This window comes from Triticum urartu, chromosome 5 (genome assembly GCF_003073215.2).
Source record: "Triticum urartu cultivar G1812 chromosome 5, Tu2.1, whole genome shotgun sequence".
In the NCBI taxonomy this organism is placed as follows: Eukaryota; Viridiplantae; Streptophyta; class Magnoliopsida; order Poales; family Poaceae; genus Triticum; species Triticum urartu.
Genome location: NC_053026.1, coordinates 379324960 through 379397048, shown reverse-complemented (window position 1 = coordinate 379397048; position 72089 = coordinate 379324960). Strand labels below are relative to the sequence as shown.

At 45.0% G+C, this 72089-nt stretch overlaps 1 protein-coding gene, 2 long non-coding RNA genes and 1 pseudogene across 3 annotated transcripts in view; all 4 read right to left on the bottom strand.

The window, feature by feature from the left end:
- Nucleotides 1-2080, bottom strand: part of LOC125507040 (probable LRR receptor-like serine/threonine-protein kinase At1g51810) — a 12980-nt gene extending 10900 nt beyond the window's left edge. The window contains exons 1-3 of the mRNA XM_048671737.1: nt 1971-2080; nt 1374-1585; nt 1-451 (exon numbers count right to left, since the gene is read on the bottom strand). The exon at nt 1-451 is cut by the window's left edge and continues 115 nt beyond it. Coding sequence (XP_048527694.1) covers nt 1-451; nt 1374-1585; nt 1971-2080 — 773 coding nt within the window. The remainder of the gene's footprint in view (nt 452-1373; nt 1586-1970) is intronic.
- A 24694-nt stretch (nt 2081-26774) lies between these two features.
- On the bottom strand, nt 26775-29800 carry LOC125509155 (annotated as a pseudogene).
- A 2608-nt stretch (nt 29801-32408) lies between these two features.
- LOC125509157 lies at nt 32409-34677 on the bottom strand. The gene is made up of 3 exons (XR_007283986.1): nt 33056-34677; nt 32892-32960; nt 32409-32708 (listed from the first exon to the last, which is right to left on the bottom strand). It is a non-coding gene; the product is annotated as an uncharacterized LOC125509157 (long non-coding RNA).
- A 4235-nt stretch (nt 34678-38912) lies between these two features.
- On the bottom strand, nt 38913-40623 carry LOC125509156. The gene is made up of 2 exons (XR_007283985.1): nt 40408-40623; nt 38913-40251 (listed from the first exon to the last, which is right to left on the bottom strand). It is a non-coding gene; the product is annotated as an uncharacterized LOC125509156 (long non-coding RNA).
- Nucleotides 40624-72089: the final 31466 nt, after the last annotated feature.

The window sequence follows — 72089 nt, the reverse complement described above, 5'->3', positions numbered from 1 at the left end:
AACGGCGTGCCGGTGCCGGTGTTCAGCAGGCACACCGTCACCCAGCTGGACCACGCGACGAATATTGCCTCCGACACCCAGTCGTCGGTCGTGTCTTGGAGCGTGACCGTGTCCCAGTAGTTGGTGCCCAGGTGCAGCTCGAACTGCAGCGACAACGGGCTGCTCTTGCCGTCGTATCTGCCGTGGAAGAACTCCATCCGGACCAGATATTTGGCACCGCTCTCCGTGGGGAGGTTGTAGCAATTCCGTAGGCCGGACGGGGGCGGGAAGCTCCTCAGCGTTAGCAGGGAGACGTCGTTAGTAAAGCTCTCCTGGTCGGCGGCCACCCTGTGGTTCTCCCCGCCGTCGACGTACGGACTGTCAGAGATGTAGGCGATGTTTGTGTAGGTGTCCTTGCGCCCGCTGAATTTGGCATCCAGGCCGCAGTCGATGCTCAGAAAACCTGATTGATCTCACGTAGCACAACCAGGACGAAAAGAGATAAATTATCGATCAAAGCCGGCTACTGTACTTCGTGGCAAAATATCAGCACAAGCGTTTCAGTGTTGTATGGACACATGCGTGGACGGATACGATCGATGTACGCCCTTGAGGTTAGAAACCAACCTTCTTGCTGACCGGCGACATGAACTGCTGTGGCTGCCAAGACGAATGCACCAAGGAAAAGAAACAGCACCATCGAGAAAACAGCTCAGTTGATCACTACACCGCATGCAATGCAATGGCACGGCGAGAGGGCAATGCCTCAGGGGTGCGTATATATTGCGCGCCAAGTACTGCTGGGTAATCTTTCTCAAAATGAAAAAAAAATACTGTTACGTAATCCTTCTCGTGATTGGGCTGCATGCGAGGGGATACTGTTACTGTGTGCAGCTAATGCAGCCAACATGCACCCGTCTCACCGGCCTTAGAGCATCTTCAGCCGTTGGCCCCCCAGGAGGCGCCTAAAATCGTCCTCGGGGGCGCACCGACGCTAAACCGTGTGCTAGAGGCGTGATGCCCTCCAGTCGCGACGCCCACGTTTTTTTGAAAACTTAACTTTTGTCACAAACACGGCGCAAATTAAACCAAACTTTGACGAGTTCGTTCATATTTAAAATATTTTACAAAAAAGAAAAAAAACGCTACTAGTCTGCTCCTTGCCGTCTCCCTCGCCGCTCCTCGCCGCCCGCCACTCTTGTAGTTCTACATGTCGAGGAGGCGGTAGAACCACGTGTAGTCGCCGCCGCCGTCGTCGTTGTCGTCGCCTCCGCCGCGGCCGCCGTCCCTGACGCAACCCTCCCCTGGTTGGCGCGGCGGGTTGGACGGTCCGGGGGTGTCCTCGTCGTCATCGCTGTCAAGGACCACGACGCCATGCTCGTCCTCGCGCCCACGTTTGCGGGCGGCTATCTTCTCGAGGGTCTGGCGCTGCCGGACCATCTCGTCGCGGAGGTAGTCGTCGCGCGCCCACCATAAGGCATCGTCGTCGGAGAAGCCGCGCCGGGCTATCTCCTCGTACTCCGGGGGTAGGCCGGGCTCCGGCTTGTGCGCGACGAGGACGAGGCGGCCAGAGGCAGGGGTGGAGTCGCCGATGCAGACGCTGGAGCTGCGGGTGCGCCGACTGACAGGCGTGTCCTGGGGCTCCGGCTTGACGGGGCGGAGGCAGGGGAGCCGGTCAACCGACTGGACGAGGAGGAGGATGCCCCGGGGTCCATGCGCCTCGGCGTCCACGAGCTCCCACAGCGGCGAGAGAAGGACCGGGGGGGGGGGGGTACTCCAGCCTCGGCGTGTTGCCGCCCTCGATGTACTCAAGGACGGCCTCCAGCGTGCGGCCGGGCACGCCCCACCATCGGCGCCGACCCTCGGAGTTGAGCCTGCCGGAGGGTACGACGCCGTTGGTGGCCTCGAGCTGCTCGTCGTGGCGGCGCCAGAAGTATGGCTCCCAGAGCGGGCTGTCGGGGACGTAGCGTGGCCCCTCCCTCGCCGCCTACGGCAGGGAGGCGCGGATACGCGCGATCTCCGCACGCCGCGCCGCCCCGGTGGGCGGTGGTGGCATCGGGACCCCGCCGACGCTGATTCTCCACGCCCCAGGCACCCGCATGTCCGGCAGGACCGGGTACTCGGCCTCGAAGAGGAGCCGAGCTTCGTCCTCGTGAAGGTGGCAGCGGCCGAAGCCGTTCGCCGTCGCCTAGGAAGCGTTCGGCCATTCTTTGAACTGGAGACGGCGAGAGGAGAGGGAGGAAGGGGGAAGAAAGGGCTCGTCGGCGGTGGAGACTCTGTGCGTGCCACCGGCGCGCTGGGGGTCGGCTTTATATAGGCGGAGGCGCCGTGAGGCATCAATGGCGGAGGCTGACCGGCGCGGTAGCGCGCGGCAGCTTTGGCATTGATTCGCCGCGGGAAACGAGGCGATGAGGACGACGAAGCGGCGAGAAGCGAGACTAGTCGCTGGCAAAGAGGGTCTGCAGCTCTTTCGTGCCAAAAACGATTCGCCCGGCGTCCCCGAGCGCCCCCCCCCTCCCCAGCACGCCGGGTTCGGGTTGGGTCCGCCGGTGCAAATTTAGGCCCGAGCCAGCGAAAATTGGGCCCTTGGAGACGCGACTGGGCCGATTTTTTTACGCCAGCGACCGAAAAGTCGCCTGGGGGGCTTTGTTGGGGGCGCGGCTGGAGATGCTCTTAGGGTTAGGACCTAAGCGCAAGTTGGAGATTTTTTTTAATAAAAAAAAGTTGAGATGTGTTTTTTAGGAGATTGATGATATATATCCTCGCTCCACTAAACACAAGTGAGAGTGACATAAAATCAGGTTAGCTTCTATCCGAGGGGAGAATAAAAACAATTTTTTTTTGAAAAGGAGGATAAACCCTCGACCTCTGCATCTGGACGATGCATGCGGTCATCTTATTAATTATTCATAGAGACCATACAAAGTAATACATCAGTGAGTCTGAAGCCATTATCTAGGCAACACCTATTGCTACTCCTATCCCATTGAAGAAGGTGTGCCGAATATTCGGGCCTAATATCAAACTGACATCGCACCAAACCCTAACATCTAAAGCCGGATGCCCCAGCTCAGCCACATACCAGGACTGGGTCCCATACCGGACTGACGCACTCTCAGAGGCTGCCGCCGTCATCTTCCACTGGTCCATCTTCAGAGCAGCAACTGACCCATCGACCTTGCCTGGCCTGGCGTAGATGCCACCATGACGCCAAACAACTCCACCATCCTGCACGAATCCGTCCACATGCGCCCATCGCCGAACCTCCGCATCACCATGCCACCGGGATGCGCCGCCGGCCTTGCAGTGGATGAGACACTGCTCTTTCGCTTGTCCCGTCCAACTAGCACTTGCTCCAAAACGATGCCCTCGGAAGGGACAAACGGCATCAAAGGTACCATCATCGTACGATCCGGTAGATGCAAATCTAGGATTTCTCACGAAGCATCACGAGTGGGGTGCGACGACCTACAACAACCATGCCTTAAGAAGAGAACGACGTCATAAACACCGTCATCGTCCGCCGTGACCGAAGTCGACGCCATTGAATGAAACCCATTCCAATAGAAGTGACCCTATAGAACCTTTTTGTTATGGCAGACCGCACGCCACATGTATAGCGTATTCAAGGCTCGGGCCATGGCCGTCGTGGCAAGATCCATTGGGGATGGCAAGCAAAGAGACAAGGGAGGGAGGGAGGCATCTCTAGGGCTTTCGCCTAATGGATCGCCCGCCCATAGTGCAAACGACAACCTTAATAAGCAACAGTACTTTTGAAGATTTAGATTGGTGCGATATAGTTGACATACATATTTTTATTAGTACTGTTCTTTGGGGCTTCAAGGCGCGAGCATTGGCGTTGACTGACTAGTTCTTCTCCAATAAGAGGGGAGAAGGAATGATGAATGAATGGCATTAAGACAATAACCTCGCTCTCACGGAATTGGTCGACATGTGACCTCTACAAGACTACAACACACTGTATACTTTCTTTTAGTGCCTCAACTTGCAGTACAGTAATACAAATTACTTAAGGTTGATAGCGACACTTTGATGTCTCATTAATACAAGTATTTAACAAAAAATTACTACAATTTACCATAAACTACCACTTTATAAATTTGTGTTAAAAACTATCATTTTTCTTTAATCTTTAACTAAAAACTACCACACTGACTTAAAAACTAATTAGCCAAAAATTAAATCTAATTAGCGCAGCTAGCCGGAGCTAGCTAGCTCACGACGGACGCAGCCGGAGCTAGCTAGCTAGCTCACGCGCTTACCGCGGCCGGCCGGAGCTGCTAGTTCACAAGGGGGACGCAGCCAGGGCTAGCTATCACGATAGGGACGCAGCCAGAACTAGCTGGCTAGCTCACGCACGCACTGCGGCGGCCGGAGCTAGCTATTTATGTGCGACCGCCGCTTGCTGTTGCTGCTATTTGCCGTCGCTCCAGCTTGCCGTCCGCAGCTGTTGCTCTTCCGCCACCGTCGCTGCTTGCCGTTGCTCCCACTCGCCGCTGCCGCATGCCTTTGCTTGCCGCTGCCGCTGCCGCCACCGACGAGCTCGCTGGCTGGACCTGATTGCCTTTTATTTTATTTTATAGGGACCTGATCGCTTTAAAAAAAATTGTAGGGATCTGATTGCATTTGTAAAGTGGACCTAAGCTCGTTTAAAATGGACGAGACGGTTGATTTAGAGACATGGTAGTTTTTAGAAAAAAAATAGTAAGAAAGTGGTGGTTTTTGGTATAAATTTGTAAAGTGATAGTTTGTGGGCACGGTTTCATGAATTATGGTATTTTTGGTTAAATACTTCATTAATACTGATTATTCCTATCGGAGGTGATGTTTCCGTTGATAGCAAGGCGTTTATGATGACTTCCTCAATCTTAAAGCTCCGCAAATTCGACCAGCATTGTGTGAGTTAATGATTGCGGGCGTGTGTTCGTGTGCGTATGCGTCTACGTTGTCATCGGTGTTTCTCAAAAAAAAAAAAAACTGACACGAGGCAGGCTACAAACAAAGGTCACCAACCACCGTTTTCGGACGTTGCATCTATCTTCAGCCGAGGACCAAATGAAACAACTTGTAGCCTTGTAGTCACACAACTCAAAATGAACAAAATACTACTACTCGTGAAAGCAGCAGATGAAAACAAAAACAATATGAAATTAAAAGGTAGCAACACTGAATCAAGTTAATGCATCACCACATTGCACCACATTTCCAACTGATTAGACTACTAACTGAATGATAAGTTCTTATATCACAAACACGTATGGGAATTAGCTCCATACCTGGTCACAGCTCACCCACACCTTATTGCGTGCAAACATATGGTCGAATTTCACACAACACAACACAACATAAATATTATCTTGCCCTAGCATGACAAATAATTGAGAATAAACCGTTGTAGTGAAGACCTTGCAATCCCACAAAAGGAGACTAGAGAGTAGAGACCCATCACGATACAATGAAACACATCTCACTTCTTCTTCGGTACAACCCTCCCTGAACACATCAACGGTCCAGATTAAAAGATATCCTTTCGTGAAAATAAGTGGGTAGGGGTAGGATGTGAAATTAAGGTGGGGCAGGCGTACCACGGCGTAGCGAGGCGCGTGCCCGTACGGCCCGCTCTACGCCCGTACGTGGGCGGTGTGCGCCGCGTGAGGAGGAGGGCGGGCCCACGCGTACTAAACCTAATCCATTAATTCGGCGCGGATTAGGCGAACCATTAACGCCGGCGCAGTGAGCCGTTCCGTCGCCGGCGTCGCTTCGCGGGCGGCGCGGATTCACACGCCACCGCCTGCCGCGCGCCTGCGCACGCCACCGCTTGACCGCCCGCGCACGCCGCCCTCATTAATCGCCGGCGCCGATTCGCACGTCGCCGCCTGCCCTTCTGCGCCCTTGACCGCTCGGCTGCCCACCGGCACCCCCGCCCCACCCACCACTACGCCCTATAAAAAGCGCCTCGCGCCCTCCGTCGGCTCGCACACCGCCCTCGCCTCGCCTCTCCTTCTCCCCTTATCGCCGACGTCCTCCTCTTGCGCCCTTCACCACCTCGCGCGCCGTGCCTCTCCCTCTCGCCGACGATGGCCCGCCCCAACTTGACGATGGAGGAGGCGGAGGAGCTCGCCCACTTCGGCATCCCCGCCGCGCCCGACATGCGCCTGCCGGCGAGGTGGCGCCTGAGCGTCGACGGCGTCCCCGTTGCGCCGGTGCCCGAGGTCGGCACCCACCTCTTCGCCCGCGCCGTCGGCCTGTATAGGGCTCGCCTATCGCCGGAGGAGCTCGCCGACCCCCAGTACGCCCCCAACAACCCCGGCTGGGCGGACCGCCTCGCTGACGATCAGCTGCGGCGTCTCCATGCCTACGCCGGCCCGCGCCCGCCCATGAAGCACAACCGCGCGCGGCGGCATCAGCTCTGGGACGGCCGCACCTTCGAGGAGGTGGTCGTGCCGTACCGCGCGCAGGCGGTCGCCGGCGTCATGCCTGCTCCACCGGGGGACGGCTTTCAGCTGTACCGCCGCGGTGAGGCACGCTCGACCCACGCCCGCCTCGACTTCGGCGCCATGCACCCGCCCCCGCCCCGTGGAGGCCCAGGCGGTGACCGCGGCGCTGTCCGCCTCGGCCCCGGCGATCGCCGTACGGCGGGCAGGAACGGCGCCGGGTCCAGCCGTACCGCGGGCAGGAACGGCGCAGGGTCCAGCCGCGCCCCTCCGCCCGAGCCGCAACAGCCAGAGCCGGCATTGGTGGCGGAGTACAGGCGGCTGGCGGCGGAGGCCGGCGACCCGGACGACATGTCGGGCTACCTGACGGCGCTCCGTGAGTCGGAGAACATGCCGCAGCCGCCGCCGCTCGTTCAGGAGTACCTTCAGGTCGCCCCGGGCGCCGTCCATCCGGAGGACCCGGAGAACTTTCCTAGGTACCACGCCGCGCTCGAGGACTCGATGGCTGCGGCGGCCGTGCCCGTGGTGCCCCTCGACGACAGCAGCAGCAACGACGACAGCGATAACGGTGACGGCCTGTATGACGAGGCAGACTTCGGCGGCGTGGAGGACGAGTAGTTTAGGGTTTATTTGAAAATGTCGTTTAGTAATGTTTAATTATTTCCGTAATGTTCTTTAGTTAAGTTTTATTTCTAGTACCATGTAAAATATCTATGAAAACTCTAATGAAACATCGAGTGTTTGAATGGATGGTTTTTAAATATTGTTGAACAATCAAGTGTTGAAATCGATACTGTTATTTTTAATTTTAAAAAGAGTTGTATTGTAAAAAAATGAGAAAAGAATTAAACTAGAAAAGTAAATATAAAACCAAACAATAAAAAATTGACATAATATTTGCAAAACAAGTTAGAAGATTTTAAAAAAAAAACTATTGTATTGTAAAAAATAAAATTCAGAAAAAAGTAAACTTGAATTGAAAAAACCTATGTAAACTAGAAAAGTAAATATAAAACCAAAAAATAAAAAATTGACATAATATTTGCAAAACAAGTTAGAAGATTTTTTTGAAAAAACTATTGTATTGTAAAAAATAAAATTCAGAAAAAAGTAAACTTGAATTGAAAAAAACCTATGTAAACTAGAAAAGTAAATATAAAACCAAAAAATAAAAAATTGACATAATATTTGCAAAACAAGTTAGAAGATGTTTTAAAAAAAACTATTGTATTGTAAAAAATAAAATTCAGAAAAAAAGTAAACTTGAACCGAAAAAAACCTATGTAAACTAGAAAAGTAAATATAAAACCAAACAATAAAAAATTGACATAATACTCGCAAAACAAATTGGAAGATATATTTTAAAAAAAATTGTATTGTAAAAAAAATATAAAATAAAAATTAAACTTGAATTGAAAAAAACCTATGAAAAAAACCTATTTAAACTGGTGCGGGCGAGCTCCGGCAGGCGAGGTGCGAACGGCCTGCCACGGCGCTGCGCGTTGACTGGCGAGGTGGGCCGCTGTAAGGCGCGCGTGCGAGCGGCCTGCCGCGGCGCTGCGCGTTGACTGGCGAGGTGGGCCGATTTCAGTAGGCCTAGTGGGCCGCTGGAAGGCGCGCCTGCGAGCGGTCGAGGGCGCAGGGGCGGGGTGGATGGTTTCGTTTAGTCCCACCTCGCCCGCCGAAGGACGCCCAGACCGGCTTATATAGGCGGATTCATGCACCCTATCAGATAAGATAGATAGTAATAATGTGATTTGACTTTGCATTGCCCAGGCAGCTCTGCCGCAGCTGCCCGGACAGTGTTACACTGTTCGGGAAGCTGCGGTAGTGCTGCTAGTGCATTGTAATTCAGATCACATCATTGTTATGTATGTTATTTTTGATAGTTTAGCATTTTATGCAAAGTTTGTTTTATTAATACATAAAGTTTTGTAATATTTTTGTCCGGTCAGCGTTTTAGTTGTTTCAAATTCATGCATCATATTAAGAAGGTCAATTTTTTGACATCTTCAGAATGGGTCTGAAATTTTGCATGTGAGTTAGTATGCTCACCCCCACACATAATCCAAAAATTTATGGTATTTCGATACGAAGAGCACGTTGCGTCACGTCCGGTCAGCATTTAAAGTGTTTCGACCGAAAAAATTATAGAAAATTCATAAAATGGCAAAAAGCCACGAAACTTGTCATGCATCCTATTCATGATGGTACAAGACTATGGAAAAAAATTGGGTTCATTTAAAGGATGTCAAAAAATAACTCGTTTTCGGACAGGACCTTTGCTCCTACCCGAACGGTCTACGGAGAAGAAGGTCAATTTTTTGACATCTTCAGACTGGCCTGAAATTTTGCATGTGAGTTAGTATGCCCACTCCCACACATAATCCAAAAATTTATGGTATTTCGATACGAAGAGCACGTTGCGTCACGTCCGGTCAGCATTTAAAGTGTTTTGACTGAAAAAATTATAAAATATTCATAAAATGGCAAAAAGCCACGAAACTTGTCATGCATCCTATTCATGATGGTACAAGACTGTGGAAAAAAATTGGGTTTGCGAAAGAGAACACATACTGAATGCATGTCACACCCCAGACCGACACCTCAGGTTTGTACTGTGAGTACATGTCAACATGGACGAAACGCACTCAACTTTTGCATGCGCGTGTGAGTGACCCCCACGGTCTCGCACGTCAGATTACGACGGAATCGGAGTACGAACGGAAGTCGCGTCACGTCGGGAGATGTTTTCTGGGTATTTTCACGGAGAAAATCGTAGTAAATGCATCGAGTGTCGAAACACACCCAAATTTTGCAGGCGTGCTTGTGTGTCACACTGTAGCGTGTCAAAAAAAATCCCGACATTTCATGGCTTTGCGAAAGAGAACACATACTGAATGCATGTCACACCCAGACCGACACCTCAGATTTGTACTGTGAGTACATGTCAACATGGACGAAACGCATCCAACTTTTGCATGCGCGTGTGAGTGACCCCCACGGTCTCGCACGTCAGATTACGACGGAATCGGAGTACGAACGGAAGTCGCGTCACGTCGGGAGACGTTTTCTGGGTATTTTCACGGAGAAAATTGTAGTAAATGCATTGAGTGTCGAAACACACCCAAATTTTGCAGGCGTGCTTGTGTGCCACACTGTAGCGTGTCAAAAAAAAATCCCGACGTTTCATGGATTTGCGAAAGAGAACACATACTGAATGCATGTCACACCCAGACCGACACCTCAGGTTTGTACTGTGAGTACATGTCAACATGGATGAAACGCACCCAACTTTTGCATGCGCGTGTGAGTGACCCCCACGGTCTCGCACGTCAGATTACGACGGAATCGGAGTACGAACGGAAGTCGTGTCACGTCGGGAGACGTTTTCTGGGTATTTTCACGGAGAAAATCGTAGTAAATGCATCGAGTGTCGAAACACACCCAAATTTTGCAGGCGTGCTTGTGTGCCACACTGTAGCGTGTCAAAAAAACATTGCGGCGTGTGGAAAAAATAATACAAAATAAACAAAAAAATAAAAAGTCCCATATTGCGGACGGATTCACTTAAGAAGATTAAAGTGAATTATTGCTGTGACTGTTGGAAATATGCCCTAGAGGCAATAATAAAAGTATTATTATTATATTTCCTTGTTCATGATAATTGTCTTTATTCATGCTATAATTGTGTTATCCGGAAATCGTAATACATGTGTGAATAATAGACACCAACATGTCCCTAGTAAGCCTCTAGTTGACTAGCTCCTTGATCAACAGATAGTCATGGTTTCCTGACTATGGACATTGGATGTCATTGATAACGAGATCACATCATTAGGAGAATGATGTGATGGACAAGACCCAATCCTAAACATAGCACAAGATCGTACAATTCGTTTGCTAGAGTTTTCCAATGTCAAGTATCCTTTCCTTAGACCATGAGATCGTGTAACTCCCGGATACCGTAGGAGTGCTTTGGGTGTACCAAACGTCACAACGTAACTGGATGACTATAAGGGTATACTACGGGTATCTTCGAAAGTGTCTGTTGGGTTGACACGGATCAAGACTGGGATTTGTCACTCCGTATGACGGAGAGGTATCACTGGGCCCACTCGGTAATGCATCATCATTATGAGCTCAAAGTGACCAAGTGTATGGTCACGGGATCATGCATTACGGTACGAGTAAAGTGACTTGCCGGTAACGAGATTGAACGAGGTATTGGGATACCGACGATCGAATCTCGGGCAAGTAACATACCGATTGACGAAGGGAATTGTATACGGGGTTGCTCGAATCCTTCATCCGATGAGATCATCGAGGAGCATGTGGGAGCCAACATGGGTATCCAGATCCCGCTGTTGGTTATTGACCGGAGAGCATCTCGGTCATGTCTACATATCTCCCGAACCCGTAGGGTCTACACACTTAAGGTTCGGTGACGCTAGGGTTGTAGGGATATGTATATGCAGTAACCCGAATGTTGTTTGGAGTCCCGGATGAGATCCCGGACGTCACGAGGAGTTCCGGAATGGTCCGGAGGTAAAGAATTATATATAGGAAGTGCTATTTCGGGCATCGGGACAAGTTTCGAGGTCACCGGTATTGTACCGGGACCACCGGAAGGGTCCCGGGGGTCCACCGGGTGGGGCCACCTGCCCCGGGGGGCCACATGGGCTGTAGGGGGTGCGCCTTGGCCTATATGGGCCAAGGGCACCAGCCCCAAGAGGCCCATGCGCCTAGGGTTCAAGGAAGGAAAGAGTCCCAAGAGGGGAAGGCACCTCCTAGGTGCCTTGGGGAGGAGGGATTCCTCCCTTGGCCGCACCCCCCTAGGAGATTGGATCTCCTAGGGCCGGCGCCCCCCCCTTGGACTCCCTATATATAGTGGGGAAAGGAGGGCCTCTCATACGACATCTTTGGTGCCTCCCTCTCCCTCTCCAACACATCCTCCTCCTCCATAGTGCTTGGCGAAGCCCTGCCGGAGTACTGCAGCTCCACCACCACCACGCCGTCGTGCTGCTGCTGGAGCCATCTTCCTCAACCTCTCCTTCCCCCTTGCTGGATCAAGAAGAAGGAGACGTTACGCTGACCGTACGTGTGTTGAACGCGGAGGTGCCGTCCGTTCGGCGCTAGGATCTCCGGTGATTTGGATCACGTGGAGTACGCCTTCCTCATCCCCGTTCTTTGAACGCTTCCGCGCGTGATCTACAAAGGTATGTAGATGCAATCCAATCACTCGTTGCCAGATGAACTCCTAGATGGATCTTGGTGAAACTGTAGGAAATTTTTTGTTTTCTGCAACGTTCCCCAAAAGTGGCGTCATGAGCTAGGTCTATGCGTAGTTCTCTTGCACGAGTAGAACACAATTTGTTGTGGGCGTTGATGTTGTCAGCTTTCTTGCCACTACTAGTCTTATCTTGCTTCAACGGTATTGTGGGATGAAGCGGCCCGGACCAACCTTACACGTACGCTTACGTGAGACCGGTTCCACCGACTAACATGCACAAGTTGCATAAGGTGGCTGGCGGGTGTCTGTCTCTCCCACTTTAGTTGGAGCGGATTCGACGAAAAGGGTCCTTATGAAGGGTAAATAGAAGTTTACAAATCACGTTGTGGCTTTCACGTAGGTAAGAAAACGTTCGTGCTTGAACCCTACTTCAGCCACGTAAAACTTGCAACAACAATTAGAGGACGTCTAACTTGTTTTTGCAGCAAGTGCTTTGTGATATGATATGGCCAAAGTTGTGATGAATGATGAATGATATATATGTGATGTATGAGATGTTCATGCTATTGTAATAGGAATCACGACTTGCATGTCGATGAGTATGACAACCGGCAGGAGCCATAGGAGTTGTCTTTATTTTTTTGTATGACCTGCGTGTCATTGAGAAACGCCATGTAAATTACTTTACTTCATTGCTAAACGCGTTAGCCATAGTAGTAGAAGTAATAGTTGGCGAGCAACTTCATGGAGACACAATGATGGAAATCATGATGATGAAGATCATGGTGTCATGCCGGTGATAATATGATCATGGAGCCCCAAGATGGAGATCAAAGGAGCTATGTGATATTGGCCATATCATGTCACTTTTATTATTTGATTGCATGTGATGTTTATCATATTTATGCATCTTGTTTACTTAGAACGACGGTAGTAAATAAGATGATCCCTCATAATAATTTCAAGAAAGTGTTCCCCCTAACTGTGCACCGTTGCGACAGTTCGTTGTTTCGAAGCACCACGTGATGATCGGGTGTGATAGATTCTAACGTTCACATACAACGGGTGTAAGATAGATTTACACATGCAAAACACTTAGGTTGACTTGACGAGCCTAGCATGTACAGACATGGCCTCGGAACACAGAAGACCGAAAGGTCGAGCATGAGTCGTATAGAAGATACGATCAACATGAAGATGTTCACCGACGTTGACTAGTCCGTCTCACGTGATGATCGGACACGGCCTAGTTAACTCGGATCATGTTATACTTAGATGACTGGAGGGATGTCTATCTGAGTGGGAGTTTATTATAATTTGATTAGATGAACTTAATTATCATGAACTTAGTCTAAAATATTTACAATATGTCTTGTAGATCAAATGGCCAACGTAGTCCTCAACTTCAACGCGTTCCTAGAGAAAACCAAGCTGAAAGACGATGGCAGCAACTACACGGACTGGGTCCGGAACCTGAGGATCATCCTCATAGCTGCCAAGAAAGATTATGTCCTACAAGCACCGCTAGGTGACGCACCTGTTCTCCCTGCAGAACAAGACGTTATGAACGCTTGGCAGGCACGTACCGATGACTACTCCCTCGTTCAGTGCGGCATGCTTTACAGCTTAGAGTCGGGGCTCCAAAAACGTTTTGAGAGACACGGAGCATATGAGATGTTCGAAGAGCTGAAAATGGTTTTCCAAGCTCATGCCCGGGTCGAGAGATATCAAGTCTTCGACAAGTTCTTCAGCTGTAAGATGGAGGAAAACAGTTCTGTCAGTGAGCACATACTCACTATGTCTGGGTTGCATAACCGCTTGACTCAGCTGGGAGTTAATCTCCCGGATGACGCGGTCATTGACAGAATCCTTCAGTCGCTTCCACCGAGCTACAAGAGCTTTGTGATGAACTTCAATATGCAGGGGATGGAAAAGACCATTCCTGAAGTATTTGCAATGCTGAAATCAGCAGAGGTAGAAGTCAAAAAGGAACATCAAGTGTTGATGGTGAATAAAACCACTAAGTTCAAGAAAGGCAAGGGTAAGAAAACCTTCAAGAAAGACGGCAAGGGAGTTGCCGCACCCGGCAAGCAAGCTGCCGGGAAGAAGCCAAAGAATGGACCCAAGCCTGAGACTGAGTGCTTTTATTGCAAGGAAAGTGGTCACTGGAAGCGGAACTGCCCCAAATACTTAGCGGACAAGAAGGCCGGCAAAACAAAAGGTATATGTGATATACATGTAATTGATGTGTACCTTACCAGTACTCATAGTAGCTCCTGGGTATTTGATACCGGTGCAGTTGCTCATATTTGTAACTCAAAGCAGGAGCTGCGGAATAAACGGAGACTGGCGAAGGACGAGGTGACGATGCGCGCCGGGAATGGTTCCAAGGTCGATGTGATCGCCGTCGGCACGCTACCTCTACATTTACCTACGGGATTAGTTTTGAACCTCAATAATTGTTATTTAGTGCCAAGTTTGAGCATGAACATTGTATCAGGATCTCGTTTAATACGAGATGGTTACTCATTTAAATCCGAGAATAATGGTTGTTCTATTTATATGAGAGATATGTTTTATGGTCATGCTCCGATGGTGAATGGTTTATTCTTAATGAATCTCGAGCGTAATGCTACACATATTCATAGTGTGAATACCAAAAGATGTAAGCTTGATAATGATAGTCCCACATACTTGTGGCACTGCCGCCTTGGTCACATAGGTGTCAAACGCATGAAGAAGCTCCATACTGATGGACTTTTAGAGTCTCTTGATTATGAATCATTTGACACGTGCGAACCATGCCTCATGGGTAAAATGACCAAGACTCCGTTCTCAGGAACAATGGAGCGAGCAACCAACTTATTGGAAATCATACATACTGATGTGTGTGGTCCAATGAGTGTTGAGGCTCGCGGTGGCTATCGTTATGTTCTCACCCTCACTGATGACTTGAGTAGATATGGGTATGTCTACTTAATGAAACACAAGTCTGAGACCTTTGAAAAGTTCAAGGAATTTCAGAGTGAGGTTGAGAATCAACGTGACAGGAAAATCAAGTTCCTGCGATCAGATCGTGGAGGAGAATACTTGAGTCATGAGTTTGGCACACACTTAAGAAAATGTGGAATAGTTTCACAGCTCACGCCGCCTGGAACACCTCAGCGTAATGGTGTGTCCGAACGTCGTAATCGCACTCTATTAGATATGGTGCGACCTATGATGTCTCTTACCGATCTACCGCTATCTTTTTGGGGGTATGCTTTAGAGACTGCCGCATTCACTTTAAATAGGGCTCCGTCGAAATCCGTTGAGACGACACCGTATGAATTATGGTTTGGGAAGAAACCTAAGCTGTCGTTTCTAAAAGTTTGGGGATGCGATGCTTATGTCAAGAAACTTCAACCTGAAAAGCTCGAACCCAAATCAGAAAAATGCGTCTTCATAGGATACCCTAAAGAAACTATTGGGTATACCTTCTACCTCAGATCCGAAGGCAAGATCTTTGTTGCCAAGAATGGGTCCTTTCTAGAGAAAGAGTTTCTCTCGAAAGAAGTAAGTGGGAGGAAAGTAGAACTTGATGAAGTATTACCTCTTGAACCAGAAAATGGCGCAACTCAAGAAAATGTTCCTGAGGTGCCTGCACCGACTAGAGAGGAAGTTAATGATGATGATCAAGATACTTCTGATCAAGCTCCTACTGAAATTCGAAGGTCCACAAGGACACGTTCCGCACCAGAGTGGTACGGCAACCCTGTCTTGGAAATCATGTTGTTAGACAACGGTGAACCTTCGAACTATGAAGAAGCGATGGCGGGCCCGGATTCCGACAAATGGCTAGAAGCCATGAAATCCGAGATAGGATCCATGTATGAAAACGAAGTATGGACTTTGACTGACTTGCCCGTAGAGCGGCGAGCCATAGAAAATAAATGGATCTTTAAGAAAAAGACAGACGCGGATGGTAATGTGACCATCTATAAAGCTCGGCTTGTCGCTAAGGGTTATCGACAAGTTCAAGGGGTTGACTACGATGAGACTTTCTCACCGGTAGCGAAGCTGAAGTCCGTCCGAATCATGTTAGCGATTGCCGCATTCTATGATTATGAAATATGGCAAATGGACGTCAAAATGGCATTCCTTAATGGTTTCCTTAAGGAAGAATTGTATATGATGCAGCAGGAAGGTTTTGTCGATCCTAAGAATGCTGACAAGGTGTGCAAGCTCCAACGCTCGATTTATGGGCTGGTGTAAGCATCTCGGAGTTGGAACATTCGCTTTGATGAGATGATCAAAGCGTTTGGGTTTACACAAACTTATGGAGAAGCCTGTGTTTACAAGAAAGTGAGTGGGAGCTCTGTAGCATTTCTCATATTATATGTAGATGACATACTTTTGATGGAAAATGATATAGAACTCTTGGACAGCATAAAGGCCTACTTGAATAAGAGTTTTTCAATGAAGGACCTTGGAGAAGCTGCTTATATATTAGGCATCAAGATCTACAGAGATAGATCAAGACGCCTCATAGGTCTTTCACAAAGCACATACCTTGATAAGATATTGAAGAAGTTCAATATGGATCAGTCTAAGAAGGGGTTCTTGCCTGTGTTGCAAGGTGTGAAATTGAGCTCAGCTCAATGTCCGACCACGGCAGAAGATATAGAAGAGATGAGTGTCATCCCCTATGCCTCAGCCATAGGTTCTATTATGTATGCCATGCTGTGTACCAGACCTGATGTAAACCTTGCCGTAAGTTTGGTAGGAAGGTACCAAAGTAATCCCGGCATGGAACACTGGACAGCGGTCAAGAATATCCTTAAGTACCTGAAAAGGACTAAGGAAATGTTTCTCGTTTATGGAGGTGACGAAGAGCTCGTCGTAAAGGGTTATGTCGACGCTAGCTTTGACACAGATCTGGATGACTCAAAGTCACAAACCGGATACGTGTATATTTTGAATGGTGGGGCAGTAAGCTGGTGCAGTTGCAAGCAGAGCGTCGTGACGGGATCTACATGTGAAGCGGAGTACATGGCAGCCTCGGAGGCAGCACATGAAGCAATTTGGGTGAAGGAGTTCATCACCGACCTAGGAGTCATACCCAATGCGTCGGGGCCGATCAAGCTCTTCTGTGACAACACTAGAGCTATTGCTCTTGCCAAGGAGCCCAGGTTTCACAAGAAGACAAGGCACATCAAGCGTCGCTTCAACTCCATTCGTGAAAATGTTCAAGATGGAGACATAGATATTTGTAAAGTACATACGGACCTGAATGTAGCAGATCCGTTGACTAAACCTCTCCCTAGAGCAAAACATGATCAACACCAGAATTCCATGGGTGTTCGATTCATCACAATGTAACTAGATTATTGACTCTAGTGCAAGTGGGAGACTGTTGGAAATATGCCCTAGAGGCAATAATAAAAGCATTATTATTATATTTCCTTGTTCATGATAATTGTCTTTATTCATGCTATAATTGTGTTATCCGGAAATCGTAATACATGTGTGAATAATAGACACCAATATGTCCCTAGTAAGCCTCTAGTTGACTAGCTCGTTGATCAACAGATAGTCATGGTTTCCTGACTATGGACATTGGATGTCATTGATAACGAGATCACATCATTAGGAGAATGATGTGATGGACAAGACCCAATCCTAAACATAGCACAAGATCGTATAGTTCGTTTGCTAGAGTTTTCCAATGTCAAGTATCCTTTCCTTAGACCATGAGATCGTGTAACTCCCGGATACCGTAGGAGTGCTTTGGGTGTACCAAATGTCACAACGTAACTGGGTGACTATAAAGGTATACTACGGATATCTCCGAAAGTGTCTGTTGGGTTGACACGGATCAAGACTGGGATTTGTCACTCCGTATGACAGAGAGGTATCACTGGGCCCACTCGGTAATGCATCATCATTATGAGCTCAAAGTGACCAAGTGTCTGGTCACGGGATCATGCATTACGGTACGAGTAAAGTGACTTGCCGGTAACGAGATTGAACGAGGTATTGGGATACCGACGATCGAATCTCGGGCAAGTAACATACCGATTGACGAAGGGAATTGTATACGGGGTTGTTTGAATCCTCGACATCATGGTTCATCCGATGAGATCATCGAGGAGCATGTGGGAGCCAACATGGGTATCCAGATCCCGCTGTTGGTTATTGACCGGAGAGCATCTCGGTCATGTCTACATGTCTCCCGAACCCGTAGGGTCTACACACTTAAGGTTCGGTGACGCTAGGGTTGTAGGGATATGTATATGCAGTAACCCGAATGTTGTTCGGAGTCCTGGATGAGATCCCGGACGTCATGAGGAGTTCCGGAATGGTCCGGAGGTAAAGAATTATATATAGGAAGTGCTATTTCGGGCATCGGGACAAGTTTCGGGGTCACCGGTATTGTACCGGGACCACCGGGTGGGGCCACCTGCCCCAGGGGGCCACATGGGCTGTAGGGGGTGCGCCTTGGCCTATATGGGCCAAGGGCACCAGCCCCAAGAGGCCCATGCGCCTAGGGTTCAAGGAAGGGAAGAGTCCCAAGAGGGGAAGGCACCTCCTAGGTGCCTTGGGGAGGAGGGATTCCTCCCTTGGCCGCACCCCCCTAGGAGATTGGATCTCCTAGGGCCGGCGCCCCCCCTTGGACTCCCTATATATAGTGGGGAAAGGAGGGCCTCTCATACGACATCTTTGGTGCCTCCCTCTCCCTCTCCAACACATCCTCCTCCTCCATAGTGCTTGGCGAAGCCCTGCCGGAGTACTGCAGCTCCACCACCACCACGCCGTCGTGCTGCTGCTGGAGCCATCTTCCTCAACCTCTCCTTCCCCCTTGCTGGATCAAGAAGAAGGAGACGTTACGCTGACCGTACGTGTGTTGAACGCGGAGGTGCCGTCCGTTCGGCGCTAGGATCTCCGGTGATTTGGATCACGTCGAGTACGCCTTCCTCATCCCCGTTCTTTGAACGCTTCCGCGCGTGATCTACAAAGGTATGTAGATGCAATCCAATCACTCGTTGCCAGATGAACTCCTAGATGGATCTTGGTGAAATTGTAGGAAATTCTTTGTTTTCTGCAACGTTCCCCAAAAGTGACACTCCATGATTATGGAGTGCCGGAGCATAATTTACGTTAACCTCCTTAAATGATATCGCCACACTAGAGGACTTGACATTGCAAGCAGACTACGGTATTTAAACAGGTGAATTAGCACGACGAGAAGCAATGTGGGACTAAACATTAGCATGTTCGGCGGTGGCCGCCGTCGCTATAAGTTGGGTGCTATAGGTTCGGCGGTATCGAGCCTGGGCCCAGACGGCGAACGAATATTTTTTTACTTTTACAGCGCCGTATACCGCCACGCACGGCGGAACCCTATCCACACCATTCGCCCCCCCGTACGCCGCCCCGTGCCCCTAGTCGCCCCTACCACGATCGCCCTACCACGATCGCCCTCAGGTGCGCAACGATCTCACCGCACGTGTGGCGCCGTCCATCGCCGTCCATAGTTAACGGCGCTCGCTGGCACAGACTGCCCCACACCCGCAGGCGCAGATCGCCGACGCTGGGCAGTCTGCTTTCGGCTCCGCCACGGCCGTTGTTCGGCGGCTGTCGCCCGGATTAAGGTCACGTTTCCCACCTCGAACAATTTCTGTCGATGCTATTGCGTAATCATATGTATTAATAGGAAAAAATTAACATGCAGTATGGACATCGATGGTGTGATTCCATGTTCCATAGAGAAGTGGATAAGTCTCGTTGAAAGATTTACCACCGCTCAGCGATTTAGGTTCTACGAAACAGGCTTGGAAGAGATGTTGATCATTCCGTCAGTACAAATGAGAGATTTTTTGCTGCATTTTATGTTGTTAGGTTATAACCCAAACAGCAAAAAATTCATGATAGAAGAAAATAGTGGCAGTAAAGGCCTAATTTCACTTAGACCGGACGATGTGTTTTCAATATTTGGGTTTACGAATGAAGGTGAGGATGTTTTTGGCATTCTTGCGACGGAAGGAAAAGAGTTAATAAAGAAAATTCCTATTCAATACGTTCACAAAAAAATGGTCACATAATGATAGATGACTTGATTCAAAAAATTGTGAGGAATAAATCCGCCGACGATGAATTTCTTCGGATGGCTGTTCTTGTTTTGCTGGGGACCATTATTGCACCCATGTCGGCTGTCTCCATACCAAAGGAGTACTACGCGTTGGTGCATGACATGAAGCGGATAAGCACGTTGAATTTTAACGTGTTCACTTTGCGAACTTGTTTGACGGAGATTGGTAAACTCAAGCAGGACGGCCGTGTGAGGGAATGGCCATGTGGCAACCTAGCCCTACTCCAGGTATGATATTAATTAATGCTATTTCATATTCCTTTAATTTATGTGTTCGTAACTTATTTTGTCTTTTGTTTTGTAGTACTTATATTGGGAGAAGGTGCAGCCAACCACTGACCCGAAAAATGACCCGTTGTCGTTGCAAGTTCCTCTAATGAAAAATTGGACTGAATCTAAAGCGGAGAAACGAGACAAGTACGACCTGGAAAATGGTCGTGGCCATGGATTGGTAATATTATAATGCTTATTTACTTGTACATTGATTATGCATTGAGAATGTTATGTACTCATGTTGTCATTGCATACTCACTTTGCAGATTGATGACTGCATTACGAAGGAGTATAGAATGAAAAAACTTGCAGGTGAACAAGCTGAAAGCAGTAATAAACATAGTAGCCGAAAGTCATCCGTTACGGGAAAGAAAAAAGTGGACAACGTGTCCGAGGTCCCTGCTAATCTAATGCCTTTTATGGACCGGGTTATGAATGATATGAAGGAAATTCGTAAGGAATTGTTTCATATGCCGGAGTTATGCGCACAGGTAAAAATGTAACAACTCTGCTATGCACTTTATTAAACTCGATAAATTAATAAAAAGATATAACATGTGAATGAGCTTACTTTTGCAGAGAGTGTTAGAGAAAATGAATAAAACAGGTGTACGGTACAAACCGGGCACAATGGCAGAGGAGAAAAAAAATCTGTATGGACAGAATAGTGAGTCCAGGTATGAAAACAAGTATCCTCAAAAAGAATTTCAGTATGATGACAAACACACACCTAATGGCCGAAATGGCAGTGGGCATTATGATTTGGATTCTGAAGAAGGTGATTCATTCAAATTCAGTACTGGTCACTTGAGTAGGTTTAAAGATGAGAAGGAGGATCCTATAGAAGTCCCGGAGCAGTCAGAAAAAAAAGAAGCATCATCTCTAAAAACCGATGAAATAGAAGCTACAAGATGGCAAGTCCCTCAAAATGAGCAAGAAGTGCCACAGGCCTTGTCAGATGGTAATAGCGAGGTAGAAGAGAAGAAGGTGGTGATTCCAGCGAAGTGAAAGCGGTGTGGGTCAAAGTACACGAAATCTCCTTATGTTAAAAAGACTCCGAGAAAATGTGCGAAACGTTCCGCGAAAACGAGTAAGTTAAACATGCTATGAATATATTATTGGAAATTGTGTAGTATAAATTTGTACTTTAACTTTATTGACTTGTGTTGTAGAACTGTTTAATGAAACAACCCCTCAATTTGATCATTCTGTGGATGATATGGTGCGTGCCGCTGTGCAATACGTGAAAGCGTACGAGCACTCACCAAAACATAAGAATCATGAAATATTCAACAACGGTAAAGATGAAGGACTTTCTGCGGACCGAGTTTGCCAGATACTTAACCATGCATGGATATCCGGTGATGTATGTATTTTTATTGTCATGCTTATGTCATGCGTTAAGTATGTTGCATCCATCTTAAATTTACTCATTTATTTTAGATAATTGACGCTTATGCAACGTACATATCGGATTCAAGTCTCGTCAAAGACAGGTATATTGTACCCACATATAGATCTTACTGGTTATTGAACACTCGGTCAAAGTCAGTAAGACGAGGGAAGTCGGTAGACGATCCAGAAGGTTTAGCACATGCAAATGAACCTCTCAACAGATGCATAACAGAATATTTTGCAAAACCGAAGGTACCGTTTGTATTGCAGAATTGTATTTTCATTACTATCTTATGTGAAAACCGAGCTTACTAACAATATTTAAGTTATGAAATAGTCTTATTTTGCGTTAAATAAGGATAAAAACCATTGGATTACATGTGTTTTGCACACTAGAAAGAAAGAGTTCCAAATTCTTGATTCTTTGAGGGGGAAATAAATATCTCTGAAGCTACCAGGAAATTCGTTGAAAATTTTGTAAGTTGCGTATTCATGTGTGTACAATTAACCATATAATTTGTTTACCGTATGTAGTCAACGTGTTCATATTTTTTGTCAGAGAGAGCAACTTGCAGGAGATATTGAAGATGCAAATGACAGTGCTATTATGTCGTTCCCGGATGTGTCCGCATGGCCTATAGTCCCTTACGACATGCCTCAACAAGAAGATGGGTGAGTTACATGTACCATGTGCTTTTGAAATATATTAATTGGTCAAGTGCTATCTTACTTAACGTGCTTTCAAAATTGCACTTATGTTTTTTAACACAGGAACTCATGTGGACTGTTCGTTCTTCGCTGTTTTCAATACTGGGACGGAGAAAAATTTATTACTCCTATTTCTCAGATGGGTACATTTTAAGTATGAAAAATTAGTACATTATATTATATATAAGTGATGAAAATAATATTATTTTTATTACTTTTCAGGAATCTATTGATAGTTCGAGAGAAAGAATGATAGCTGGAATTATTATGTCCCCCGAAAATAAGCTTACAAAAGTGAAGAACAAAGTAATTCGACTTGCGAAGAAGAAACAAAAATAAAAAGATCATACGACAATTCGACGTGATTGTCGAAATATTATTTAGTCATGACTGAGAATTGTGTGTGGATGCTTTATTTTTTTATGTGAGTTTCAAATATTTTTAGCATGTCAAGTTTATATTACCTGGCAAATTTATTAAAAATACATTTTATCATTTCTTATTTTACTATTTTATTTATAATTTATGTTCAATGAGTGTTCTCGCAAATATACGATTTGTGGTTTTAAAATACTCTGACGATATATGATGACGATACCTCATAGGCGAGCGCCGCCCGCGCCGCACGTTTGGCGCTACATGGCGCACGTGGGCCGCGTCATCTGTCAGCGGGCGCGCGCCGCGCGTCGCCCCAGGGTTGGCCGTTGCCGGCACTGAGGTTGATTCTACCTCGTCCCGCGTGCGCCCCTCTGCGCGCGAGGGCGGCGTCAGCCTCGGGATCGCCCCCGCGGCACCTACTGGCGGCTGTGCAGCGCCTCGGGATCGCCGTCCGCAGGGCGTCTGTTAACGTAACTTTTTTATAATTAAAGCAACCGGCGGCTGTGCAGCGCCTCTGATCGCCCAACATGCATGATTTATATACAAAATTATATATTGATACGAAAAAATATATAATACATATCATGTTAAATTTATATAACGCATATCATATTATAACGTAAAATTTGTATGTCGCATGTAATATTAAGAACAACGAGTATAGTGCTAACAAATATGACATAAGTAAACAGTGATTACAAGTCTTCCGTATCAATGTAACGAAACAAATATGTAAGTACTATTCCTTAAGACAACCAAATAAATCGTCAATTGTAATCAAAAGTTGTTCTTTTTATTCAAACATTTCTTTGCTATGATTATCATGCCATGTTTCTGCATAGAAAGATTATAATATACGTCAAAAATTTGTAAAGTATTAACTAAACAAGAAAAGAACGTTAATGAAATGGTGTGCACATACTTTGGATTCTGAGGACAATTGTTTTTGAAATGACCATTTCCTTTGCATAAACCGCATAGATGTATAGGCTTCTCATCAAAACCTTTGGATCTACCGTTTGTAGTCACGCCAGGTTCCTTACCACGGCCTTTGTTATTCTGCCCTTTTGGTGCTCCTTTTGTATTGATTTTTTCTGGATCACCAACAAAAACATGATTTTGATTCGGCACAAAAGCATCATCATGTGCAACTGTATGCTATCTCACGTAATCTTCCTCCTGAATATCCTTATTTGCTATCACATCCTCCAGAGCAGCCTTCAGTTTATCAAATAGAAATGGTTTATGACATGCCGCATGATTTGCTTCCGCAGACAAAATAGTCAACTCACTGTACTTAGTTCTCTCCTCAGTACCTGCCCATCCCCATGCGAAGAGATCGCTAGTGCGTTTCACGGGCAGTCCACCTCTAGCATTCTTGCTGAATCTTCACAGCACTAAGCACCTAGGTAAGTCCTGCACGTTCAACCTGGCTAAAACATAAAGAACATGCTTGCATGGAAGACCTTTACGTTTCATACTATCACAACTGCACTTCACTGTTTCTTCTGAATTACTAGGTGTATAGTCCACTTTGAATCTCAGTTGCCTGTTATTTTTCCATGCCACTATGAATCTCCTACTGACGGCTCCACTCAGTCTATCTATGATCTCAAGATCCGCTGCCTTCTTCATTTCTTTCTGCAAGAGGTAAAAGTTCACCGCAGTGAAGTCACGGGCAGCGGCTTTTTCAATGCATTTGAAGTCGTCTAGTACTGCTATAGGGAGTGTCTGTGTGGACAGGCAGTCGTCATGTGACTCGTTCTCACGGAGCCGAACAATGCAGTTCTCATAATGCACAACCATATCAACAATTGTCATGCCAGAGTCAAGATGCATATGAAGGCAAGAGTTCAGACTCTCGCTCCTCTGGTTACTCCGCATACCAAGGAAGAACCCACCGGTCAGATATGACGCAGCCCATAGCCTTTTCTTCCGGTACATCCTACGCAACCATGTTTCAGTTTTCTCCGACTCCCTTTAGCTCTAAAAGCTGCCCATCTCGCCTCAAACTCATCATGTGTAGTGGCATAATAAATAAGAGACCTGAACTCCTTAAGGGACTTGTGGTGGAGGTGTTTCTACATGTTTTTCTCAATATGCCACGAACATAGTCGATGCCACACGTCAGTAAGGACCTTCCTGACGGCCCTTATCATGGCTGCGTCTCCGTCAGTAATTACAGACCTCGGCTTCTTTTGACAATGAGCTCTTAAGAAGGTATGCAACACCCAAACGTATGTATCCTCCATCTCATCTGACACAACTGCACAACCGAACACAGTGGTGCAATGATGATTGTTTAGACCAACAAAAGGTATGAATGGCATTCCGTACCTATTCATCTTGTAAGTGCTGTCGAACACGATTACATCACCAAAGTCAAGGTAATCCCGACGTGACTGAGAATCACACCAGGACATGTTCTTCAGCTTTCCTTCTGCGTCGACAGTGTGCTCAAAGAAAAAAGTCTGGATCCCTTGTCTTTCTCGTCATCATGATACCAATTGCAGTGTCCGCATCACCCTTTGCTAGCAACTTCATTTTCTCCCTATAACACATGTTATAAAGTTTCCTCCTCCCGAAACCAGCCAGTGCATATGATCCATACCTACTAACGAAGTTGTCATAAATCCAATGTTTTTTGAGCCCAGCATCTGCCATTGCTAAGATCTCGAGCTTCTGGTATTCCTTTATCTGATTATGAGATCGAAGATATATAACTTCATCTGGTCTAGCAAGAGTGAGACTATGATCATCACTGAAACTGCTGACATACCAAATGGAGCGCTCTCTGTCAACCTTCACAGTTAGATGGGCCTCACAATAGCACCGAGTCTCCGCTCTCAGCCTGCGCTTCTTCCCTTCCATGGTACAAAACTTGGCCTGTCGTTTCCCAGACCTTGAACAGAGAAACCTCCTCAACCGCCTACGTGCGTCGATACCCTTACTATATTTCAAGTTGTCCCTCCTAATGCTGAAGCCTCGCTTTTTCGCATAGTCGTTATAGAAATCATATGCTTCCTCGTCTGTCCTGAACGTCGTGGACATCACCGTCCAATGCCTGTCCAGTGATTCTTGCTGGTATTCATCGTACCCAATATCAAAATTGCACTCATCACCATCGGCATCATCGTCGTTTTCACACGTGTCACCATCCTCGTCCTGAAAAAAAATACAATGAACGGTATATGTCAGTAAGTAGTTGTATAAGGACTATCATATGTATTCACTTTCCACTACTTATTTTGCTCGAGCTGTCATTATAAGATGCATCGATATCATTTTCGTCATTGGCATCATCGGAAAAATTCCACTGATAGTACCCTTCCACTTCCATCTGTGCAAATTGTAAATATGATATGTAAGACTTGATGCGTATTTAATTTCACTTTAAAATAACCTACATAATTCTAAACCTACATGGCTTCTGCTTTCAGCATATGAATCATCTACATCCATATCCTCATTGTCATCATCCCCTCCTATCTGTTCACAGTCAAACATGTTATTGTCATCGCAGATGCTTGTATTTAATATGGTTGAGAACATGCAGACCACTTACATTGCCACTGTAAGACTCATCTAAACTCATATAATTTTCGCCGTCATGTTCGTCTTCATCCAATGACAATGATCCGTCCTCGCTACCGCCATCATCACCATCATATCCTATTTCAGCCTCAATCTATACACGTTCATATATAATCAAATATCCATTCAAACATCACGTAACATCTTTTCAATTCAAATCCGTTCTTAAATTACTATGCCAGCGCCTCGCGTACCTCGTTGCCTTCGTCAGACATGAGGTGGTTGTCCCCGGATACGAGCTGCCAGCGGCGGAGGCGTCTGCCCGACCGAGGCGGTTGTCGGCGTAGCGCACAGCGCGTGCGTTTTTTTTTCGTCGGCCAGGTACTGCCGGAGATGGCGGCTGCGGCGGCGGCGCGAGAGGAGGCGGGTGAGGCGTCTTGAAGATAGGGTTCGCCGATCGTTTTTTTTTAATCACTCGGGCGTACGCAGCGGACGCGGGCGGGGCGTGCATGCGGGACGTGGGCTACGGGCGCCCGTGCATGCGGACGTGGGCCCGTATGCGACAGCGCCGTACGGCGACGCGGGCACGCCTACGGCGGGCGGGTATTTTTATACGGCCGTTTTAGGGAGGGGGGGGGGGGGGGCTGTACCGAAGACCACCTCAACACATCTGCGTAAAGTCGCACCCTCATCTTGCCGATGGGCCAACCTCGGACATCGGGGCACCAGTAGTACTCGCGATGCTCCCTATGACGCTACTGTCCTCACGAGCTTCCTCCAGCGCAAGGCTCTCTTTCAGCTGCGCTACCACGGCGACCATTGTCGGCCTGCGAACTGCAGCATCCGCCGTGCACGCCATGGCGGTGTCGACAAGTTTCCACATGGAGTTGACATCATATTCACCTCTAAGATGGGCATCAGCCACAGTGGTAACGTTGCCGGTGGCAATCTTCTGCTTCACACGCTGAACAATGTGGCCATGGCCCGGCAATACTGGAGGCTCACCGGTGGCCACCTCAAGTAGAACAACACCGAAGCTATACACATCGCTGCTCTCACTGAGCCATCCAGTGTGATAGTACCTAAAATACAGTAGGTAAGCCACATCTTAGTAAACCTAATTTGGATTAAGCGACAATGCCATATATGAGATACACGTACAAAAGTATATCATAGTATAGAAAGAGACATACTCGGGGTCCATGTAACCTGCTGTCCCAGCCGCATTGGTTGGTATGTGGGTCTGCATGTCGCTAAGATAGGTCTTGCAAAGTCCAAAATCAGCTATTTTCGCCTGTAGGTTTTGACCTATGAGGATGTTGTTGGTTTTCACATCCCGGTGAATTATTGGCAAAGCTACATCCCTTGTGCAGATAATCCAAGCCTAGACATATCACAACAAGTCCTTCAATACTTGACTCAAAAGAAGAGCAGACCATCCGAGAACTATATATATCTTTCCACTAAACCATACCTTGTGCTGCTTCGAGCACAACTCGTACACGTGTCGCCCAACTCAAGGGTTCATCAGCACCATTTTTCCCTTTCATATATGAGCATGTAAGAGTTAGAGCAGAATTGTATGAACAGCTTTACATGTCAATGCTCATATATTTATGCAATATTTCTTTGTTTGCAATTCCATATCTCATAGAGTCACCGTCTTATGTGTCGGAAAATTGATGCATTAAGGTTGTTACTTCATCAGCAAAACGGTTAGTGAAAAAAAACCTCACGAGAAGCGATATAAGCAAACATAAATTTAAAAGAATAGATGTTACTGACGATTGCAGGCACTTTAAAGAAACAGATGTGGACACCCTCAAACTAGAGTATTTTAGATATACGCATTAAAGGCACTCAAGATCACTTTTTTTTTACTGACGATTGCATGCTTTCAAGTTCAAACAATGCACATATATTTTTTATGAAATTTTAAGACAACCGCAAATTTGTTATCACTTAATTAGGTTTGCGAACGGACAAACCTCTTAGATGATCACAAAGATTTCCCTGGGACATGTACTCATAAACCAGTGCTAAATGCTCCTTCTCCCAGCAGTAACCAACCAAAGAAACTAGATTCCTGTGATGCACCTTTGTCAAGCTATTGACCTATGTAAAGAGACATAGCACAGAGGGAAAATATCTTAATTTGCATGTAAGCTCACTCTGATAGTAAGTAGTGACTCGCCGAACTTACATTTCAAATTGAAAATTTTATGAACTAGGGGAGAAAGTACCTCCGCTAAGAACTCGTCAAGCCCATGCGATGATGATTCAGAACGCATCTTGACAGCAACCTCAGTATTGTCTTCTAAACGGCCGTAGTACACAAGCCCAAAACCTCCTTTCCCAATGGACCTTTGGAATTTATTTGTAAACTTCTCCAGATCCTTGTATGTGAATCGTCGATTCTCGGTATTTTGCAGGTGACCACCCTGACTTTTTGTACTTCTGAGGGCACTCTCAAGTTCTTGCTCTCTAGGAGAATCCTGTACAGAAACTGGATGCACAAATGTCAGTTACATTACAGAAAGATTGAATATAGTAAACCTTAACAATCAATGGATGTATTAATCACGTGTTATTAAAAGAAAAGAGCAACACACATTTAGGCTTTTTCTTCCCTCTCCAGATCAAATACGAAAGAACAAGTACAACCACTACCACCAAGGGAACCACTACCGAAATAGAAATTATAGCTATTCTATTTTGTGATGGAGTCGAACTTATTGTTTTGTTGCACATATCTTCACCGGACTCGTATCTGAAACAATGAAAGTACATTAGACAACCAATTGAGTGTTACTTTAGCACAACAAGCAATCTTGAATAGTTAGTTGCCTAAAGATCACAGAAGATATGCATTCAAGTACAATTCGAATGCATATTCACATAAAATGGAACCTTGGGACGGAAACCCAAACCTGAAAACGAGCGATCCTGCATTCCTTTTACAAAGGGAATATGGAATTGGTCCGCTCAGATTGTTGCCAGACAAATCTCTGTAGAAAGTGACACGTACTAGTTTAGATACTCAATGACGTTCATAGCTTTGTAACAATTGCAACAGAATCTATCCAAAATGCCAAATAGAAGTCCTCTCAAATGGATCATGTTGGTTTACTACACTCATCACTACAGATAGAAGGGGCTCCCCATTCATGTCAAATGGAAATGTCAGATAGGAGTATTATGGATTGTCAGAAGAACTACAAAAGGCAAGTATTGTGCAATTTTATTCACTTCCCCACCATCCACTAATTATCTGTCAAGATGGAGTGCTTTGTAATGGGAACATGTTGGTTAGGAAGAAGTCGATAACCTTTTGTAACAGATTCGTATATACATAGTTATACTCATTCTCTGATACTTACAGAAATCGGAGTTCTGTGAGCAATGTGAAGTTATCAGATACCAATCCACTCATGTTGTTGTTGGACAGATCACTGCATGAAAATTAACAATCCAACATATCAGGAAAAGGCTACATATTAGCACACACAACATGAGAGACCACCGAAATAATACTTACAGAGATATTATCCTCGTAGTGTTATCAGTTACATCACTACACTTCACGCCATTCCATCGGTATTTGTCCGGAAAACACGGATCACCCATCCAATTTTTCCTTACTCCATACTCGAGTTTGATAGCCATCATTGCGTCAACTACATCCAAAGTAGAAAAAGGAGTAAAAGTTTGATCATCCTCGTGAAGAACTTGTTTGATCACTGAATACAAACGAGCAATTTGACAATGGTTCGTCAGGCCAACTGCATCCAGATTTTGTTTTATTTTGCAAAATCCGGACATATGAATCAGAAAAGTACTACAGGCTTAGAACATCTGATTCGCAAGCGGCTGCCTCGGCTTAGAACATCTGATTCGCAAGCGCCTGCTTCTTTCAAACGTATGTTATGATATCTCATTATTCTGAAAAAAACGGTGACGCTAAGAAAATTCCTTGCAAATCTTTCCTTCAGATCCTATCATTTATCTAATTGTTTTCTAGTAATTTCCCTCTTTTCTAACAAAGCCTTTAGTCTCAAACAAGTTAGGGTAGACTAGAGCTGAAATCCATAAGATCTCGCAACCAACTCATAATTCTGACACATGGATAGCAAGCTTCCACACACCCCTTATCCATGACTAGTTCTTTGGTGATACTATAGTCCTTCAGATCTCTCTTTACGGACTCCCCCCATGTCAAGTTTGGTCTACCCCTACCTCTCTTGACATTTTCAGCACGTTTTAGCGGTCTGTTATGCACTGGAACTTCTGAAGGCAAGTGCTGGATATGCCCAAACCATCTCAGACGATGTTTGACAAGCTTCTATTCAAACGGTGCCACCCCAAGTCTATCCCGTAAATCATCATTCCGGGCCCGGCCTTTCTTGTGTGGCCACATATCCATCTCAACATGCGCATATCTGCTACACCTAACTGTTGAACATGCTGTCTTTTAGTCGGCCAACACTCATCGCCATACAACATTGCAGGTCGAATCAACTAATCATAAACTGCCCTAAATATAATGTTCTATACACTGACACAATTAAAAAAAGACTTCACTTCTTAACTGTTTATATCTACATGTTAATAAAAGCTATATACACATATTATTGCGAAGAAAATTAGCAATGATAAAGTTTAAAAAGGTGAAAAGGTAGAGCTTTATATGTTCACAAAACGGAACTTCTGAAGGCAAGTGCTGGATATGCCCAAACCATCTCAGACGATGTTTGACAAGCTTCTATTCAAACGGTGCCACCCCAAGTCTATCCCGTAAATCATCATTCCGGGCCCGGCCTTTCTTGTGTGGCCACATATCCATCTCAACATGCGCATATCTGCTACACCTAACTGTTGAACATGCTGTCTTTTAGTCGGCCAACACTCATCGCCATACAACATTGCAGGTCGAATCAACTAATCATAAACTGCCCTAAATATAATGTTCTATACACTGACACAATTAAAAAAAGACTTCACTTCTTAACTGTTTATATCTACATGTTAATAAAAGCTATATACACATATTATTGCGAAGAAAATTAGCAATGATAAAGTTTAAAAAGGTGAAAAGGTAGAGCTTTATATGTTCACAAAACGGAAACTTCTGAAGGCAAGTGCTGGATATGCCCAAACCATCTCAGACGATGTTTGACAAGCTTCTATTCAAACGGTGCCACCCCAAGTCTATCCCGTAAATCATCATTCCGGGCCCGGCCTTTCTTGTGTGGCCACATATCCATCTCAACATGCGCATATCTGCTACACCTAACTGTTGAACATGCTGTCTTTTAGTCGGCCAACACTCATCGCCATACAACATTAACGCCCCCCCCCCCCCCTATCAATAATGTCTACAATGACGGTAAATGAGTTGAGTAGGGAAATAGATAGAGAGGGAGAGTCATCTCACAGTCTTCCGAGAACGTCCTAGGAGTATTGTGGGGGATGCGCAGGTAGCCCTCGTATGCATTGAGCATCGGAGGCAACATGGATGTATTGGTGGCTGCAAGAGTGATATTGTACTGGCCGTCTGTAGTCTTATACCATTCAGTACTACGCACATGATCAGCGACCAGGTACGGGGTACTGTAATTCGGATACCCCTTGTCGCTGTTAATGTAGATGTCGAATAACCGGAGCTGGGTGTTTTGAATGTCGGCGAAGTGCAGGATGAACTTAAACTCGGATGATGTTTTGTATGCCCATGTATTGACGTGTAGCACTGTGTCATTGTTGATAGGAGCGACGACTGTCTGAAGAACGGGGATGGGTACCATGAAGTCGTCATCCTGCTTGATGGTCTTTTCGGTGGAAAGTTTTGCCCACGACGACATGGTTCTCGAACCCCAGTAGCGGTCGTATGGATCGTCAGGAAACCTTCATGCAAAGATGATAATCCATCATTGAGGCAATAAAGTGATTAGGGCTGGATTAACGAGCTACTCGGCTCGTTCGGCTCATATTGTTAAGCTCGTTATCAATAAGCTTGTTAATATTAACGAGCTGAAACCTCTGTTCAGCTCGGTTCGTTATGAGCTCGTTATGCTCGCGAGCTTTCACGAGTACTCGTTAAGGTACAGACAACACAGTACATAGAAGAATCTTGTGATCCCATCAGAAATTCACAATGGCATAAATTTGACAATTACATTCTAGTTGTAACAACTAACAACACTAGTACGCAACAGCAACAACACACAAGTCTGGTGGCTGGTGCACCTTTGCATCATTTGAATTTAAAAAATAATAGCAACACGCTACAGCCAAATTGCCAAACCCCAAACACAGAAGGTTTCCATCACAAATTCACAATAGCATAAATTAATAAAAGGACGTTGGAGTCAAAACGGTAGCATAGCAAGACTACTATGCAGCAGCAACACCACTCGAGTCTGGTCCATTACAAAAGCATAAAGTAGCAACACTAGCAGTCTAGTACGCAGCAGCAAACACCAACAAGTCTGGTGCACCTTTCAGTTTGCATAATTTAATAAATTTTAAAGATAGTAGCAACACGCTACAGGCAGTAGTGAATGAACATTCCAGGAGCCCTTCCACCTTGCTGCGTATGATGCCTTCATGAACTTGCAGAGTTTTCCTACATGCAAATTTTGAAACAAAGAAAATAAACTTTCAGGTTTCTCTTACAGTAGTGTAGTAGACCTTAAATAGGAGAAGGTTTAATAGACAAAATGGGCATTGCAATATAAATAGTACAAGAGAAAGAAAACAAAGTTGCAAAATAAAAACTACAAGTCTCGGCCAGTAGCCAAGCACCAACCTGCTAGTTGCTTTCCACAATAGATTCAGGAAATGGAATGAACTCAACATCATCATCAATGTCATCTTCCTACAAAGGGAAATGTAGTTTCAGTTAGGCAGTCCATTTAGAAATAGTATGTCAAAGCTTATAAGTAGTAGACAACAAAGAGCAACTAATATTACCACTATGGTTGTAGGCCTAATGTGGTTTTCTTTTGATCCTTTGATGAAGCTAGAAGCACAAACAAGTGCCTCAACCATGCTTGGGAGTAGAGAACTACGGTAGTCATCGAGAACTCTACCTCCTGTAGAGAATGTTGACTCTGATGAAACACTAGTAGCTGGTATAGTCAAGAACTTCTTTGCCATTTTTTCCACAATAGGATATCTATGAGCATTCAACCTCCACCAGTCAAGTAATGTGAAACTTGGATCATTAATGGGATGAGTCTTGTCTTCAAGATAAGTAGTCAATTCAGATTTGCATGGCTCCGAATTTGTCTCCTCGAGAAAGGATTGAAACCCACTCGACAATGTGGTCATAGATGTAGATGCTTGCCTACTTGAAATTGAACTCTGCTCATTGGTGTTAGAAGCCTCATGCTGACGATTTTCCATCTCATATGTGGCATACAGATCAAAGAACTCTGTTTTGATATCTTCCATCTCACTACTACCCCCCTCTTTACCATACATTTTCTTAAAAAAATAGTCCACAAGTTTCATCTTAAATCTCGGATCAAGAATGGTGGCAATCACCATAACATTGTTCTTTACCTTTTTTTATCTTTCCGATTTTTGTTTTCTGGCACAACAGTGCTATCCCAATACTTATCAAACTTATTAAGCATGGCTTCCCCCATCATTTTCAAATTGTCATCTCCGGACATAGCATGCTCTACTATAGCAATCTTAACATTCATGATGTATGGATAAAAAATGTTGGTAGTGGGGTAAGTAGATCCTGATAGTATAGTAGTTACCTCAGCAAATGATTTCAAGATGGGTTGAATTCTGCCATATAGTACCCAATCTTCATCATCGGGCTGCCATTCATAATTAGGATCTGATTGTGCATACTCATGGAAAGCTTCCTTATACAAAGTGCGCGATTTTCAAATTTGTGCAAATTTTCCTTATACTCATGGAATTTTTTTATTATCTTTCTGTTTTCTCCGGTTTTACTTATTCTCTTCTTTCTTTATTTTATTTTGATTCTTTTTTACTCTTCTCCAATTTTTCATTCCTTTTAGCATTTTGTTTCTTTGTTTTTATTTTCTTTCTAATTTTGGTTTATTTATTCTTTTGGTTATTATTCTACATTTTTGTATATGTCAAAAAAAAATCTCTAATACACGTCTAACATTTTTCAATAAAAAGTATACATTTTTCTAATACATGATCGACAAAAATTCTATACACATTTAACACTTTCCAAATGATTGACCGACATTTTTATAAATACTTGTTCAACATTCTTTCAAATGCTTGATTCACATTTTTTATATACATGATAAGAAAATCATCATTTTTAGTACATGGTCAACATTTTTTCCATACACATTTAACATTGTTCAAATGCTTGATCAATATTTTTCAAATACTTGTTCAATATTTTTTTCCAATCCTTCATTAACATTTTTATATACATGATCAAAACATTTGATCATTTTTTAACATGTTCAACATTTTTTTCTTTAGCCATTTAACATTTTTGAAATGCTTGATCAACATTTTTCAAATACTTGTTTAATATTTTTTCAGATGTTGATTAACATTTTAAAATATATGATCAGAAAATTTCATCATTTCTTTAATACATGGTCAATATTTTTTATAGACATTTAATATTTTTCAAATGCTTGATTAAAAAATTTCAAATACTTGTTCAACATTCTTTTCCAAATGCTTGACTAACATATTTATATACATGATAAAAAAGTCATCATGTTTTGTAATATATGAGTAACATTTTTCTATAAACATTTAACAATTTTCAAATGCTTGATCAACATTTTTGAAATACTTGTTCAATTTTTTTTTCAAATTCCTGATTAAAAAAATACATGATCAACATTTTATACATATGTTTTATACATTTTTTGTATACGTGATAAATATGATTTCGTATAATTTTGATTTATTATTTTGGTATAAATCTATTAGGAATAAGCATACATAGTTATGATTGGTTTACATTAACACCTAAATGATTACATAAAATAAAACCTTCATGAAATGAATGTTTTTACTTTTATGTTTTATTTGGGAACCCCTTGAACGCCTTCTCAAAGGGTTCTCAAAAATTTGAGGTAGATCTAATCATATACTTGATTTAATATATTTCTCGAAATAGCTCAATCCTTTTTTTGCTAAGACAACATAAAAATATGCCGCTGACATGAGTAAACCTAAAGCAACAGTAGTATTTATATCATTCGTGGGCACTGCTAATTCTGCATGGGGTAACTCTATAATTTTCGAAGGTAAAAGAGCATAGTTCCAATAAAGGGAACCCAGGGACCATATTCGAAACAAAAATAAAAAGGAACATAGTTCCAATAAAGGGAACCCGGGGACCATATTCTTCTCCAATTCGAGTTTTGCTCAAGTCTCGAATAAATTCAATGACATATTCAAAAATATTCCGACTGTCGGTCGGGATGGTTTGTGGATTCCTCTATACACATTCAACATTTTCCAAATGATTGGTCAACATTTTTTCAAATTTTTTATAGATGGTTTTTTGTAATATATTAGAATATTTTAAAGTATATAGAAAAGGAAAAAACAAAACAAAAAACAAAAAAACAAAAAGGAGGTTGTTGCATCCCGTGCTCCTGGGCCGACCCACTAGGTCTCCCCTTCAGCGAGGATTCCTGCCCCACTGCCCCACTCGGTCAACCAGGAGGTCGCAGGTTCGACAACCAGCCGGGCGCCCTCCAACCATGCTTCTAACAGACTAACACAACGTCATCCACCCCTATAAAAAACACAATGTCATCCCATAAAATGGAATCTGTTCTTGCTCACAATAAAATTAAATTGAGTCTCTATGGTCTGAGTGAGCTTTCTTCTGCGCCACCCAATCGATGACCACATCTATCGGTTCGGTCCCGTGTCACTCCTACGAGCAACCCAGACAACCCTAACACTGCCACCCCTCCCCATCCATCTCCTTCCTCCATCCTGTCGCCGCCGGGCAAAATCCATGTGACTATGGCGGCGGCGAGGCGTCTCCTCCCGCTCGTGTGTCTCTCGGGGTCGTAGGGCTCTCTAGCGTGTGGGGGTGCGATGCTCCGGTCCCCAGCGGTGGCGTGGCAGGTTGGTGCAGGTGTGTGGACGTGACCACGTTGCAGTTGCATCGTGGAGGCATGGGTGGAACGACTCGTGCGGGGATGCTCGGCTAGTGGCAGATCTGGCTGCGGCTGCTGCTCCTGGCCATGGTGGTGCACATTGCTCCCTTCCTGGACGGTGTGCAGAGATGGACAACAATGGGCAGGTCTGGCTCCTGGGGCTTGGGCGCCTCTCGTGTGGTGCTGGTGTGGCGGTTCCTTGCAGCGTCAGCGGGGCTCCTCTTGTGGTGTTTGCTGTCAGATAGGAGATGGGGGTGCTCTGGTAGCCGACTTTAGTCGACGTTGGAATGGATCCCCGGTGGATCTACTCCCTGCCTCGTGACCCATCCCGGCTATGGCGGTCTGGGTCATCCGGGTGGCAATAGGGCGGCGCGGTGGTGTAATTCGTGTCGACGGCGTGCGAGAGTGGCCTGGTGTGGGCTGGCTTTGGCGGGCGGCACGGATCTGGTCCATGGTGATGGACGACCTCCGGCGGCATGCAAGTATAGGGGGGCCAACTTGGCCCGCACTGGTGCAAGCCTCCCGTTGTGCTCTCCTTACTTGCTACTCATTTGAGGCTTCGGTTCGAGTCGGACTCCCCTTACGTTGTTGTGCCATTGGTCGAATCGGCCCCGATGGCCACGGGCGTGGCGGTGTGCGAGCTCGCTTAAGCTTGCTCGGCGTTTGCCGTCGGCAGCCATTGGATTGTGTATCCTGATCCATTGAGAGTGGCTGGGGAGCAGGTGTGGACGCTTCCTACCATGGAGGCATTGACTCAAGACTCGATGGTTGATGCGAGTCTGGGTTCGGAAGAAGATGCCTTTCGCTCTTCCTTCTATGGTTAGTGCGTTGCGGTGTGGACAGTTGGTGGTGTCTTGGGACATGGATGTCGGTGTAGCGGCCCGGATGGCGGTGTCCGCATGGTTGGCTGTCTGGTGGGCATCATGACGGCGGTAGTGGCTATATGTCTAGGTCGTCTGGGACAGCGAGGGGTGTAATGACAGATGGCTTGGGCTCACTCTCTATTGTTGGAAGTGGAGACGCCTAGATTTGGATCTAGAGGCTTGTGCTCGTTGCGGTTGTCCTGGCTGCTTTGTTGAGGCATGGGCAAGTTGTGGAGCAAAAGCTCCACGCTTTGGTGCCGCCGCCGACGACACTAGTAGGTGCCGCTATCCTCTTGATGATGTTGTGTAGCGCGGCGACACTTAGCATACTTCCCACTCTTGAGGGTGTTGTTGTGGAGCGTAGGTGTCCTATTACGTGTCATGGAGTTGAGTTCAGGCCTACCTATGTTATTTTTTAGGTAACATAGTCACGTGCGTTTATGTAGTCTGATGATTCATGGATCGACTTTGTACAAGGGCTAGCTCACTATATTATATTCATTATATCGTGTATCTTGATGTATGTTTTATGTATAAAGAGGGACGAAAGGCTGTTCCAAAGACAAAACTATCATGTTGTCACATTCAAGGAATGAAATGTCACAACAAGAGGATGGGAAGTGGATACTTTAGCTAAAATATGAATTTTACACACAATGAGTAAATGTTTGAAAACTACTAGTAGTGGTTGTCCCCACATGTGACGGGTTCCTAGCTACGATCTCCATACAAAATTGGACGATCCCGCCTTAGAGGCAAGATCCTCAGTCATAGAGAATTTAACAATCTCAGAGTATCCCATATCAGAGTGGGCACTCAATTGCTACCTCAGACTTTGAAGGTAGTGTGGCTTATGGAATTTTAGAGTTCTACAGTATTTTCGCATCATGAGATGTGGTTAAAACTTGAGATGCAAAATGTGGAACTAGCTACGTGCGATAAGAACTCCGAAAAATCATGATATAACTTTCAATTCGATCATGAATCTCATAATTATTATCTCAATCTTGATCTGATGTACTCCATCCGTTCCGAAATAATTGTCATGATTTTAGTTCAATAAAACAAAATCACACCGTTTGCTGAAAGGAAAATCCAATGCATGCGTGTGTTTACTGATGCATGGCATACTCAGGCGCGGAGGTAAACGATTTCCGTGTATAGTTGCCTTGTTCCAAAATATTTGAAATTTAGGGTTTTTCATAAGTCAAGCTTCCATAAGTTTGACCAAATTTGTTGAAAAAACTACTAATATCCAAATCATCAAATGCACAACTCCAAAAAATCATGATATAACTTTCAATTCGATCACGATTCTCATAATTATCATCTCAATCTATTTGATCTAATGTTCTCCCTCGTTCCGAAATACTTGTCGTGGTTTTAGTTCAATAATAAAATCATACCGCCTGCTGAAAATCCAATGCATGCGTGTGTTTACCGATGCATGGCATTCTCAGGCGCGGAGGTAAACTATTTCCGAATATAGTCGCCCCGTACCAAAATAATTGAAATTTAGGTTTTTCATAAGTCAAGCTTCCTTAAATTTGGCCAAATTTGTTGAAAAAACTACTAATATTCAAATCATCAAATGTACAATATGAAAACATACTTTATCATAATGTTGAATCTAATGAAACTAATTTAATGTTGTAGATGTTGATTCTTATAAACTTGGTCAAATATAACGAAACTGTTGAAAAAAAAGGGAAACATATAACTGGCTAGCGGGATAAATTTAGGTGGTTGTGGGTATCCCCATCCAACTGGCTAGGGATAGCCATATTTTATGTTTGGTAGAAAGAATGAGAAATGACTATAGATAGCCAACCTTGTGTTCGGTTGAAAGGATAAGAGATGGATAGACTTGTTGACATGACCTCTTTCTCATGAGGTGGTGAGATTATCCTCTGATGAAGATGCACTTTCTACTACTATGAACCACTGGGGATATTTAAACCCAGATTATACACCTTGTTCTTAACAACTACTTTGAGCAAAAACAAAATGATGCCAAAAAAGATCTCAATTACACAATTTGGACGCGGCAGTAGGATACAGTCACGCATGCCACTGAACCCGTCGCTTGCATTCATATTCTGGAATTATTTCTTCAGTTCCTGATGGCGGTTTGACATCTGTGTGCCAGCATCAAACGAGCAGAACATGCCCTTGCAATTAAATGAGAAAGAGGATTAACACTAATACAACCGGTCGGCGCAGAGCAGACACACCCAGCCGGCGCAGAGCAGGCACACCACACAAGCACACCGGCCGGGGAGAGGAGTCTGGTGCCGCCGGCTGCCCTGCTCCGTACCTCCGCGGCCGCATCTTGATCTACGGACGCTGTTGGGGAGAAAAACCATTGGAGGTAGGGCAGCGCGCCGAGCGAAGGGCGGCTGCCCATATCCGCCACTTTTCGCCGGTTCCGCACATCCAGTTTTTGAGGGCATATTCGTGGAATCTGGCTATCCCCACCCACCTAAATCAATGAACCAAACACCTGCTATCCATCTAAAAACTGGCTATCCCTAGCCAATCGAGGGATAGCCCAGCAACCAAACGCACCCACAGTACCCCTACGTAGCATCAGAAAACCAGAGTTTCATACTACATACCTGGTAAAGTTCCCCCTGTATTTATCCTTCCATACGTGGACATGGAGCCGTCGATGGTGAGGTCCGGGTAAAGCGAGGCACCGAGAGGCCTCAGCTCCAGCGTGTTGACGAACGGCGTACCGCCGCCGGTGTTCACCAGCAGACCGGCACCCAGCTCGCCCACGCGATGAAGATCGCCTCGGACCACCAGTACTGGGTGTCAGTCATGTTTCGGATCGTCATCCTATCCCAGTAGTTGGTGCCAAGGTGCAGGTCGAACACGGCTGGCTTGCCGTCGTAGTTCCCGTGGAAGAATACCATCCGGACAAGGTACTTGGCGCCGCTCTTGGTGGGGAGCGTGTAGCAGTTCCGTAGGCCGGACGGGAAACTCCTGAGCGTGCGGAGGTCCTCGAGTGACGCGCTAGGAGTATCGAACTCGGCGGCTACCCTGCGGTTTTCCCCGCCGTCGACGTACGGACCATCGGAGACGTAGGCGATATCTGTGTGGGTGTCCTTGCGCCCGCTGAATTTGGCATCCAGGCCGCAGTCGATGCTCAGGAAACCTGATTATTGATTGCACATATTCACACAGCCAGGAAGAAAAGAGTTAGAATACGATCAAAATCAGGCTATTTGAATTTGTAATAATGAAATATCTACAAGATGTTTGTGTTGCGGATATATGGATACGATCCATGTAATTGAGATGAAAAATCAACCTTCTTGCTGACATGAACTGCTGTGACTGCCAATACGAATGCCCCAAACAAAACCCACAACGACCTCATCGAGAGAGACGAAAGTACTCGGTTCATCAATGGCCTTGAGAACTAGGCCATGCCTCACGTATATATATTACGCACCAACTTAGGATGTGAGTTGTATACCTACGCTTCCATCAGCATTGCAAGTTGTATAACATAGAGCAGGCTATTCAAAACCACCGGCGACTACCAGATTAGGCTACATGTGCACACTCATTCATCTGCTACTCTTATTATATGTTGTCGTAGTTGTTTAGGCTACTTGTATTAAAAAAATGTTTAGGCTACTTGCAGTGAGGAGTACTGTATGACACTGCTGCATTATATCACCTCCGTAATGTAGTGAGGGGCATACAAGTATTTATTGTCATGCATGATAAATAATATTATTTTAATACCATAGGGTATCAATACTCAACACTCTCTCTTTCCATTTAATTACACTTAAATTACTTAACACTCCCACTACCAATGATCTTATATGTTTTGTATAGGTTGGATAGAGTTTTCACAGAAAAAAAGGGCAAAGGGCAACATACTACTAGTAATCAGATTTTCCATGGTTTATGGTTGCTAATCACTAAAAATTAAATACCCATCCGTAAAGAGAAAGTTAAAACATCTTATATTTATGAACCAAGAGAGTACTAATTAGCACAAATCCTAATAAATTAAGTACTGGATGTTGGGTTATCCCAGGCTCCATGTAAGACTAATTCACAACATGTAAATAGTCGAGTTAAATACACTGCAGGTGCTCTAATTTGTCCGGCACGGTTAGTTTGGTGTCTAAACTTGAAAAATACATAAATATGGTATTGTAACTTGTCCGGGTGTTCAAATACGGTGCATCTCGATCTATGCCACCGTATCGAGTGCCCGGTGGCAGATTGGGCGCTGTTTTTTACAGGAACGCCCCTAGACTTTAAGTAATTCTCGCAAAAAAAACTAACAAGTCGGTAGAGGGGGAATTTCAAGTAGGGGCATCCTAGTTGCCTAACAAAAGAGCGGACCAACAGGCCCCACTTCGGTTTGTGTTTATTGCTGTCTAGCAATTTATATGGAGAGGCCTCTTATTTGGACGATTCCACGTATGGCTCTACACATGTTTTCGGCCTGTTTTTTTTTTCAAGTATCGCTTTGTTTTCCTAGTGAAGTTTATGTTTAATTTTCATAATATATAAATTTTTCCATATTAAAATATAAAATGATTATCAATATGCATATTGTTTATTTTATATCTTTATTCTATTTTTATTATTGTGTACCTTGACGAGATAAACACGAACTCTTTCTAAAATTTATGTGGATTCAAAAGTTGAATGTATTTAAAAATTATTTTATGACTATGTATCTTCACTCAAGACCACAAGCACGCACAATTATTGTGTATCTTCATTGTGTTTTTAAAACTAGTCAATGTGTACGTGCAATGCACGTTAATTTCAAAGTATATTAAGTGCATGCGGATATTAGGTAGGATATTATTTGCGTGTTATTATGTGATTAACACTATTTTTGGCATGAAATTAACTGCACGCTAAACGTGTTGAGCGCTCGACATTGAAGTAGTCTAGGTCGTTGGATTGACATGATTTGATGGCCGAGATTAATTACATTTGCCCCTTTGGACCTTTTTATATTGGTATAGATATAGATACACAATTGTTAAAAATTGACAATTGTATTTAAAAAACTGTTCAGCGTGTATTAAAAATTATTGTGTAGCAATAGTAAATTCTAGAAATGTACTGACATGTTAAGCGTGTTTGTAGAAATGTAAGAATAATTTAACACAATTATTTTGTAATACATGTTCAACATTTTCTAAGTATACGGTGAGCATTTTCTAAAATAATATGAAAATGAACATGAACGCGTATTTCAAAGAATGCTCACTGTGTTTTTAATATACATTCAAATTTTTTAATCCACATAAATTTTAGAAAAAATTCATGTTTATCTCTTCAAAGTACACAATAATGAAAATAGAATAGAGATATAAAATTAGGCGTAGTTAAAATAGAGTTGCCGATCGGTTGGTCACCTATAGCCGATCTGAACGAGCTACAACTGTGTGGTTGCGCTTAGGGATGGCAGTTTTGCCCATGGCTATGGGTACCCGCAGGTACCATATCCGAAAACAATGGGTATGGGCAAGACTTGAAGGGATTTTCTACCCACGGGTAATGGGTGGGTATCCATACCCGCAAAATATATGGGTAGGGCATGGGTAAGAAATTGTGTCCATGGGTAACCCAGAAAAAATTAAAAAATGAAAATAACTCCTATAACATGTGGGGTTAACATCCAACTCATATGGTCCAACCCTAAATCTCGTATTCCTTAAACAAGTCATAGCTCATAGGCTCATAATCACCTGCTCGCCACTTCTCATACGTTCTATGTGACTCCTCAAAAAGATGAAATATCGACTTTTCGCTACCAGACTCTTGTCGAACACTCGGTCCAGCGATCCCCAATTCCCACCACCGCCTTGCACTATGCCGGCCTTCCACCAACCGCTGCTCATACTCCCCTGATGCCTCCAAGAGGCCACCCACTGGAGGAGGCCACATACGTACACTAGTAGAAAACAGGGCTTTGGTCCAGGCCGGGTCAGCCCATCAGTCCCGGTTCAGTCCAGAACCGGGACCAATGTGGGCATTGGTCCCGGTTCGTGAGCCCAGGGGGCCGGCCGGGCCACGTGGGCCATTGGTCCCGGTTCATCTGGACCTTTTGGTCCCGGTTGGTGGGATGAACCGGGACCAATGGGCCTCGCTCCTGGCCCACCACCATTGATCCCGGTTGGTGGCTTGAACCGGGACCAAAGGCTCCCCTTTAGTCCCGGCTCATGTCACCAACCGGGACCAATGAGGTGCCTATATACACCCCTCGCTCGCGAGCAGAGCACCCCAGTGCTCTGTTTTTCTCTGGCCGAGGGGGAGAGGGCTTGGTGGTGCTCTAGCTCACCTCCTATGCACACAAGGTGTTCGATGGAATGCCCGAGCCACACTAGTTAAGTTTTCTCCTCTCTCGACCTCCAAGCTCCATTTTCCATAATATTTGTGTAGGTTTAGCGGTCCGTCACGCCCCGTCCCCGTCTTCACCGCCGTCGATCACCCGCGCCGAGCTCATCGCCGGCACCACCTGGTGAGCCTCTTGTTCCTATCTTCTTTCTGAAAGGAAAAATATTCTTACTTGTATGTTTACATAGATACTTGTATTATTTTCTTACTTTTATTATTGCATCTTATATAGTGCGATGGTTTTGGTATCCGCCCCCGTCGGCCCTCGTCCTGTCTATGATTCGGATGTGGTATATATATTATCTTTATAACTATTGGTTCATTTATTGTTTATAAAAATTATGCCGACCAATGTGACATAGATTTTATTTATGTAGGATGTATGTGAATCGGAAATGCCAACCGACCCTATTGTCGAGAGGTTAAATTTAGTTGAAGAAGAAAACAATTTGTTGAAGGAAAAAATAAAAAAAATGAGGAGGAGAAGATGATATTGGAGTTGCATGTTGCGGATGTCGTCGATGATCACAAGATCAAGATGGATGCAATGCGCTTGAAGATTAGAAAGATTGAAAAATATGCCATTCATACCGAGGCTTGGTATCATTATGCCGTTGGATCAATTGTTACCTTGGTTGCGATTATGATCGCATTTGTTTTCGCATTGAAATGTTTTACATAGTTTCAATGTATGGTTTAATTAATTTGATGCTCTGGAGAGCTATATGTTGTTAGATGAGAACTATGTATGCAATTTGGTTTTAATGTGATGATGAACTTCTATTAATTTGGACACTTAATTATATATAATGCACGCAGATGAACCGGCAATGGATGTACGGTGACAGACACACCCGCGAGTACATTAAGAGCGTGCATGAGTTTCTCGATGCGGCTGAGGCAAACAAGCAGAATGGTTTTATGTGTTGTCCATGCACTGAATGTGGGAATACGAGGTCTTACTCTAACCGGAAAATCCTTCACTCCCACCTGCTTTACAAGGGTTTCATGCCACACTATAATGTTTGGACGAGGCACGAAGAAATAGGGGTTATGATGGAAGACGGCGAAGAAGAAGAGTACGATGACAACTATGTGCCCCCTGAATACGGTGATGCTGCAACGGGGGGAGCTGGTGAAGATCAAGAGGAACCAGACGATGTGCCCAATGATGCTGCAACGGGTGAAGCTGCTGAAGATCAAGAGGAACCAGGCGATGTGCCCGATGATGATGATCTCCGCCGGGTCATTGTCGATGCAAGGACGCAATGCGAAAGTCAAAAGGAGAAGCTAAAGTTTGATCGCATGTTAGAGGATCACAAAAAAGGGTTATACCCCAATTGCGAAGATGGCAACACAAAGCTCGGTACTGTACTGCAATTGCTGCAGTGGAAGGCAGAGAATGCTATGGCTGACAAAGGATTTGAGAAGCTACTGAAAATGTTGAAGAAGAAGCTTCCAAAGGATAACAAATTGCCCGACAGTACATACGCAGCAAAGAAGGTCATATGCCCTCTAGGATTGGAGGTGGAGAAGATACATGCATGCCCTAATGACTGCATCCTCTACCGTGGTGCATACAAGGATCTGAACGCATGCCCGGTATGCAGTGCATTGCGGTATAAGATCAGACGAGATGACCCTGGTGATGTTGACGGCGAGCCCCTCAGGAAGAGGGTTCCTGCGAAGGTGATGTGGTATGCTCCTATAATACAACGGTTGAAACGTCTGTTCAGAAACGAAGAGCATGCCAAGTTGATGCAATGGCACAGTGAGAACCGAAGGAAAGATGGGAAGTTGAGAGCACCCGCTGACGGATCGCAGTGGAGAAAAATCGAGAGAAAGTACTGGGATGAGTTTGCAAAGGACCCAAGGAATGTATCGTTTGCTTTAAGCACGGATGGCATTAATCCTTTTGGGGAGCAGAGCAGCAATCACAGCACCTGGCCCGTGACTCTATGTATGTATAACCTTCCTCCTTGGATGTGCATGAAGCGGAAGTTCATTATGATGCCAGTTCTCATCCAAGGCCCTAAGCAACCCGGCAACAAAATTGATGTGTACCTAAGGCCATTAGTTGAAGAACTTTTACAGCTGTGGAATGGAAACGGTGTACGTACGTGGGATGAGCACAGACAGGAGGAATTTAACCTTAAGGCGTTGCTGTTCGTGACCATCAACGATTGGCCCGCTCTCAGTAACCTTTCAGGACAGACAAACAAAGGATACCACGCATGCACGCACTGTTTAGATGACACTGAAAGTATATACCTGGACAAATGCAGGAAGAATGTGTACCTGGGCCATCGTCGATTTCTTCCGACCAACCATCAATGTCGAAAGAAAGGCAAGCATTTCAAAGGCGAGGCAGATCACCGGAAGAAGCCCGCCATGCGCACCGGTGATCACGTGCTTGCTATGGTCAATGATTTACACTACATAATCTTTGGAAAGGGTCCCGGTGGACTAGCTATTCTGAATGACGTTGAGGGACACGCACCCATGTGGAAGAAGAAATCTATATTTTGGGACCTACCCTACTGGAAAGACCTAGAGGTCCGCTCCTCAATCAACATGATGCACGTGACGAAGAACCTTTGCGTGAACCTGCTAGGCTTCTTGGGCGTGTATGGGAAGACAAAAGATACACCTGAGGCACGGGAGGACCTGCAACGTTTGCACGAAAAAGACGGCATGCCTCCGAAGCAGTATAAAGGTCCTGCCAGCTACGCTCTTACGAAAGAAGAGAAAGAAATCTTCTTTGAATGCCTGCTCAGTATGAAGGTCACGACTGGCTTCTCGTCGAATATAAAGGGAACAATAAATATGCCAGAGAAAAAGTTTCAGAACCTAAAGTCTCATGACTGCCACGTGATTATGACGCAACTGCTTCCGGTTGCATTGAGGGGGCTTCTACCGGAAAACGTCCGATTAGCCACTGTGAAGCTATGTGCATTTCTCAATGCAATCTCTCAGAAGGTGATCGATCCAGAAATCGTACCAAGGCTAAGGAGTGATGTGGCGTAATGTCTTGTCAGTTTCGAGCTGGTGTTCCCACCATCCTTCTTCAATATCATGACGCACGTCCTAGTTCATCTATTCGACGAAATTGTCATCCCCGGGCCCGTATTTCTACACAATATGTTCCCCTTTGAGAGGTTCATGGGAGTCCTAAAGAAATATGTCCGTAACCGCGCTAGGCCAGAAGGAAGCATCTCCATGGGCCATCAAACAGAGGATGTTATCGGGTTTTGTGTTGACTTCATTCCCGGCCTTAAGAAGATAGGTCTCCCTAAATCGCGGTATGAGGGGAGACTGACTGGAAAAGGCACTCTTGGAAGAGACTCAATAATATGCAGGGACGGATATTCTTGGTCTCAAGCAAACTACACAGTTCTACAGAACTCTACCTTGGTGACCCCGTATGTCGATGAACACAAGAACAGTCTGCGCTCCAAACACCCGGAGCAGTGCGACGACTGGATTACATGTGAACACATCAGGACTTTCAGCAGTTGGTTGGAAACACGTCTCAGAAGTGACAACACTGTTTGTGATGAGTTGTACTTGTTGTCCAGGGGACCATCTTTGACTGTATTGACTTACAAATGATACGAGATAAATGGGAATACATTTTACACGATCGCCCAAGATCAAAAGAGCACCAACCAAAACAGCGGTGTCCGCTTTGATGCAGCACCCGAGAGCGGAAAGGACACATATTATGGTTACATAGTGGACATATGGAAACTTGACTACAGACCTGATTTTAAGGTCCCTTTGTTTAAGTGCAAATGGGTCAATCTTTTAGGCGGCGGGGTACAGGTAGACCCACAGTACGGAATGACAACAGTGGATCTGAAAAATCTTGGGTACACTGACGAACCGTTTGTCCTAGCCAATGATGTGGCACAGGTTATCTATGTGAAGGACATGTCTACCAAACCGAGAAAAAAAAGATAAGGAAGCGAATACATCATACGATGAGCCAAAGCGCCACATAGTTCTTTTAGGAAAAAGGGACATCCTGGGAGTGGACGGTAAGACAGACATGTCTGAAGATTATGAAAAGTTTCATGAAATTCCTCCCTTCAATGTCAAGGTTGACCCAAGCATCCTGATAAACAATGAAGATTATCTATGGTTACGGTGCAATAAGCAAATGACACAAGCGAAGAAAAAGTGAAGACTTTCTCCCGCAACTATTATGATGATACCATGCCAACTTTGTAACACACGAACATGCTACCATTGTCCGTTTTGTACATGCACATGCTATGTGGGTGAAATTATGATACCATCCCAACTTTCAACTTTTTCAGAGTTCATTTGAAATGCTTTCATGTCTTATGGTTCGTCCCTCGTAATACCATGATCATTAGTCCCTGGCCCATGCCAACTTTCAACTTTCAACTTTCTAAAACTAATGGCACTAACAGAAAGTTTATAATTTTGCTCCTCGCCCCTGGCCCATGACCATTAGTCCCGGTTTGTGCCACAAACCGGGACTAAAGGGTTGGTCCTCGTTGCGAGCAGAGTTTAGTCCCACCTCGCCAACCGAAGGGGGCTCACACCGGTTTATAAGCCCTTCCCTCTCTGCCTTGTTGAGCTCCTCTCGAAGTGAAAATAGATGCCCTAATAGAGAAAAGTTTAACCTAAATTCATAGTGAATTTCTCTGAAATTCATAAAAATTTACTAGGAATTTAGGTTGAATTTTCTCTATAAGCGCATCTATTCTCATTTTTTTAGTAAGTTAATCACAAACTTGTGATTCAAACAATTTTCAAAGAATTCAAATTTTAACTATTCAAATTTGAAAACTAATGACACTAACAGAAAGTTTATAATTTTTCTAAAACTAATGGCACTAACAGAAAGTTTATAATTTTGCTAACTTAAAAGCAAACAGAATTAAAAATTGAAGCAAAAAACAAAAGAAAATAAATAATGCAAAAAACAAATCAAAAAAACAGGAAAAAACTATTTTTATAGTAAAGTTAATCACAAAATAAAATAAATAAAGCAACAAAGAAAACAAAAAAACTAAAAAAGTGTTTTCAAATTTGAAAACTAATGGCACTAACAGAAAGTTTATAATTTTTCTAAAACTAAAAGCAAAAAGAATAAAAAAATAAAGCAAAAAACAAAAGAAAATAAATAATGTAGAAAACAAAACAAAAAAACTGGAAAAAATAGTAACAATAAGTATTTTGTTGTAAGTAGAAACAAAATAAAATAAATAAAGCAACAGAAAGTTTATAATTTTGCTGACCTAAAAGCAAAAAGAATTAAAAAATAAAGCAAAAAACAAAAGAAAATAAATAATACAGAAAACAAAACAAAAAACTGGAAAAAAAATAAAAATAGCAACAATAAGTATTTTGTTGTAAGTAGAAACAAAATAAAATAAATAAAGCAACAAAGAAAACAAAAAAACAAAAAAAGTGCCACCTACTGGGCACCCACGGCCTGAATACGACTAGAAACCCTACCATGGGCCAGGATTCAGGCCCGCGGGAGGCCCAGTAGGCCCACAGGCACACATTGCACGGTTAGGCCCGAAAGCCTGCTTTAGAGAGGAGCTCGAGAGGGAAGGCGCACCGCACCTTATAAACAGGTGCGGCTCCCTCTCAACTAGCGAGGTGGGACTAAACATTTGGGCGCGGGGCAGCACAAGGCCTTTGGTCCCGGTTGGTGGCACCAACCGAGACTAAAGGGGGGCATTGGTCACGGTTCGTGGCACCAAAGGCCGCTGCTTCCCGCCCTTTGGACTGTTGAAAAGAAGCCTTTGGTCCCCATTGCTGGCACCAACCGGGACTAAAGGGGGAATTAGTCCCGGTTTACGCCACCAACCGGGACTAAAGCTTGGACTATATAACAAACACTTGTGAAAATTTTCAGTTTGCATCGCCAGTTCCCCCCTCCCTTGCCGACGACGCCGTCAGGCTGCTCCACCTCGTCGTCTACGCCACCGCCAACGTCGTCGCCTCCACGAGCCCGCGCCGTCCTCATTGCCGGCATCCCCGAGCCCGCCGTCCTTGTCGTCCCCGTCGCTGCGTGCCTCCCTGAGCCGACCCCTCCTCGTCCCTGTCGTCGTCCGCGCGCCGTCCCCGTCACCGCATGCCGCCCCGAGCCCGCCGTCCTCGTCGCCGGACTCCTGCCATCGCCGCCCCCCTCGAAGTGAGCCCCCCCTTTCCCATGGTCCCGATCGAGTGCGGCCCTTGCTCTCTGCCCCTGCTCCATGGTCGCCGCCGGCCCCGACGCATTGAAGAGCAGAAGGAGAGGAGAAGGAGAGGAGAGGAGAAGGAGTGGAGCAGCAACAAACTTTTCTGAAATTTTTGAATTTTTTTTACAGATATGAACAGTGCATATAGAGGGTGTTTGATCAAATGCTAGATGGCTTTGGGCATTTTTAGGATTTATGATATTTTTTGTGGTGAGGTACTGATGCAAGACAAAGGTGATGGCAAAATTTCAGAATTTTTTGATTGGTTTAGAATAGGTTTTCAGCAAGGAATTTGAATCTGGTTCAAATTTCATTTGAATGAAAATTAAAAAATTTAAACTATGGATCAGAAGGTTTTTGGTGAAATGGAGTGTGGGTACTGTCATGAAGTTGGAGTAATTTTTATGGTTGTAAAAGAGTTAGGAAAATTTAGAATGTGCTAAATATGTCAAAAATATTTTTTTGTTCATAGAAAGTTTTTTGTTCATAGGCAGAAAGTTTTTATATATGACTATGGATATATGAGCAATGATGATCCATGGATGTATGCATTGATATATATGAGAAACGATGTTTCATAGAATATTTACCAAGTATATATGTATTTTTGTTCATAGCATTTTTTCCATTTATATATGTATGTGGCTATAGATGGATATATATGAGAGGTTTCCTAGTGTCAAAGTATTGAAGAAATCCATGGCTTCATCATTAGCCGGAAGTAACCAGGGCATGACGAAGTCCTCCAAAGTTATTTTGGAATGGTGTCCCGAATAGGATAATTTGCCTTTTTGTATGAATTTCAGCAAAGGCCTTCCAAATAACGATATTTGGAAGGTTCTTGCTGAACTTTGTACCAAAAAGCGAATTATCCTATCTAGGACTCCGTTCCAGAATAACTTTGGAGAGCTTCGTACCATCATGCACTTGTTACTTTCGCCTAATGATGAAGACATGGTTTTGTTGAATCCTTTGACACTAGGCAACCTTCCGACCCCTCGGCGATCCTCTCGAACATGAGAGGAAGAAGAGGATAAAAAAAGAAGAGGAAGAAGAAAAAAAAGAGGAGAAGAAAGAATAGAGGAGTTATTCTCCTCTATTCTTTCTTCTCCTCTTTTTTTCTTCTTCTTCCTCTTTTTTATCGGGAACGAGGGTCGTCGAGGGACATAGATGTAGTGTCATCATTGTCGATATACCCCCTCCCGATAGCTTCAACACGTGGGGGGGGTCGATATTACCCCGTCCTTGAAGCGTTCTCGAGGCCACTCCAAACCCTTGAAGCGTTGTCGAGGCCACCCCAAACCCTAGAGAAGCAGCGTCGAGGCCACTAATTAATATATATGATTCCTTACTATGATTAGGTAGCTAGTTCTACGTTTGCCACTAATATATCCATCTGTCATGTTTGAATAATAATTGCCATGTTGTAAATATTTGTAGAACCTATGGACACCACCCGAGACGAAGCAAAAGAAGCGTTGTTGAGGGACATAATCGCAGAAGGAAGTGATGCCGTCTCGTTGTTTCTCAACGACACCGATGGTCTGGAAGAAGAGGGTGAAGAAGCTGGCTACGGTGACCTAATGCCGGTGCAAGAAGAAGAACATGAGGACAGCTCCGGTGACCCAATGCCGGTGCAAGAAGGAGACCGTGATGACGGCTCCGGTGACCGAACCGAGTCCGGCCAGGTATATATATTAGTTAAGCCTGTGCTGACTAGCTAATTGATGCATTCATTGTTTTGGTATGTACACATATTAATTAAGTCTTTGTTCTTTTTTCTAGCCCTCCAGATCGAGCACAACTTCGGTAAAGAGACGAGGCCCGAAGAAAAAGTTGAGCTCGGATGAAAGGTTTGAGATCATAGCAATCACGCCCGACGGTCAACCGATTGAACCCATCCGAACAAAGAACACATTTGTTGCTCAGTGCGGGGTTCTGGTTAGGGACAAGATCCCGATCAGTATCCAGCAATGGTTTAAGCCGGCTACAGAAGACCCTGAGGTGTCTTATGTCAATGATATGCAGAAAAATGATCTTTGGACTGAACTGAAGTCAAATTTCACCCTACTGCCAGAGGATAATCCAGAGAACCCAGTTAAAGAGCAATTAATCAAGTCTTTTGCTCTTAAGAGGATGGCAGAACTATTCAGGAGGTGGAAGAAAGAGCTGAATAAGTTTGTCGAAAATAATGAGACACCAGAATTCAAGGGCAGATATGAGAAGATCAGAGATCACTGGCCCGCATTTGTGGCCCACAAGACATCGGAAAAGAGTAAGAAGATGTCGGCGACAAACAAGCAAAATGTTGCGAAGAAGAAGCAACACCATCGCACGGGGTTAGGTGGCTACCTCGTAGCCCAGCCTAAGTGGGCCAAGACTAAGAATGATCTGATTGATAAAGGGATCGAACCAGAGACAATTAACTGGCCAGACCGTTGCCGGACTTGGTTCTTCGGGGCTGGCGGAATCTTGGACCCTGTAACAGGGAAGTGCATTTGGATGAACGATCAACTGGACATACCAGTCAGGAAGCTTCAGCAGTATGTCGAAGCAGCGCAGCAAGGGACGTTCTTTCCAGACAGAGAGAACGACGAGCTCACAATGGCCCTCGGGAATCCTGAGCACCCTGGACGGACACGAGGCACGCCAGGATCCATTCCGTGGAAGGTTGGGTTTCCGGACGCTGGCGGTTAAAAATCCCATGAGAGGAGGAAAAAAGTGCAGCAGACCCAAATGCAGGCGCTGCAAGCAAGGGTACAAGCGATAGAGGAACGAGAAGCAAATCGCAGCAAACGTACTGCCGAAGCTTCCCCCGAAGCTACCCCGCCATCTCAACGGAGAAGCAGCGTGGCTTCCACTGAGCTGCTTCAGCCGGAGCATGCCTTGAAGGCTCCTGCCAGCTATCCCGTGGATACTATCACGGAGTCTCAAAATTGCCACCTTATAACGCAATGGATGAATTTGAAGGTCAAGGCGGTTGTTGGCTCTGTTTATCCTACTGAACCCGGCGCAACTTTTCACTGCCGATCGATTCCAGAAGGATATGCTAGGGTGATGGTGGATGAAATAACGGAGGGATTTGAGGACCTCCAGCTTGACCACCCTACCGGTGAAGGGGAGACTAGGCTGGGGTCTGCTCTGAAAACTTCATGCCTATGGCGGAAGGAGCTCATCAACCTTCCGAACTGGACGCCTCCGCCTCCTCCTCCTCCTCCTCCGGCAAGTCAGGGCACTCCACCTCCTCCACCGCCTCCTCCTCCGGCGAGTCAGGGCACTCCGCCTCCTCCACCGCCTCCTCCTCCGGCGAGTCAGGGCACTCCGCCTCCTCCACCGCCTCCTCCTCCGGCGAGTCAGGGCACTCCGCCTCCTCCACCGCCTCCTCCTCCGGCGAGTCAGGGCACTCCGCCTCCTCCACCGCCTCCTCCTCCGGCGAGTCAGGGCACTCCGCCTCCTCCACCGCCTCCTCCTCCGGCGAGTCAGGGCACTCCGCCTCCTCCACCGCCTCCTCCTCCGGCGAGTTACGATCAGGGCACTCGACCGACTCCTTCTCTAGCGCGTGGCGGCACTCCGCCTCCTTCTTCGCCTGCGCCGACGCGCCCGAGCAGCCAGCCTCCTCCTTCTCCGCCTCGTCAGCAAGGGCGGAAGAGACCTGCCGCCGCTCCGGCTGCTCCGGCGCATCGTAGTCCTTCTCCTCCGCCTCGTAAGCAAGTAAAGAAGACAACCGCTCCGTCTGCTTGGCCGGCGTCTAGCAGTACAGCCAGAGGCGGGAGGACATACAGATTCGGTCCTTCTCTAAAGACTCCAGAGAAGTTACCATACGAGAGGACCCCGGAGGAGAACGCCGAGATCGCACGAACCGAAGTGGATGACTGGTTTCAAGGGTTGAAAGCAAAGAGACATCCACTTCCGGAGGAGAAGGTAGATCCGGTGAAAGCGAAGCGCACTCTGGCTGCCCTGACAAAACCACCCAAGTCTCCGTCGAAAGGAAACTATGAGCGCATTATTGGAAAGGAATTTGCCGAAGCGGAGCGGTCGGGAAGTACTGCCAGTGATCAAAGGCTGAAAGAACGACGAGCTGGGAAACAAATTGCCCAGCTCGGCGAACAAGCGAAGCAATCGTGCCCCCCGCTCAAGGTGCCTAGCCATAACGTCGCTAATGATCCGAGGATGGTGCCCGGTTATAGCAATCTTGCAGATTACCTGCCCGACGATGTACGTTATGAACCCATGGAGGTGCAGATACAAAGATACGAGTACGAGAAGCCTCTCGTCAAAGATGAAAGATCTCTATCAACGATGATGCGAAGATTGCATGATTGGTACTTGAAAATCTGCAGAGACTCTGGGGGGAGGAGTACTTTGTATGTGAAAGTTAAAAAGAAGCATGACCTCGTTGGAATTGAACTGTTGCCTGTTCCATTTGAGGAGTTCTATCAGTTTTTCAATCAATTGTCCCTCGATAAAACAACGGTCGCCTGCTACTGTCTGTAAGTAGTACTACTTCTGTCATTAAGTCTCTTTATATAGCTCAGCTCTTTCATTGCATGTATTTATAATAATCCTCACTATATTATGCAGATTGAAGATCGCCGAATTGAAGAAAAGACAAGTCGGTGATATTGGGTTCATTAACACATATCTCATAGATGCAACTCAGCTTAAATTTCATGCCGCAGCTACCGAGGCCAACTTGCTACGATCGTTGGTAATAAATGAAAACAAAGATATAATACTCTTTCCTTACAACTTCAAGTGAGTGTTACTGTCTTGTGCGTATTCGGTTTCCCTTATATATTAGTCAAGGTTATAGTAATGTAATTGATGAGTTATGCATGCGTGTGCAGTTTCCACTATATTCTCCTAGAGATTAAGCTTGAGCAGGGACTAGTAACCGTCTTAGACTCAAGACAAAAAGATCACCAGGACTATGCATACATGACTCAAATACTCGAGAAGTAAGTTAAATCGATCATTATCCACCATATCAGCAGCTTTGTTCATTTCCTGATATATCAAGTAATTGTTTTCTTTGTCCGGCAGGGTTTGGAGAAAATTCACCAGAAAAGCTCCGGGACTGCCGAAGGAGCTGCAATTTAGACACCCGAAAGTAAGTACTATAGTAGCATGTTCCGCGCATCTACTAGTCATTCAAGCGATAGTTTCATCAATACCATTTGGCATTCTTGATTATCAGTTTGATTGACCTCTATTTCTTATAAAGTGGTTGTGGCAGGAACAAGGGAATGATTTCTATGGATACTACGTTTGCGAGTCCATCCGCCACACGACCTGTGAGCGGGGCTACACTGACGAACAATATGAAGTACGTAAATAACAACATTCACAATTTTATTTTATTACCATCATTTGTGTTGAGTTTCATTCATTCATATATATATGTATTGACCCCCTACTTTAAATTAGATGTTTCGGAAGCGGGATGAACTCCTAGCACCAGCTCGCATGCAAGCAATTCAAGAGGAATTGGCGGCATTCTTTCTTGACCACGTGATCCCTGAAGACGGAGAATTCTATGTGGACCCTGAGTCCGTATGATTATATTTGTAAGAGATAATTATTGTATATATGTAGCCGGTAGTGTCGGATAGATATACGATAACTTGTTGTTCGACCAATCTCTCGGAGAAGGAGAGGTGGTCGATATCACTTCTCTCTGTATGCATATATGTTCATGACGATCTTCTGTTTCCTTCGTTTGCTCACTAGGTAGCTAGCGTGTCTAGTCCTCTCTATACGTATGTATAGTATGTAGCGTCAACCAAGCACGGACATAAGAGAGGACACTTCTCTCTATTAATTATAGCTAGCTAACACAATATATGAAACACCTAAATTAACCCCCTAAAACCCCCCCACCCCCCCCTTTTAAAAAAACAAAAACCCCAGCCACAGAAATGCTGACGCGTGGATGCCTATTGGTCCCGGTTGGTGCCACCAACCGGGACCAGAGGGTCTCCTGCCTGGGCTCCGCGCACAGGCCATGTGGAGGCCCATCTGTCCCGGTTCTGGATTGAACCGGGACTAAAGGGACAGGCCATTAGTACCGACCCTTTAGTCCCGGTTTCAGAACCGGGACAAAAGGCCCTTACGAACCGGGACAACAGGCCCTTTTTCTACCAGTGATACTATACTACTCTACCATGATCACTTGGATTTTGAACTCATTTCTCTACCTCTTAAGAATTTGAATGCTATATATTGTACCCAATGAATACCCGATGGGTATGGGCATGAGTGTCAGTTTATACCCATGGGTATTGAAGTGGGTGGGTATAAAAAGTTTCTATGGGTATGGGTTTGGGTAGAAGGAGGTTGTACCCGCACATACCCTACCCATTACCATCCCTAGTTGGGCTCGATTCCACCTTGTATCGAGGACTTGTGGCCTCTTTATTGTAACTCTATGAATTTGCAATAAAACTTCTTTTTACCCTGCAAAAAAAAAAGAAAATAGAATAGAGATATAAAATAAACAATAATTGCATAGTGATAATCATTTTATTTTTTCATATGGAAAAACTTACTGTATCATGAAAACTAAACAGAAACTTCACTAAAAAGCAAGATAGTAACTTGAAAAAAAAAATAGTAGGAACATGTGCAGGTGCTATGTGGACTAGTCTATATAAATTGCTTGCTGGTAGTTAAACGCAAATCAAAAGTTGGGCGCATGGTCCGGTCGACTGTCAGGCTACGAGATCATTGGTTCGAATTCCCTTCACCCTATCATCATGGGTATTTTTTGCGACAATTAATTAAAGTACAGGGGGTATTTGTTTGTGAGAATTAGTTAAAGTCCAGAAGTGTTTCCATAAAAAAAACAGCACGAACAGCTCATAGAGCGCGTACAGCACCCGCTTACATGTGGCCCATCAACATGCTGGCATGCCACGCAAGCACTCGGTACAACGGCATACGTCTAGAGGTATCGTATTTGAACGTCCAGACAAGTTATGACATCACTTTTATGTATTTTTCAAGTTCGGGCATCAAACCAACCGTGCCGGACAAGTTAAGACATCTGCAGTGTATTTAACTCTAAATAGTCTCGCGCGTGGCATAACTACCAAATCAGAGGTACATCTAGCTTTCAATCCAACGGTTTAGGACTAGTCTCATAGAATCCAACCTGATAGCCCGACGTCTACTGATGGCTTTTTCTAAGGGAAAACAATCAATCTTATATCTAATGTTTGGTGTGTGCATAAAAGGCAAGAAGACGCACGAGGCTATTGATTCCAGCCGGCATGCCCAGCCGTGGTCAAACTTTCGAACTCTGACATGTTCGTCCCTTGCTTTCGATCGTTGTCAACCTCAGAGGTCTTCGCACGCTTGCAATTCATCTGCGTGCGCACCGTCAAGCCAAGTCTTTTGTTCGAGCTCATGCCTAGAGCCTTCACACGTGGATCGGTGGATGCATGCATGAAACAACAGGTTTAAAGCTGGACTAGCGGTTGACGCCGCCTACGAGGAAATTATGGGCCCGTTTCCTTCTTATTAAAAACATGTGTTCTAACCTTCATCTAAAACAAAAAAACATTGTCATCATCTTAAAAAAAAAGAACCTTCCTCACTCAGCCAACCAGCAAGTGCCACATGGCAAATTATGGGTTTGTTTTGATTAAAAAAATACATGGATCCTCACCTTCATGTAAAAAAACCTTAGGAAAAACTTCACCCCCATCTTAAAAAAGGAAAAAAAGAAAAAAGAAAGAAAAAAAACATTCCATCGGAGCCAACCAGCGGGGCGGCATAGCTATCTCGCGCGCGAGCGTTGGCACGCTCATTTTCCGACAAGATGTGTTCTCCAAAAAGGGAAAGTGTACAGCGCCTTCTTAGTTGCCTTAGGATTAGTTGCAGGATCAAATTAGAGCGGCCCCCACCCCCTGAAAATCAGGGGGGCAATTAAATGTTGATTGGGTTGGGTTCTTACCATATCAATCGCTGCATGCACGGAGTGCTTGCTTTCAAGCAGTACTTCGCGTAGGCCTGCTCCCCATGCAAAAGAAAGTAATCCTACGCAATTAATGCTACTACTTGTGAGGATGCTACTCTGTGGAGTACTAATCTGTGGATTGATTCGATCGTTGGCACGCGCGGCCGTGAAAGAGTCAATTCCCACTTGGCATAACCCAGCGCTAGCCCTTTCTTTCTTCCTTTTTTTTGCGGGGAAAACTTTCAATCTATTCATCTTCAATCATGATAGTACAACGAATATTAGAAATAATAAAAATTACATCCAGATTCGTAGAACACCTAGCGACGACTACAAGCACTAAAGCGAGCCAAAGGCGTGCCGCTGCCATCGCCTCTCCCTCATCGGAGCCGGGCAAACCTTATTGTAGTAGACAGTCGGGAAGTCGTCGTGCTAAGACCCCATAGAACCAACGCACCAGAACAGCAACCGCCGCAGATGAAGAGTGTAGATTAAAAGGATCCAACCTGAAGACACACGAACAAAGACGAACGACAAACAGATCCAAGCAAATCCACCAAGCACAGATCAGCCGGAGACACAATTCCACACGCCCACCGATGATGCTGAACACATCACCGGAACGGGGGCTAGGCGGGGAGACCTTTATTCCATCTTCAGGGAGCCGCCGCCGTCTCGCCTTCCTGAGTAGGACGCAAACCCTAACAAAAATCGAAAAAAGATCTAAAAACGGAGCCTCCCACCGGCAAGGGGCGAGATCCACTCCGCCTCCATGGTCCTAAGGCCACCGAAGACGGGACGGACCGGCGCCGACGCCGGCGAGAGGCAGAGTACCCTAGCTTTTTGAAGGGGCGGCTGGCTAGGTCAAATACTTGTTTTCAATCATGAAGGGAGTACCCTTTCTTTCTTCCTTAATGGGTTTTAGTGCCTCAGATATGCATAGACGGGGCTGATGCAGCACCTGTTTGGTCGTCCGAGGACACCGATATCTGGAGCTTGTGACGACAACTTGAGCGAAGTTTCGTAGCCCTGTTTTTTTCTTCCCATGCTAGATTATCTGATACCCCTTCATCGATAAGGGCACTATGATATGTATTCATACGTCCGCAGTGCAAGACGTATTTTTTCATCTGCTGAGGTGGCTTGATTTGTTTTTGCAAGGCGTATTTTTTTATTCGCTAGGTGGCGTGATTTGTTTTTGTAAGGCGTATTTTTTTATTCATTGGGTGGCGTGATTTGTTTTTGAGAAAGTAAACAAAAGGACGGCATGCAGAGTCGATCTTGCAACCTATTGCACAGGGGCCATTAGCACATTTGAACTACCCATTAAGATACGAAGGCTTGTTGTGACAGATTTTAGGCTTTTTTTTTCATCCATAAGGCAGCAATGATTTATTTTTTATTTTTGTGGGCACAGGTCATGATATTTGTGTTGCGTGACGAGCCGTGGCACGTGGGGCGGTTCAACGTGACCGGCTGACAATCATGGCTGCACCCCCTACCGCTTACCTCCGCCATCTCACCTGTCGTGCCACATCCGCTGCCGCCTATCGCTGGCATGCCGCATCCCCCGCCTCGCCATTAAGTCATCACGTCGCGCTGCCCGCCCTGGCATTCACATCGATGCGGCGCCCTCCACCCCCCTCCCCCCGCAGCCCCAGGCTATAAAAAGCTGGGGTCGGCCAGCCGCCGCACACCGCCCCTCCTCCTCCTCCTCAGACCCCCGCCGCCCCTACTCTTCTCGATGGCGAGCTTCGGATCCGACAGCGAGACGGTCGATCTTGGCCCTCAACTCTCTCGTGGCCGCATGCAGAGTTGAACCGCTTCGAACTGCTCATTCCATCGTCGACACGACTGCCGAAGGAGTGGCACATCACCGCCGATGGATACGCGACATTGGGGCCCGACACAACACTGGAGCAGCTCCGCTCCCACGCAAAAATGAATGAATTCGGACAACGAACATGTTCCATCATGCCAGGCCTGTATTTTAGGGTTTTTTCACCTAGAAAACCATAGAAAATGCATAGAATGCTAGAAATGAATGAAACTTAGGCATGACATGCTAGCCATGGTGATGCCATTATGTGGGGAAATTTTGGGTACATTTGGTGTAGTTGAAAAAAAGTGCTTCAAGACTTACACTACCGGCAGACCCGAAGTCACGGTCGAACAGGGTGTATTTGTTGTCATGCACGAAATGACATCAAATTTGGCCAGCATGTTGCACGCCCATGGTAGTTCCCCATGCAAAAATTGAACGAATTCGGATACCAAACGCACGTTGCATCACGTCTGCCCTGTGTTGTTTTAGGGGCTTGCTCTAGCGTCTAGTCGGTGGAGCTCTAGTATATAAAAGAAACTAGGAGGGTGATGGTCAAGAGGAAATGCATCAACCATGACATGCATTGAATTAGTAAAATGAAAATGTAATAAAATGCCAGAACCGACGGGTGCCTGAGTTGGTCGGGTTACTCGATGACAGAACCAATAAAAGTTTGAAATTCTAATTTTGTTCACTTTCCAAAAAAATTATCATGTTAAAAAAAGTTCTCCATATTGAAGAAAAATGTTCACCATGCATTGGAAAAAATATTCACTGTGTATAAGAACATGTTCATCGTGTATAGCAATTTTGTTTAGCGTGCATTTCAAAAAGTTCACCATATAATTGAAAAATGTTTGTTTTGTATTTGAATAAAGTTCACCGGATACAACATGCTCTCAGACGGAGCCTTGTGGCCACCTGAGCACCCTCTGTTAAAAATGTTATTTGTTTTGTCTTCCATGTCAGGTTTGAAGTAAAAAAGTAATTACAATTATTATCTAAAAAAGTAACCAAGTTTTAAAACAATAATAAATTTCAAAAAGCAGAAAAAAGAATTAACAGAAAAAGAAAATAAAAAATAAAAAATAAAAAATGCTTAGGCTTTGGCCCAACTAGGGGACAACATCGCTCCTGTCACCTGTTAGGCCGGCCTAAGCGTTCATGGATTTTTTTAAAAATGTTCACGGATATGAAAATTTTCTTTGGTTTTCAAAAAAAAAGTCCACTAAAGAAAGTTGCAAAAAAATGTTCCCGCTTTTGGGAACCTCAGCTTGCCAGACGGTTTTTGAAAAAAATCATTGATTTTGAAAAAATCTATGTGAAAAAAGTTCATCAATTTTGAAAAAAGGTTAGCGCATTTGAAAAAAGTTCAGGATTTTTTTTAAAAAAATAAGGATTCAAAAAATTCACAGATTTGGAAAATATTTCGTAAATTCAATAAAAGTTCACGAATTTTAAAAAAGAAAAAGAAAAAGATTAAAACAAGAAAAAAACAGATGAAAACTCGGGCAAAAAAAAGAAAACTACTGGTTATTATAGCTAAGAGAGCTTTTGTACCTCTAATTATCACAAATGTTAATGTGGCCTGTTGGTCACGTTGGTGTACAGTTTAGCAGGAAGTCCCTAGTTCGAACCTTGTTGGCTCCTTTATTTTTACACTTTAAAAAATGATGATGAAACTTTAAGTGAAGAGAAGAAGAAGATAAACATATGGGCCTATACGTATACATACCACCATCCTGGATTTGATGCTCAAAAAAAAATCTATCCTGGATTTGATGCTCAAAAAAAATCCTGGATTTAATTCAGGATTTCCGGCGATACGCGTTCAGTTTCCATCGAATACGAGTGTGTGTGCGTTCATATGTGTGAGTGTATGCGTGTATATATGAGCTCCTGTGTGTACCGATGTTCAAAAAAATAGAACAATTATTGATCTAGGCCACTAGAGGGCGAAGTTTATAATGTCAATAGACTATTTCAGGGATGATTGTCTGATTAGTCTAATTGATGACATCATGTTAGAAAAGGTTTGGTTCGTGTCACTACCGAACTCGAATATTTAAAGGCTGACACTCAAATTTCACGAATTGTTCTTGCGCCACTGAACAATGCGAAGCAATTAGTTACATGCCCCTGTGCGTCGTCTTCGCTTGTTGCTGTCATGTTGACATCTCATATGAATCATTTCCTCCTCTGTGCAACCCACTACTTGTCATGCCAGATGAACCGATGTATATACGTGTTTGCCTAGCATACGTTATGACGGAATGGGACATGGCAACCATAATTTCAATTTTTTTGGTTACACGCCACATCGGCGTGTGCATGCAGTCTATTGAATTTCGCCGTCGTCATGTCCCAGACGACATTCACGCATGCCCTCGAGACTCCAGCTGACTATAACTACTACTCCTTCCGTTCGGAATACAATCATTTCTAAAATAAATATTTCCGAACGGAGAGAGTACGTCAAACTGGTGTTCAGCATAGCATTCACTTTAATCACGTTTCTCTCCTCATACTCCCTTACCGACCATTCAACCGCTCACTCTAGCCCTCGCTTAGTATGCCTTGATGCTACTCGTCCGTATCCCATGCATCATCAGTGCAGCGGGGCTCAGAGCCGAGTGCCACACCTCGCTACGCCGAGATGAGGAGGACACCTCACCGTCTCTCGCCGAGAAGGGTGTCGCATCGGACGTCCCCGGTACCCCATCATCGAGGAGCTTTGGGGTACCAGGAGAAAGAAGGACATCAAGGACAACGAGGAGGAGCGCACCAAGAGAGGCTGCGTGGCTGGGCTATATGCTGGATCGCTGGCCGTAGGCCCGTGAGAACGCTGAGAGGTGTAGGCTGAGACCTAGGAGGCAACACTGCAGGTCATTGGGCCCTCACATCCACGTCTCGCTTGTTGGTGGTATTTCGATCAGGTGGCCTATGCCGTGATACTGAGTACCAATGTGTGCTAGATGATGAGAGTAGCGTCACGCCGCTCGCCCGTAATGACGCCCCCGACAACACCTCACAATGGCCTTTGCCAAGGAGGTGGAGGCTGTTGGAATTTTGCTAGTAGGCCTTTGGCCCAAAGCCCAACTAAAATTCTAAAATTCTCTTGGTCCATTCATGCACATATGTGAGTGGAGTGAGTGAGGCTAAAGTTTAGTCCCATCCCAAAAGTTGAGAGAGAGTTGCACCTTTTTATAAGGTGAGCTCTTCTATCAGTTGTATGAGCATGAGAAGAGGAGACCTACACGCGCGCTCCTCCTCCTCGCTCGCCTCGCCACACCTCGTCACGACGCGCCGCGGGTTGCGGGATTGAGCCGAGAACAGAGCTATGCACGTTGTCTATATTTTTGCTATCCGGGAAAAATTAATGAGTCATTAATTAATAATTAATGGACGGTTAATTACTGAACCGTTTCCGATTCTTTTGGATCGTGACGACTCGGACGTGGGGTTTACTCCCACGACCTACTCGGCCCGCACTATATAGTCAGGCAGACGTCTACCCTAGCCGCCGCCGCTTCGTATGGTTTCTCACCACCGTTCCAGATCATTGCGCCGCCAAGCAAGTCTTCTCCATCCCTCCTTTCGGTGTGCACCGGGAGAAGGGACAGCAGGCCTCCGGAACCCCGTCTCTCGTGATCCTGTACGGGAGAGGGGCGATCAGGTTTTTGGGGAGCGCACTTGCGCGACTGCTGGCAGCGACGACTTCGCGAACGACGACTTCTTCCTCGACCTCGGCAACCTCATCCTCGACGACATGGGCGACAACGTCAACGCCGGCGGTGCTGCACCCGCTGCACCGTATGTTATTCTATCCTTCTTGTTCGAGATCATGGTAGAATTCATGTTTCTAGTATGTGCCCTAGATGTGATCTGTTCATCTGCTATGCTAGTTCGCATGATTAGTTTAATCTCTGCTACTGTAATCATGATTTATCTTCTAATTATTCGGATTAAATCTCGTAGTAACTTGTTCATATTTCCAACAATCCAAAAACCTGATTATAGGCAATTTACTCCGAGTGGTTTTGCTGCGCATCTGAAGCCGCCTGCCTTTAAGGGGGCGCAATATAAGAGGTGGCGCACGAGAGCAGTCTACTGGTTTCAGACCATGAGCTGCTATGACGCCACCAAGGGCAAGCCTGAGGGCGATCTTAATCTAGCACAGCTGAAAGGTTTCGAGAAGATCGATACCCTCTTTAAAGGCGCTCTTCTGAGTGTTCTTGATGACTCCATTGTGGATTCGTATATGTCGCTTGACAACGGCAAGGACATGTGGGCTGCGCTCGAGGCCAAGTTTGGTGCCTCGGACGCCGACAGCGAGTTGTACATCATGGAGCAATTCTATGACTACAAGATGACTGATGAGCGCCTTGTTGTACATCAGGCTCATGAGATACAGTCGCTCGCAAAAGAACTTGAGTACTTCAAGTGTGTGTTGCCGGACAAATTTGTTGCCGGAGGCATCATTGCCAAGCTTCCACCTTCGTGGAACAATTTTGCTACTTCCCTGAAACACAAGAGACAGGAGTTTTCCGTTGCGGATCTCATTAGTATTCTTGATGTTGAAGAGAAGGCGAGAGCAAAGGACACACGTGCTCGAGTTGCTGAGGGAGGTTCTAGTGCCCACATGGTATAGAAGAAGAACTCCCAGCCCAATAAGTTCAAAAACAATAAGAACAAAACTCAGGGCAAAGGCAAGTTTGATACAAAGAAAAAGCCATCACATTCTACCAACTTCAAGAAGAATTCTCATAAGAAGGGGAAGGGACTTTGTCATGTCTGCGGTGATCCTAATCACTGGGCTCCGAAGTGTCCTAACCGCTTTGAGGAGCGCGAACATGAGAAGAGCTGCAAGTCCGCTAATGTTGTCATCGGTGATATTGATATGAAGGAATCAGGGTACGGTATTTTTCCTACCATCCTTTCAGTATTTCAATCCCCTGATTGGTTAATTGACACCGGTGCCAATGTACATGTTTGTGCTGACGCATCCATGTTTTCTTCTTACCAGGCAACAGGGACTTCACCCGTGCTGATGGGGAACGGGTCACATGCCATCGTTCGAGGTGTTGGTACGGTCGATCTGAAGTTTACTTCGGGGAAGACTGTGCGTCTGAAGAACGTTCATCATGTGCCGTTCATAAATAAAAATCTCGTTAGCGGTTCCCGTTTATGTCGAGATGGTTTTATGTTGGTTTTCGAATCCAATAAAGTTGTAATTTCTAAGTATGGACAATTTGTTGGAAAAGGCTATGAGAGCGGACGCTTGTTCCGCCTGTCTTTGTCAGATATTTGCACTGAAGTTATTAATAATGTTTGCCACAACAATGAGTCTGATATTTGGCATTCACGACTTTGTCACATTAACTTTGGTTGCATGACGCGACTAGCCAATATGAATTTAATTCCGAAAATCTCTACTGTCAAAGGCTCTAAGTGCCAAGTATGTGTGCAAGCTAAGCAACCTCGCAAGTCCCATAAGACTGTAGAGGCAAGAGACTTGGCGCCACTAGAGTTTATACATTCTGATCTTTGTGAGATGAATGGCGTGTTGACAAAAGGTGGAAAGAGATACTTCATGACGTTGATTGATGACTCCACTAGATATTGTTATGTGTATCTCCTGAAATCAAAAGATGAGGCTTTAACTTTCTTCAAAAACTATAAAGCTGAGGCAGAGAACCAACTTGATCGAAAAATTAAACGGCTTAGGTCCGATCATGGTGGAGAGTGTTGGAAATATGCCCTAGAGGCAATAATAAATTAGTTATTATTATATTTCCTTGTTCATGATAATCGTTTATTATCCATGCTAGAATTGTATTGATAGGAAACTCAGATACATGTGTGGATACATAGACAACACCATGTCCCTAGTAAGCCTCTAGTTGACTAGCTCGTTGATCAATAGATGGTTACGGTTTCCTGACCATGGACACTGGATGTCATTGATAATGGGATCACATCATTGGGAGAATGATGTGATGGACAAGACCCAATCCTAAGCCTAGCACAAGATCGTGTAGTTCGTTTGCTAAAGCTTTTCTAATGTCAAGTATCATTTCCTTAGACCATGAGATTGTGCAACTCCCGGATACCGTAGGAATGCTTTGGGTGTGCCAAACGTCACAACGTAACTGGGTGGCTATAAAGGTACACTACAGGTATCTCCGAAAGTGTCTGTTGGGTTGGCACGAATCGAGACTGGGATTTATCACTCCGTGTGACGGAGAGGTATCTCTGGGCCCACTCGGTAGGACATCATCATAATGTGCACAATGTGATCAAGGAGTTGATCACGGGATGATGTGTTACGGAACGAGTAAAAGAGACTTGCCAGTAACGAGATTGAACACGGTATCGGGATACCGACGATCGAATCTCGGGCAAGTATCGTACCGCTAGACAAAGGGAATTGTATACGGGATTGATCGAATCCTCGACATCGTGGTTCATCCGATGAGATCATCGTGGAACATGTAGGAACCAACATGGGTATCCAGATCCCGCTGTTGGTTATTGACCGGAGAACGTCTCGGTCATGTCTGCATGGTTCCCGAACCCGTAGGGTCTACACACTTAAGGTTCGATGACGCCAGGGTTATAGGGAATAGATATACGTGGTTACCGAATGTTGTTCGGAGTCCCGGATGAGATCCCGGACGTCACGAGGAGTCCCGGAATGGTTCGGAGGTAAAGATTTATATATGGGAAGTCATCATACGGTCACCGGAATAATTCGGGGGTTACCGGTATTGTATCGGGACCACCGGAGGGGTTCCGGGGGTCCACCGGGAGGGTCCACCTGCCCCGGAGGGCCCTATGGGATGTATGTGGAGAGGGACCAGCCCCTTAGTGGGCTGGGCGCCTCCCCCCTTAGGGCCCATGCGCCTAGGGTTTGGGGGAACCCTAAAGGGGGGTGCCCCCTTTGCCTTGGGGGGCAAGGAAACCCCCCTTGGCCACCGCCCCCTCCTCAGATTGGATCTGAGGGGGCCGGCCCCCCTCTCCCTTGCCCCTATATATATGTGGGGGGTGGGAGGGCAGCCGCACCCAAGTCTTGGTGCAGCCCTTCCCCTCTCCCAAGTCCTCCTCTTCTCCCGTGGTGCTTGGCGAAGCCCTGCAGGATTGCCACGCTCCTCCTTCATCACCATGCCGTCGTGCTGCTGCTGGATGGAGTCTTTCCCAACCTCTCCTTCACCCCTTGCTGGATCAAGGCGTAGGAGACGTCACCGGGCTGTACGTGTGTTGAACGTGGAGGTGCCGTCCGTTCGGCACTAGGATCTCCGGTGATTTGAATCACGACGAGTACGACTCCATCAACCCCGTTCACTTGAACGCTTCCGCGTAGCGATCTACAAGGGTATGTAGATGCACTCTCCTTCCCATCGTTGCTGGTTTCTCCATAGATAGATCTTGGTGACACGTAGGAAAATTTTGAATTTCTGCTACGTTCCCCAACAGTGGCATCATGAGCTAGGTCTATTGCGTAGATTCTTTGCACGAGTAGAACACAAAGTAGTTGTGGGCGTTGATTTTGTTCAATATGCTTACCGTTACTAGTCCAATCTTGATTTGGCGGCATTGTGGGATGAAGCGGCCCAGACCGACCTTACACGTACTCTTACGTCAGACTGGTCCCACCGACTGACATGCACTAGTTGCATAAGGTGGCTAGCGGGTGTCTGTCTCTCCCACTTTAGTCGGATCGGATTCGATGAAAAGGGTCCTTACGAAGGGTAAATAGCAATTGGCATATCACGTTGTGGTCTTTGCGTAGGTAAGAAACGTTCTTGCTAGAAACCCATAGCAGCCACGCAAAACATGCAAACAACAATTAGAGGACGTCTAACTTGTTTTTGCAGGGTATGCTATGTGATGTGATATGGCCAAAGGATGTGATGAATGCTATATGTGATGTATGAGATGATCATGTTCTTGTAATAGGAATCACGACTTGCATGTCGATGAGTATGACAACCGGCAGGAGCCATAGGAGTTGTCTTAATTTATTTATGACCTGCGTGTCAACATAAACGTCATGTAATTACTTTACTTTATTGCTAACTGTTAGCTGTAGTAGTAGAAGTAATAATTGGCGAGACAACTTCATGAAGACACGATGATGGAGATCATGGTGTCATGCCGGTGACGATGATGATCATGGAGCCCCGAAGATGGGGATCAGAAGGAGCAATATGATATTGGCCATATCATGTCACTATTTGATTGCATGTGATGTTTATCATGTTTTTGCATCTTGTTTACTTAGAACGACGGTAGTAAATAAGACGATCCCTCATAATAATTTCAAGAAGGTGTTCCCCCTAACTGTGCACCGTTGCGACAGTTCGTTGTTTCGAAGCACCACGTGATGATCGGGTGTGATAGATTCTAACGTTCACATACAACGGGCGTAAGACAGATTTACACACACGAAACACTTAGGTTGACTTGACAAGCCTAGCATGTACAGACATGGCCTCGGAACACAAGAGACCGAAAGGTCGAGCATGAGTCGTATGGTAGATACGATCAACATGAAGATGTTCACCGATGATGACTAGTCTGTCTCACGTGATGATCGGACACGGCCTAGTTGACTCGGATCATGTAATCACTTAGATGACTAGAGGGATGTGTATCTGAGTGGGAGTTCATAAGATGAACTTAATTATCCTGAACATAGTCAAAAGGTCTTCGCAAATTATGTCGAAGCTCGCGCTTTAGTTCTACTGTTTAGATATGTTCCTAGAGAAAATTTAGTTGAAAGATGATAGTAGCAATTATGCGGACTAGGTCCGTAAACTGAGGATTGTCCTCATTGCTTCATAGAAGGCTTATGTCCTTAATGCACCGCTCAGTGTGCTGAACCTCGAACGTCGTCTGTGGATGTTGCGAACATCTGACATACACATTTTGATAACTACGTGATAGTTCAGTTAAACGGTTTAGAGTTGAGGCACCGAAGACGTTTTGAAACGTCGCGAAACATATGAGATGTTTCGAGGGCTGAAATTGGGATTTCAGGCTCGTGCCCACGTCAAGAGGTATAAGACCTCCGACGATTTTCTTAGCCTACAAACTAAGGAGAAAAGCTCAATTGTTGAGCTTGTGCTCAGATTGTCTGAGTACAACAATCATTTGAATCGAGTGGGAGTTGATCTTCCAGATGAGATATTGATGTTTCTCCGAAGTCATTACCACCAAGCTGCTAGAGCTTCGTGATGAACTATAATGTACCAGGGACATATATGATGATCCTTGAGATATTCGCGATGTTTGACACCACAAAAGTAGAAATCAAGAAGGAGCATCAATTGTTGATGGTTGGTGAAACCACTAGTTTCAAGAAGGGCAAGGGCAAAAAGGGATGCTTCATGAAACGGCAAATCAGCTGCTGCTCTAGTGAAGAAACCCAAGGTTGAACCCAAACCCGAGACTAAGTGCTTCTGTAATAAAGGGAACAGCCACTGGAGCAGAATTACCCTAGATACTTGGTAGATAAGAAGGCTGGCAAGGTCGATAGAAGTATATTGGATATACATTATGTTAATGTGTACTTTACTAGTACTCCTAGTAGCACCAGGGTATTAGATACCGGTTCGGTTGCTAAGTGTTAGTAACTCGAAATAAAAGCTACGGAATAAACAAAGACTAGCTAAAGGTGAGATGACGATATGTGTTGGAAGTATTTCCAAGGTTGATCAAATATCGTACGCTCCCTCTACCATCAAGATTGGTATTTGCGTTGAGCATAGACATGCTTGGATTATGTCTATCGCAATACGGTTATTCATTTAAGGAGAATAATGGTTACTTTGTTTATTTGAATAATACCTTCAATGGTCTTGCACCTAAAATGAATGGTTTATTGAATCTCGATCGTAGTGATACACATGTTCATGCCAAAATATATAAGATAGTAATGATAGTACCACCTACTTGTGGCACTGCCACGTAAGTCATATCGGTATAAAACGCATGAAGAAGCTCCATGTTGATGGATCTTTGGGCTCACTCGTTTTTGAAAAGTTTGAGACATGCGAACCATGTCTATTGGTGTATATGCATGAAGAAACTCCATGCAAATGGACCGTTTGGACTCACTTGATTTTGAATCACTTGAGACATGCAAATCATACCACATGGGCAAGATGACTGAAAGCCTCGTTTTCAGTAAAATGGAACTAGAAAGCAACTTGTTGGAAGTAATACATTTTGATGTGTGTAGTCCAATGAGTGCTGAGGCATGTAGTGGATATCGTTATGTTCTAGCTTCACACATGATTTGAGTAGATGTTGAGTATATTTACTTGATGAATCATGAGTCTGAATTATTGAAAGGTTCAAGTAATTTCAGGGTGAAGTCAAAAGATCGTCGTGACAAGAGGATAAAATATCTATGATATGATCATAGAGATGAATATCTGAATTACGAGTTTGGCACAGAATTAAGACATTGTGGAAATTGTTTCACAACTAATACAGCCTGGAACACCATAGTGTGATGGTGTGTCCGAACATCATAACTGCACCCTATTGGATATGATGCATAGCATGATGTCTCTTATCGAATTACCACGATAGTTTATGGGTTAGGCATTAGAGACAACCGCATTCACTTTAAATAGGGCACCATGTAATTCCGATGAGATGACACCGTATGAACTATGGTTTAGAGAAACCTAAGCTGTCATTTCTTAAAAGTTTGGGGCTGCGACGCTTATGTGAAAAAGTTTCAGGCTGATAAGCTCAAACCCAAAGCGGATAAATGCATCTTCATAGGACACCCAAAAACAGTTGGGTATACCTCCTGTCTCAGATCCGAAAGCAATAAGTGATTGTTTCTAGAATCGGGTCCTTTCTCGAAGAAAAGTTTCTCTCGAAAGAATTGAGTGGGAGGATGGTGGAGACTTGATGAGGTTGTTGAACCGTCTCTTCAACTAGTGTGTGGCAGGGCACAGGAAGTTGTTCCTGTGGCACCTACATCAATTGAAGTGGAAGTTTATGATAGTGATCATGAAACTTCAGATCAAGTCACTACCAAACCTCGTGGGATGACAAGGATGCATACTACTTCAGAGTGGTACGTGATCCTGTCTTGGAAGTCATGTTGCTAGACAAAAATGAACCTACGAGCTATGGAGAAGCGATGGTGGGCCCGGATCCGATAAATGGCTCGAGGCCATAAAATCCGAGGGAGGATCCATGTATGAAAAACAAAAGTGTAGACTTTGGCAGAACGGCTCGATGGTCGTAAGGCCGTTGAGTACAGATGGATTTTAAAAGGAAGACGGACAATGATGGTAAGTATTACCATTAAGAAAGCTCGACTTGTCGTTAAGATTTTTTCCGACAAGTTCAAGGAGTTGACTATGATGAGACTTTCTCACTCGTAGCGATGCTAAGAGTCTGTTGGAATTATATTAGCGATTACTGCATTATTTATGAAATCTTGCAGATAGGATGTCAAAACATTGTTTCCTCGACGATTTTCTTGAGGAAAGGTCGTATGTGATACAACCGGAAGGTTTTGTCAATCCTGAAAGATGCTAATAAGTATGCAAAGCTCCAGCAATCCTTCTAAGGACTGGAGTAAGCATCTCGGAGTTGGAATGTATGCTTTGATGAGATGATCAAAGATTTTGGGTGAATACAAAGTTTATGAGAAACTTGTATTTCCAAAGAAGTGAGTGGGAGCACTATAGAATTTCTGATGAGTATATGTTGTTGACATATTATGGATCAGAAATGACGTAGAATTTTTGGAAAGCATATAGGGTTATTTGGAAAGTGTTTTTCAATGGAAAGCCTGGATTAAGCTACTTGAACATTGAGCATCAAGATCTATAAGGATAGATCAAAACACTTAATGGTACTTTCAAATGAGCACATACCTTGACATGATCTTGAAGGTGTTCAAGATGGATCAGTCAAAGAAGGAGTTCTTGCCTGAGTTGTAAGGTATGAAGTTAAGACTTAAAGCTCGACCACGGCAGAAAAAAGAGAAAGGACGAATGTCGTCCCCTATGCTTTTGTCATAGGCTCTATACGGTATGCCATGCTGAGTACCGCACCTGATGTGTGCCTTGCCACATGTCTGGCAAGAGGGTACAAAGGTGATCCAGGAGTGGATCACTAGACAGCGGTCAAAATTGTCCTTGGAGTAATAAGGACATGTTTCTCAATTATGGAGGTGATAAAGAGTTCGGCGTAAAGAGTTATGTCGATGCAAGCTTAACACCTATCCGGATAACTCTGAGTAGAGATACCGGATATGTATAATGGAGCAACAATGTAGAATAGCTCCGAGTAGAACAATTATTTGTAATGGCTCCAAATATAGCGTAGTAGTTGCATCTACAAGATGACATAGAAATTTGCGAAGTACATACGGATCTGAATGTTGCAGACCCGTTGACTAAAACCTCTCTCACAAGCAAAACATGATCAAACCCAGAACTCATTGAGTCTTAATCACATGATGATGTGAACTAGTTTAGTGACACTAGTAAACTCTTTGGATGTTGGTCACATGGCGATGTGACCTGTGAGTGTTAATCACATGACGATGTGAAATA